The 72089-nt window shown below is 37.4% G+C and overlaps 4 protein-coding genes across 12 annotated transcripts; 3 read left to right on the top strand and 1 right to left on the bottom strand.

The window, feature by feature from the left end:
• Positions 1–26365: 26365 nt before the first annotated feature.
• On the top strand, positions 26366–41717 carry LOC122038046. The gene is made up of 4 exons (XM_042597607.1): positions 26366–26756; positions 26848–26986; positions 41247–41332; positions 41411–41717. Exons 1-4 carry the CDS (start codon positions 26484–26486, stop codon positions 41537–41539), a joined length of 627 nt encoding a protein of 208 aa, XP_042453541.1. The 5' UTR covers positions 26366–26483; the 3' UTR covers positions 41540–41717.
• Positions 41718–46806: 5089 nt separating this feature from the next.
• Positions 46807–56680, top strand: LOC122038045 (OVARIAN TUMOR DOMAIN-containing deubiquitinating enzyme 9-like). Of its 4 annotated transcripts, none has more exons than XM_042597606.1 (12): positions 46807–46917; positions 48810–48975; positions 49092–49163; positions 49256–49422; positions 49872–49945; positions 53059–53113; positions 53527–53601; positions 53678–53751; positions 53856–53904; positions 54624–54708; positions 54962–55018; positions 56497–56680. In XM_042597606.1, exons 2-12 carry the CDS (start codon positions 48834–48836, stop codon positions 56556–56558), a joined length of 912 nt encoding a protein of 303 aa, XP_042453540.1. In that variant the 5' UTR covers positions 46807–46917; positions 48810–48833; the 3' UTR covers positions 56559–56680. The 4 variants fall into 4 exon arrangements, 3 of the variants coding, with proteins under 3 accessions (XP_042453540.1, XP_042453538.1, XP_042453539.1); XR_006127790.1 differs by having other exon boundaries at positions 46836–47003; positions 54624–54821; positions 56497–56579; XM_042597604.1 differs by having other exon boundaries at positions 46845–47003.
• Positions 56681–58986: 2306 nt separating this feature from the next.
• LOC122038043 (SKP1-like protein 20) lies at positions 58987–66260 on the top strand. 6 transcript variants are annotated; one of them, XM_042597601.1, is made up of 10 exons: positions 58987–59151; positions 59335–59384; positions 59639–59863; positions 61355–61546; positions 61614–61724; positions 61876–61954; positions 63545–63633; positions 63772–63851; positions 64218–64303; positions 64792–64849. In XM_042597601.1, the coding sequence occupies exons 2-9, from the start codon at positions 59349–59351 to the stop codon at positions 64264–64266; spliced, it is 861 nt and encodes a 286-aa protein (XP_042453535.1). In that variant the 5' UTR covers positions 58987–59151; positions 59335–59348; the 3' UTR covers positions 64267–64303; positions 64792–64849. The 6 variants fall into 6 exon arrangements, with proteins under 6 accessions (XP_042453535.1, XP_042453533.1, XP_042453532.1 ...); XM_042597599.1 differs by having other exon boundaries at positions 58987–59231; XM_042597598.1 differs by lacking the exon at positions 64792–64849 and adding an exon at positions 66125–66260 and having other exon boundaries at positions 58987–59384.
• On the bottom strand, positions 65943–67598 carry LOC122038042 (molybdate transporter 1-like). Its single transcript, XM_042597596.1, has one exon. It carries the CDS (start codon positions 67514–67516, stop codon positions 66077–66079), a length of 1440 nt encoding a protein of 479 aa, XP_042453530.1. The 5' UTR covers positions 67517–67598; the 3' UTR covers positions 65943–66076.
• Between the last annotated feature and the right edge of the window lie 4491 nt (positions 67599–72089).

Raw genomic sequence — 72089 nt, 5'->3', positions numbered from 1 at the left:
AGACTGTATGCATGATTAATGTTGTCTGTTATTTATTTTATTTTGCATATCAGTTGTACCTGCTGAGTGTTGGACTCACCCCGCCTCCATTGTTGTTATATTTTCAGGTTGAGGCTGTCAGGAGCAGTTCCAGTCGCTGGTTCCCATAGCACGTAGTGCTAGTCCTCTGCTAGTTTTTGAGTTGTTATTTTATTTTAGCTTTTCTCTATCAGACTTTGTTTTAGTCTTTTTTTTTTTGGATTTTACATATGGATATTGTATGGAATCCTTCCGTTTGATGGACTTTTGGTATGATTTGGGTTTTATTCTACTACATGCCTGCCTGGACGGCAGAAGAGGTAAGTTCGTCGGATTTGAGCTTTACGAGTGTAGTTGAGTAGGGTGGATTTCGAGTCAGAGTACTATTGTTTGTGATTACTATTATTAACTGCGTGGTTGTGACAGCTAGAGGCTGAATATCTATATAAACTGCGTGGTGATTGTTTTTATTTATTGTTATAATTCCAGCCGCCTGTGGCTGAGGTATATGTGTTATGTAGAAGTTTCAGATTTGTCCGCTGTACAGGGGAGATGCTGCCGAAATTTCTTCGGACAGGGACTCCTCTGGGGCGTGACAGAAGCCATATCTTTCTAGACATGTATAGACTAAGCTTCCCTAACGTACTATCATCCAATATTTCACCAGTACCATTTTTCAAGTTAAACTTGAACCCTTTTTAACTAATCCTAATTACCCTGTCGGGTAAGTTGGTTAGGGTTACCCTGCCGGGTAGGTCAGTCTTGGAGGTGCCAGCTATTCTGGAGCCTTCCCCTGAATTAATGACCATTAATTTAATTTTAAGTTCTCAGTTTATGTCTACTTCTTTTATAATTATATTTTACTTGGTGATAGTTTAAATTTTGTTGAGTTCTAATATGTTTAGATTTTAAATTTTTTTGTTTAGGTTTGTGTTCTAGTTTTTGATTTGGTTTATTTGACTTTACGTAATATATTTTATCTTTAGGAATATAATATTGGTTAGGTCCTATTTGCGTGGTTAAACACACTTTCGGAACCCAAGCTTTATTTGTTGGTTTGTATTGAGTTATTAATGATTTAAAAGTTTTATTTGAGTTCGACTTATATCCGAGTCCGGTTTTATTATAACATGCTTTTTGATTATTTAGAATTAAGTCTAAATTTTTTGATCTGGTAGTAAATTTTTCTAACATATTTTTTAAATTATTATTTTCTAATTTTAATGATGAATTCTCCTCCTCAAGTGTTAGATCTTGAGTTGGTTTATTATTTACAACTTATTCCTTGAGGATTTGATTTTCCTTGAGGAGCAATTTGCTTTCATTTTCTAATTTAACTAATTTATTATTTAAGCACGAAATAATTTTAAAAAATTTCTGGTTTAAGGTTAGGAATACCTCTTCGGAACCTTCGGAAACGAGTACGGACTCGTGGCTCGATTCGGGTTCGGACCCGTCTTCCGATTCGTCTTCCGATTCAGCTTCGTGGGCCATCAGCGCGAGGTGACTCTGGTGCTTCTGATCTTCTGCTTCCGATTCTTCCGAGGAGGAGTCATCCTACGTTGCTTTGAGGCCTTCTTTTTGGTCGACTTCGGTTTGTCGATCTTCAATCTCGGGCACTCGTTCTTGTAGTGGCCCTTCTTGTTGCATCCGAAGCACGTCACACTCCTCGATTCGGTTGGAGAATTGATCTTTTGAAGGTCCTTCTTGCTGAAGCTTCTTTTCCTCCTGGTGAACATCTTCCTTACCAGGTTCACCAGGTGTTCTTCATCTTCAGAGTTCTGGTCAGAATCTTCTTCCGGTTCAGACTTGTTCTTCTTTTCTTTTGAGGAACCTGCAAATAAAGCTACACCTTTCTCGACCCCGGCGTTAGTTTTCTCATGTAGTTCTAATTCACAGAAAATCTCATCTAGTTTTAATTTTGATAAATTTTTAGATATCTTGTAGGCATCTACGATAGATGCCCACAAGCTGTTGCATGGAAAAGCGTTTAAGGCATACCTTATTAAGTCCCGGTTCTCCATTTGGTGCCCTATTGCGTGGAGTCCGTTGAGAATGTCTTTGATTCTTGCGTGGAGTTGGCTGGCCGTTTCTCCTTCCTGCATTTTTATGTTAAAAATTCTATTTAAAAGCAAGTCTCGTTTTGTTACCTTAGCGTCGCTCGTTCCTTTGTGCAACTCGATCAATTTGTCTCATAGTTCTTTTGCATTTTGATGTGGGTCGACCCGGTTCAGCTCTTCTCTTGTTAGTCCGTAGTGTAGTGTGTTAATCGCCTTGTTCTCCGTTGATACCTTCTTCCTCATGTCCGGAGTCCATTGTTCCGAGTCTAGTGGATTTCAGGAGTTGTCAACTGGCGCTCGGTAGGCTTTTGTGACGCTGAACCATTGATCGTAGTCTGTCTTCAAGTACACTTCCATTTTTTTTCTTCCAGTACGAAAAATCATCCCCGTTGAATAGGGGAGGACGTACTGTGCTGAAGCCTTCCAATTGAGACATAATTAATCTGAGAAAAAAAATAAATGGAAATATTCCAAGACTTGGTCTTGGATTTAGTAGTGCGGGAAGAATAAAAATAACTAAATTGGTATTGCACCAATTTAGATTTAATTACGATGAAAAAAATTCCAAAAAGATAATAATACTAGTTTGGAGATATGCGAAAAGCTGAAAGCCGAAAATAAAAAATAAAAAAAGTTTTAAAGCAAATCACCCCCTTGCCTGATTGGCGGTTGCACTAAATCAGAGCGGTACCTGCTCTGATACCACTTGTTGGATTGTGATGTTTCGATAGAGGGCGGAGGTGAATATCGATTACGAAAAAAATCGTCGAAGAGAGTTAGACGTAGCGGAAAAATTAAGCAATGCTAACACAGACCAATTTTACTTGGTTCGGAGCCTGTGTCGACTCCTACTCCAAGGTCCGCACTCGTTGAGTGCTTTCGGTGGACAATCACTAGCAATTCAAAATTTATTACAAACTAAGTACAGAAATTGCTAATAAAAATAAGAGCAATACCAACAAAGGAATAACTTGAAAAGAAAATGTGCATTGTCGGAGCTTCGTTAGCGTCGCAGGAGCGCAAAGCAGCAGAGCAAGCAATAGAAGATCTTCTTGTCAGTTGTTGTTTTGAGCTCCACCCCCGACCTTCCTTTTATATGAGGCTCAGGGGACCCCGGATCCCTTCCGGGTGCCCTAGTGAGACGTGGCAAGTCCAACCAGCGAGCTCCACGTGGCGACAACGCGATAGGATAAAAGTTGCCTCCCGGGCGCCCGGACCACCTTTTTCCAGGGAACATCTTTCCTGCAAAACAAGGTTAGTCCGAGGCAAATAGATAATGTATATCCTGCAAAACAAAGTGTTAGCATAGTTTATAAGTTCAATATAAAAAGTATGACTTAGATTCCGTCTTTCCGAGACCGGAATCTAGTCACGATCTCGACTTAGATATCCGAAATGAATCTAAGCCGGATCGACGCCTAATGTTCCCTTCCTGGGAACGCGTCCTCACAGTCACTCCCTTCCAATGACTTACCTTTACTCACCTGCCAGACGTCCGATCAGCCCTTCGACCCGTCTAGACTTCTCGCCAGCTATCCGGTCAGCCTGTCGACCTAGCTAGACTTCTCGCCAAGCATCTGGTCAGCCCGTCGACCCGCTTGGACTTCTCACCAGCTATCCGGTCAGCCCGTCGACCTAGCTGGACTTCTCGCCAAGCGTCCGGTCAGCCCGTCGACCTGTCTGGACTTCGCCTGCACACTCGGTCAGAGTGTTAGATCACGACAAACCTAACTTAACCTGATTTGTCATTCATCAAAACCTGAGCTAAACCGTTAGTGTTAACCGCACCAACAATTCCTACATTTATTGTACCTTTTAAATATCTAAATATTCTTTTTACATTAGTTAAGTTGGATTCCTTAGCACAGGTTTGGTATCTAACATATATACTAAGTGCAAATAAAATATCAGGCCGGCTTACAATTAGGTATAAAAGACTGCTTATGATGCTCTTATAGTATTTTAGGTTTACGGATTTTCCATTGGGTCACTATCTAAGGTTGTGTTAATTGTCATTGGTGTTTTTAATTCTTTGGTATTTTCCATTCTAAACTTTTAAAGCAATTCTTTAATATATTTTTGTTGGTAAACATAATTTTCTTCATTAGTTTGTTTAATCTGTAATCCTAAAAAAATAAGTTAGTTTACTTACAAGGCTCATTTCAAATTCTTGTTCCATTAAAGTTATAAATTCTTGTAAAAATTCTAAGTTTGTTGAGCCAAAGATTATGTTGTCCACATATACTTGGGCTATAAAGATATATTGTTTAACTAATTTTCCAAATAAAGTTGGATCAATTTGACATTGGTTGAACCCTTTAGAGATTAGGTAGGAAGTCAGCCTTTCATACCAGAACCTGAGTGCTTGTTTAAGACCATACAATGCTTTCTTGAGTTTAAAGGCATGGCCAAGATGATCTATATTTTCAAACCCAAGTGGTTGACCTACATAAACTTCTTCTTTTATTAGCCTATTTAGGAAGGCAAATTTAGCATCCATTTAATAAAGTTTAAAACCTTTATAGGCTGCATAGCTCAGTAGCATTCTGATAGACTCAAGTCTAGCCACTGGAGCATATGTTTCATCATAGTTAAGTCTCTCTACTTGACTAAACCCTTTGGCTACTAGTCTAGCATTGTTTCTAATAATTTCCCCATTTTCATTTAGTTTATTTCTAAATACCCATTTTATTTTTATTGCCTTTTTATTATCAGGTAGTGGTACTAAGTTCCAGACTTTATTTTTCTCAAATTGGGTCAATTCTTCTTGCATGGCTAAATCTAGTCTGAGTCGAGTAGGGATTCTTCTATTGTTTTAGGTTCGATTTTAGACATTAATGATATTTTACTTAGATTTCTAAAAGATAATATAGTTTGAACTTTTAAGTTCGGGTCACCTATAATTTGTTAAACTGGGTGATCTAAGCTAGTTCTTATTATTCTAGTCTTAGGTTGTGTTTGTTCATTTTCTTGTAGTATATTTTGTTCAACTTCATATTCGTCAATCAGATTTTCACTTGCTCCCCTAGATCAGTGCTAGCTTTAGTGAAATCAATTGGTTGGTATTGCGGTTGAGTTGAGTTAGTTTCTTTAATAATTTCGTCGAATTTTACATTAGTTGTTTCCTCAATTCTTAGAGTAGTTTTATTGTAAAGTTTGTATCCTCTACAGTTTAGGGAGTACCTTACAAAGATTCCATTTTCTACTTTTGGTATGAATTTTCCTAAATATTCTCTTGTGTTTAGTATGTATACATGACATCCAAATACCTTAAAGTATTTAATACTAGGTAATTTATTATAGTAGATTTCGAATGGAATTTATTATATTTTTTTATTTATTGTTGTTCTATTTTGGACATAGCAAGCTGCATTAACAGCTTCTGCCCAAAAGTATTTTGGTAATTGATATTCATTAAGCATTGTTCTAGTGACTTCTTGAAGAGTTCTATTTTTTCTTTCTACTATTCCATTTTGTTGAGGTGTATATGTACATGAGAATTCTTGATGGTACCCATTTTCTAGGCAGAATTTTGTAAACCTATGATTCCTAAATTCCCCACCGTTGTCACTCCTAATTCTTTTAATTTTTGAGTCTTTTTCATTTTCAACTTGTTTACAGAAATTACTAAATATTTTAAATGTTTCATCTTTATTTTTTAAAAATTTTACCCAAGTAAATCTTGAGTAATCATCAATTATTACTAGACAATATAGATTTCTATTAATAGATGTAAATCCATGTGAGTCAAATAAATCTAGATGTAGTAACTTAAGTGGTGAGTTGGTTTGAATTTGATTTGTTTGTTTATAAGTTGTTTTGGTCTGTTTTCCTTGTTGACAAGTATTACAAATTGTTGAGTCTAAGTTAGGTAATTTTGATAGTCCTTTAACTAACCTATTTAGTTTAGTGAGATTTCTAAAGTTAGTGTGAGACATTCTCCTATGCCATAGCCAGATTTCCTCTTTTTGTGTCAGGTGACACTTATGTGAGGGACTGGCTAGGTCAATTGTATAAATATTATTATTCCTAAGTCCTTTTAGTTTTATTATAGAGTCTTTCATATGTTTAATTAAGCATTTAGTGGATGTAAATCTAACCTTATATTATGAGTCACACAATTGACTGACACTGAGTAAGTTAAATTTAAAATTCTCAATAAGGAGTACTTTCTATTGGGACCGATATGCCCGCTAGAGGGGGGGTGAATACCGTCTCATCGCGCGCTTGTGTTTGCTTCGTCTTGATAAGCAGCGGAAAATACAATACAAACACAAACACTGCTAACTCTAGGGATTTACTTGGTATCCACCTCAAAAAGAGGTGACTAGTCCAAGGATCCACACACTCACGCACCCTCTACTATGAAATCACTCCTTTATGGTAACTACCGAAGGCGGAGAAGCCTTACAAGCTCACAATACAACACAAATACAAAGAGAAGCAGATACAAGGGAAATTTTACAAGATTTGTACACCAAACTATAACCCTAGCTTCTTCTTCTTGTTGTAACTCGCCTCTTGACTTGGACATGCCTCCAAGAACCTTCAAGAACTGGCGTTGCAAGCTCGGAGAAGATCGCTGTGAATGTCACAGAAGAGTCGCAGGAAAGAACGCAAAGTTCTAGCGAAGAAAACGCTCCGCCCGGGCTTTATACAGTGCTCCCAATCGATCCAAATTAGTCTTAATCGATTGCCACGTCACATCTGCATAATCTCAGCCATCCATTGCTCATTTCCTGCTCAACGGTCACTTCCCAATCGATCGACCGATCGATTGAGACTGCCTGAATTGATCGACCGATCGATTCAGAGCCTTTCTGTGCTCTCGCGTCCGCGCGAGAGCTTCTGCTGCCCAATTGATCGACCGATCTATTGGCAGCTCCCAATCGATCGCCCAATCGATTGGGAGAGCTTCTGTGCTCACGATTTTCTGAACTCAATCGATCGGCCGATCGATTGGGCCATTCCAACAATTGCAGCACACTCCAATCGATCAGCTAATCGATTGGAGCCTGTTCAATCGATCGCCCGATCAATTGAACACCCTGGACTTGACTCAAACTCAAGTCCAGCTTCCCAAACCCAACTCTCGGTCAACCGTGACCTATTAGGTCTGCACGCCTAGCATTTGGCTACTCCCGACCAACCTCGAACTAGCCTTCTAGCCTCCTCCATCAGCCTTGCGTCCCTCGGATATCTCCCCATCCTTCACACCTTGCCTTCTGGAGCTTCCATCGGCCTCATCCTAGTTGTTGGGGTCTTCTCGCCAAGTCACACTAGGACTTACCTTGCCAATACCACATGCTTGGACTTACAACCTTTGCCAAGATCACACTTGGACTTTCCAACTGCCTGGTTCCTCACCAGGACTTTCCTTTTGCCAAGATCACACTTGGACTATCCAATTGTCTGGCTCCTCACCAGGACTTTCCCTTTGCCTAGCTATACTAGGACTTTCCAATTGTCTGATCTCACTTATCAAGACTTTCACCACCAAGTCTGGTCAACACTAATCTACTTGGATTTTCACTCTCGTCAACCTTCCTGTTGGACTTACCTTTTCCTAATCTCCAATTAGGACTTTCCCAGTCAAGTCTCCTGTCAACCTTGACCTACTTGACTTCTCTCTTGCCTAACCTCAAGTTAGTGTTGGTGCGGGAAGCATCCGACGATCGAACCTGAGTTTTGATAATGACAAAGAATTCAAAGTTAAGGGTTGTTGTTTTCTAATATGTTGAACAAGTTTGCAGGAAAGTCCTAAGTGGTACTTAGGCATAAGTCCTAGCTGCGGTTAGGCAAATGGAAAACCCTAGGGGGTGGTAACCCTAGGTAGAGGAAAACCCTAGGGGGTGGTAACCCTAGGTCATAGGGGGTGGTAACCCTATGCGGAAAGTCTTGGCAGGTCGATGGCTTCAGGCAAAAGTCCTAGGGGGTGGTAACCCTAGGTGAAAAGTCCTGGTGTCGCGAACCAGGTGAAAGACTGGACTAGCCGGGGAAGCGGATGTCCAGCAGAAAGTCCGAAAGCATTGAGTGCTGAGCAAAAGTCCAGTCGATCTGGAGGATCGACTGGCAACAGGTAAATCTCCTGAGTGGAGTAGGTGAGGACGTGTTCCCCGAAGAGGGAATAGTAGGCGTCGGGTCGACCTAGGACTTCCGGCTGGAAATCCAAAGTCAGACTCGGACAGTCTGAAGACTGTCAATTATTACTTACTATGTTTTATCAGATTCTAACATTGTCTTGCAGGGTATTTTGCTCGGACTAACCTTTGTTTGCAGGTGAGGAACCTGCTGGAAAAAGGCTGTCCGGGCGCCCGGGATAGATCCGGGCGCCCGGAACCAAATTCTATCCCCTGCGCGACTTCGCCACGTGGAGCATCCTGGTTGGTTGGCCACGTCACACTCCAGGCGCCCGGAAGGGATCCAGGCGCCCGAAACCGCATATAAAAGGAGGGTTGAGGTGCAGCTTAAAAAAAAAACGAATACCAAGTGATCTTTCATCAACGTGCTGCTCCAAAAGACGCTCCGAAGTGCTGCTACAAGTGCCCGACGACCCGAAGCTTCAGATCTAACATTTCTTGTTGTCGGTATAATATTTATAGCTTTTATTTGTACTCATAATTGTAATCTTTTAACGAGCTTATAGTTGTTGCCCACCGGAAGCGATCAAGGATCGCGGGCCTTCGAGTAGGAGTCGATCAAGGCTCCGAAAGAAGTAAAAATCCTCCTATCTCTGTGTGCTTACTTTGTTTTATTCCGCTGCTTAATTACTCCGATAATTCGATAGATTTCCGATAATCGTACAAAATAACCACGAGCGCTATTCACCCCCCCTCTAGCGCGTCTCGATCCAACAATAAAGGCCTTTTGGGTAGAGCCCAAGAGCAAAACCATGAGGGCTTAGGCCCAAAGTGGACAATAGCATGCTATTGTGGAGATATCTTTCTCTTATAAACCCATGATCTTTTCCATGTGTTTTCAATATGGGACTATGTTTGCAACCTTGCAACCCCAACAATTCCCCCCTCAAACAAAGGACCATGGGCTTCCCACGTCCGATCCTTGACCCACCAGGTCTTCCTGCCCCTCGGTCTACCCGACCTACTAGGACTTCCTGCCCCTCGGTCCACCCGACCTACTAGGACTTCCTGCCCCTCGGTCCACCCGACCTACTAGGACTTCCTGCCCCTCGGTCCACCCGACCTACTAGGACTTCCTGCCTGGTGTCTGGTCCTCTTGATCCGAACATAGGAGCCCCCACTTTCTTTGTTCGAGGTCAATATTGTACTCACATGGTTCAATCAGACCATAGCTCTTATGCACAGTCGGCGGTTAAACCTTCTGGCAGTCCGGGCTCTGATACCAATTGTAGGATCGAAAAGAATTTAGATATCTCCATAATAGCATGATATTGTCCACTTTGGGCCTAAGCCCTCATGGTTTTGCTCTTGGGCTCTACCCAAAAGGCCTCATGCCAATGGAGATATCTTTCTCTTATAAACCCATGATCTTTTTCATGTGTTTTCAATATGGGACTATGTTTGCAACCTTGCAACCCCAACAGTTAGGACTTTCCCAGATGCCTAAACTCTAGTTAGGACTTTCCCATTGCCTAAACTCCAGTTAGGACTTACCCGGTCAAGTCTCCGGTCAACACTGACCCACTTGACTTGTCTTTTCATCAACCTGGTCAATCCCTTGACCATCTCCACAATCGGGCGATTGCTCTAGCAATCTCCATACATTGTCAAACATCAAAACTCAATTCCCGACTCAAGCTTGACCCAACTCAAGCTTAGTCAAACTGGTCAAACATAACCTAGGGAAATTGCCCTAACACTTTCTTAATAACAAAATTGGATTCTAACTCAATGTTAACTATTCCAATTACCTTCAGTTTATCATTGTTTCCAAAGGTTACTGTTCCTAGTCTTTTGAAGGTTAGCTTTGTGAACATTATTTGATCCCCGGTCATGTGTTGGGAGCAACCGCTGTCCAATATCCATTTAAATTTCTAACAAATTTAAGAGAAGCAAAAAGTTCAGCTTAAGTGTGAACTTATTTTAACTTTATTGATTTTATTTTAATTTTAACTTAATTTAATTTAGTTTAAATTGTATCCTTATTCATCTCACCCAGTCTAAGTTTTCAGACAAAGAAATTCTATGATTTTGTGAGATGAGTTAAATTTGAATTTTAGGGTTTGGTTTAATTTTGTGTTAGATTCAAGTTTAGCTTTGGAATCAACAAATAAACATTCTTTGGATAAACTTCTGGGTTATGGTGAATCACTTGGACATCATTAAAGTAACCATGCATTCGAAATTTTTCAAATAGTCTTATCCACTGAACTTAATAGTAAAACTTTGGTCTAACTAGCTAAGATTGGTAGAGGATAGTTTCACTAAGCCAAATGCACCAGGTCGAAGCCATATATTCCTAGAAATACATAGACAGGGCTTCCCTAACTTACTATCATCCAAAACTTCTCCAGTGCTATTTTTTAAGTTAAACTTTCATCCCTATTTGATCTAATTCTACTTACCCAGCCTGGTAAAATAATATTTTAGAGGTGCCAACTAATTTGGAGTCTCTCCCTAAATTATTGAGTTTTTATGTTTTAGATTTATGTCGTTTATTTTTATAGTTATAATAAACTTGATGGTAATTATTTGATTTATTTGAGTTTGACTTGTTTGACTTTATTTTATTATTTGATTTTATTTGATTCTTAGGTTTTCTTTGTGTCCAAGAGGTCTTAGTTGGTGTTGTGGTGATGTTTCTCCACCCACAAGGAGACGTGAACTAGCCGGAGTTTGCCGAGAACTAATCCACTGATGGATTGAGGGATCATCCACTTTACGGATAGTCATGAAGTAGAAGCAAGTTATCTCCGAACCACGTAAACAAACATGTTAGCGGTTTGCCTTTCCTTATTGTCTTTAGATTAACTTTCTTGTTTATATTAGTTTGTATTTCCGCTGCCCAAACTAACATTGTAGGAGAAGCAATCTAATTCGGGGTGCACGACTATTCAACCCCCTTTCTAGCCAGCCACAAGATCCTCAACAATTGGTATCAGAGCGAGAGCACTCTCCATTAGACTAACCGCCAAGGAAGTAAAGGATAGCCGACTTGATAATACCTCCAAAGTTTGAAGGAGGAAGCCTAGGGGACATCACATTTTGGATGATGAAGATGGAGGTCTTTTTTGACATGGATTGGGACACCATGATGGTGATCAAAGAGCCGTTCGAAGTCTCAAAAGACAAGAAAGGGAAGAGATTTCGACCACGGTATTGGACGGAGGAGCAAACCTCACGATCAAAGGTAAATAATAAGATAATATCAATCTTAATAGATATGTTATCTTATAATGTGATGAGTTGTGTAGGTGAATACAAGAACGCTCGCGAATTGTGGAACAAAGTGAAAAAGGTTCTAGAAAAACAACTCATGCCTACACAAGAAGAAGGAAAATCTGAAGAAATAGATAAAGAAGCCTAAGTAAAGGAGGAGCAACTGGAAGTTGAGCAATGTTCAACATCTGAGAAGAAGGATGAAAAAATGTCATCTGTAAGTATGGATGAGGAAACATCATCAATATCCTCAAATGTAACGCCCGCCCTTACTCATACCCTTAAGCTACAGGACAAATGTTACTCTTTCCTTATACATCTAAATTTTCAACATTCTTACCTGTTACATGCTGCTTAGTCCATAGATCTATTCTAACCTATTACGACTGGTAGGACTTGACTTGCAGCCACGTAGGGCCGAAGGGAGTCGGAAGCTTCTAGTGGGTCTGGGTCATGTGACCCTGACAAGTGTTGTACTCTCAACCGACACAGGGCACGACCGTGTGAGGGTCGCATGACCGTGACCCTTGGTGGAGGATGGAAGGGGCACGATCGTATGAACTCACACGACCGTGTCACTTTAGCTGAGAGAAGGAGAGGCACGTCCATGTGGAATCACACGACCATGTAGCATTGGTCGAGAGGAGAAGGTGCCCGACCATGTGATCCCACATGGCCGTGTCACCTCAGCCAAGAGGAAGAAGGGCACGACCATGTGGAATCACACGGGCGTGTCACCTTTGGCCAAGAAGAGGAAGGGCACGGTCGTGTGCTTCCACACGGCCGTGTCACCTTTGGCCGAGAGGAGACAACGCAAGGCCGTGCGAACCCGCACGGCCGTGCCACGGGCCGTGCGGAGGACCACCTTTCTCCCCCGAAGAAGCTTGTTCTCCTCTTCTTTCACTTTCACTTGCCATTCAAAATTCTGCCAAGCCGTCAAATTCATCCTAAACCAATTAGTGCCAATATCTTAGGTAATGCGGAGAGAAGAAACAAAACAAAGGTTCTTCATATTCCCCATAATGACAAATTCTCTGATCTCTTTCCATTGTTTCGCCACACACACACACCCCTAAGCACCGCTCCTGCTGCCTCCTCCTACTCGAGCTTTCCTTTACCTTTATCTGCAGTATAAGGAAATACAAATCTATAAGCGGATGCTTAGTAAATACCATCTACTCACAAAACGATACATTAAAAGAGGACATAGTTTTTTAAACTGCTTGAAGAAAAATGCAACATTGTAAACGTGCTTTTACCAGTAGATCACACTAAAATCGTACTTCGAAAATATGTACATGACATATATTTTCAAACCAGTTTATCATACAAACCGACAACTGAAAACCATGCTAGTAACGAAATAAAAATAGGCATCTTGGCATACTATTGAGTTTATCACTACTGCACTACATAACTCAATTCTCAATTTAGGAAACTTCCACTAGACAAACCATGAAGTTTAAAAACTTTATATTACATATTAGTGAAAATAATAATCACTTACTTGGGCCCGACATTGTACCATTTTGCGCGCATCCTTAATAAGATCCGAGATAGCTAATCCCGAACTCATTAAGATACTACTAGGCGGTCTAGGAGCCTAGGGGCGGTCTAGGAGCCTAGGGGCGATCTAGGAGCCCACTCATGGACCTTGTGTCCAGTACATGCCTTTCTAAAGTAAAATACTTTCTTTTAGCTATTAATTTCTTGTACTTGCACTTATTTGGCATTTCACCAAACACCTTATGTGCGCTTAATTCCCCCATACTTATAGGGAAACACTTTAGGCACTTGATTATACTTCTTAGTCTCAAAACTTAATGGGAAGCAAACCAAGATGATCTAAACATGCTCTTAATCCCAAAACTTTAGAGGGCATCCTACACATCATAGCATCTATCACCTTTAACATGCAATAAGCATATCATAACATGCAACATGCTTAAAACATATCGTAACATGAATCATTGAAGCTACTCATATTGTAGGTGAGAGATACTTACATCTTTTCGCTAGATCTTACTACTATAAGGTGTAGGGAAGACAATTCTCTCTCTTGCCCGCCTTAATCTCCAAGCCACCCTTCACCCGCGTACCAATCCTTGCAAAAACTCTCCTCTTAGATCCTCCACTTGAAGAATTTAGAAGCTTGGACCTCGATCTCTTGATCTTGGCCGAAACTTGAAAGGAGGAAGGAGAAGTTTCGGCTAGAGGAGAAGAGGAGATGAAAATTAGGTTTTTAATCTCATCCATTCCCTTTTATACTAAGTGAAAGTTGGAACATCTCTTCACATAGAATCTACATATAATGAATTGTTTCATATTGCTCATGTGATGTTTTACCACCACCTAATGGCTACTTAAACCAATCTTAACTAAGAGGTCTTGGGTTCAAATCCTAGCCCAGGTCATTTATGCATATATTTTTATTTCTTTTCTCTTCTTCTATTTCTTTTTGCTCTTTGTAAAAATAAAGAAATTTACGGATGTTACATCAAAGGTTGAAGAAGAAGCCAAGATGGATGAAGAAAAGATCTTGGAAGTGGTCAACCTAGTGAGCATTTCCACCGAAGTGAAATTAAAGGACCACATCACTTGCTTCGGGTGTAATGAGAAGGGACACTACAAGACTAGGTGATCATTGGGTAAGAAAGAGGTAACTCCTAAACTCAATCTAATTCCTTTAGAATCTAATTTGAGTTGTAAGAACAAGAAGGAGAAGAAGCATACTAGATGCTTCACGTGTGATGAAAGAGGACACTACCACACCAAATGCCCAAGGATGGGAGAGCTCAAAAAGTTAGAGCATTTGAAGAAATGGGAGAAGAAGAGAAGCAAAAGTCAAGGGGGAGCTTCAAGGATAAGGGAGATATACTCTAACTTGATTTATAATTCAAATATTTATTCTCCCATGTATGCTAGAAATAATTTTCATTATTTACCCATGCAAAATTTTAGCTTTAGGCATCATGATAGAAATAGGGTAAATGTTAGAAACAACCCTAAGATACATATTCATGTTAGACCTAAACAAGTTAGATTCACATTACCTAAGGAGAAGAAGGTACTGGAGAACTTAGACATTAATCCCAAGAAAGGAAGACACATGCCTAGGAAGGATAGGTCTAGGAATGTCCAATGTGGACAAGTCAACTCTAGGGTTAGGGACTTAGAAAAGGAAAATCAAGCTTTGAAGGCAAAGCTTGATCGTTTGGAAAAACCCCTAGATAGATTCAATGTTGGATCTAGAGGGTTAAGTATGGTGTTGGGTAGTCAAAGACCCAACAATGATGAATCGAGTTTAGGATACCGATCGAATGTCTCTAATTCTAAGAGAAAGTTTTATGTTAGGGTTGCATATGACTATAGCAATGAGAAGTCAAGAAATGACAAAGAAAAGTCATTTAATGGTAACAAGAAATTAATCAAGGACAAGATGTCTAAGGTTAAGAAGGTAAAGTTTGTAGTCCAAGTGTCACCGGAGGTGCACCGATGTGCCTAGTATTTATGGATAAGTCACCTAGGGAGGCGGCTAAAACTAAGAGCTCTAGGGGAGTTCAAAGAGTCAAGTTGGGACCCATGGCAAATGGATCTCAGGTGAGTTTTACTTAGGAGTCTAGATTGGGTCATGGAATGTGCCAAGTAGTTTGGAGATGAACTTGAGTCTCAAACCTAGGGATTTGGTACAATTGGGATGTGTTTCATGTAAGAAATATGACATTGGGGGTCATATTACATGATAATTGGTTTTGGATTTATAGATGTCATATAAACCAATGCCAGGGATGTATTGTGGTTTAGTATGGGCAAATACATCAAAAGGAAGCTAAAACTAGGACTTCTAGGTCAAGGTTCAATTGAACCATTTAGCCAGTTTTAGATTTTGTGTCAATTTTGGGATCCGAGATATATACATTTTTAAATGTATTTTACCCAATTAAACACGGGTAAAACATACCTCTCCACAAAATTTAGGAATTTTTGGATGTCTGTGAAATTATTGGTGCATTTCTGAAATCGGGTTCAAAATGTTGAATTGGGTTAGAAAAGAGTACCAGTCAACTGGTGCAGTTACCAGTCGACTGGTAACAATGTATTTCAAACACAGAATGCCTCTGTATGTTGAATTCAATAGGGGCAGTCGACTGATACCAAGTTGATATTGCTTTTCAGCATTTGCTTTGACCAGGTCAACTTATGTAGGTGTACGAGATCCATGGGGGATAAATACATGAGTTTTGGGTCAGTTTGATGATATTGTTGGAAGCTTTTTAATATTAGGCAAAGGGGGAGAAGTAATATTTAGTTGGCAAAATCTTATGTACCTTTGCACAGGGGGAGCCTTGTGATAGATTCTTAAGTATTCTTGTGGTAAAATTCCTAGCTCAATGGGGAGCTTAAGTGTAGGGGGAGCCTTGTGATAGGTTCCAATGCATGGTATATATTGTTTTGGCAGTGTAAGTTCAAGTTGTGTAATCTTGAAAACGTAAGTCCATTCGGCGGTGTAAGTCCAAAGTGTGTAGCTTTGGCAACATAAGTCTATTCGGCGGTGTAAGTCCAAGTTGCGTAGCCTTGGCAACGTAAGTCTATTCGACGGTGTAAGTCCAAGTGTGTAGCCTTGGCAACGTAAGTTTATTTTTTTTTAACATGTTTATTTATTATTATGTTTTCCCTAATTTAAACATATTTTCAAACATCAAAAAGGGGGAGATTGCTGGAGCAATCCCAATGGTTCGTGCGTCCATGTGTTTTGATGTTTGGGCAAAGGGTTTAAGTTAGGTTCACCCTTGTATTTGATATGTGTATTTAAGTTGTGCAGGATTGTAGAATACACATATGACTCGGCTTGATGGCTTTCGGTCCGATGAAGGATGGAGTATCCGAGGGACCGTGGACAAGGCAGTAAGGACAAGGGCCGAGGGAAGCGACTTCGAGGCATATGTGAAGGATGACATTGGGACGAGCCACAGGCTTGGATGCATTTGAGGGATGAGAGTCAAAGGAAGTAGGCTTGAAGGCAAGAGATCAAAGCTGTGAAGAAGAATCAAGTGAGTCGTGAGGGTTCGAGTGCGAGAGAAATGTACTCGGGAAGGGAAACCCTAGGTTTAGGGTTGTGCCAGTTGACTGGTACTGGGATCAGTCGACTGGGGGTGAGCATAGAGAGGTTCTATGCCTAAAGGGCTAGGATTAATCGACTGGTATGGACACCAATTGATTGGTAAAGAGCCGTTGGAGAGTCGTTAGCCAGGCACCAGTCGACTAGTAACGGTAAAACAGTAAGGTTGTTTCTTCCCAATCTCTATAAAATGGAGCTTGGGATGGCTAGCCAAGGTGACAAAATTAATGGCGGTTAACCCTAATTAGTAGTCACTAAGTGCTCAAGATTTTCTTTGTGTCCAAGAGGTCTTAGTTGGTGTTATGGTGAGGTTTCTCCACCCACAAGGAGACGTGAGCTAGCTGGAGTTTGCCGGTGACTAATCTACCGACGGATTGAGGGATCGTTCACCTTACGAATAGTTGTAGAGTAGGTGCAAGTTATCTCTGAACCACGTAAATAAACGTGTTAGCGGTTTGCCTTTCCTTATTGTCTTTAGATTAGCTTTCTTGGTTATATTAATTTGTATTTCTGCTGCGTAAACTAACATTGTAGGAGAAGCAATCTAATTGGAGGTGCACGACTATTCAACAGGCAACAACCACAAGATCCTCAATAGTTTGGTCCATCAATCAATTTTGCCCAAAACTGACTTTGATATAGAAGAAAATCCGTTTGACTGATTTTCATTATCAGACGATTGATTTACTCAAAACTTCAGCACAAGAGTAATCAATTCAACTGGTGTTAAAAATCAGTGGACTAATTTCCAAACAGAAATTGATTTTACTAATTTTTTTATTGGCTGACTAATTAGAGATAAATGATCAATCGGTTGATCGATTGGGTGAGGTGTCGTGACAAAACCTCCTCCCAATCGATCAGTGGATCGATTGGGGAGAATCGACGATAGCACAGAAGACCTCCCAATCGATCATTGGGATCCGACCGTTGGCATTGGATAAAGCCGTTGCGAACGTCTTGTTCAGCAGTTCTTTTATACCTCTTCGCCCGATTCTTCTCCAATCTTCACAGCAACTTCTCCGAGCTCTCACTGCCAGTTCTTGAAGGTTCTTGGAGGCAAGTGCTTGTGCACATCCAAGTCAAGAGGCAATCTACGACTAGAAGAAGAAGCTAGGGTTAGGGTTTCAAATGTAAATCTTGTAATATTTTAATTGTATTTGCTTCCCTTTCTTTCTTATTGTACTGAGAGTGTTGTAGGGCTTCTCCGCCTTTGGTAGTTACCGTAAAAGAGTGTTTACATAGTGGAGAGTACGTGTCGTGTGTGGATCCTTGGATTAGTCACCTATTCTTGAGGTGGATGTCAAGTCAATCCTTCGTGTTAGCGTTGTATTTTTGTTTCTTGTATTTTCCGTTGTCTATCATCACCAAGAAGCAAGACAACGAACAAACGACGAGCTATTCACCTTCTCTCTAGCATATTTTGACCCTAACAAGTGGTATTAAAGCAAGGTCGCTCTTCACCGGAATCATCGTCGGAAGGGGCAACAAAGCTAGAGGGTAAAGAAGTTGAAGCAAATTTCGTCAAGCAAAAGATTCTATCAAGAGCTCAACTTCAAATGGAATTCGGAGATGGACTCGGATTCGACACGAGGGTGCCTCCACCATTCACTATGACGAGCTTCGATTCTTGGAAATCAAGAATCAAAAATTTCTTGATGATGGAGATAGAGCAGTGGTTTGCTCTAATGGAAGACTTCGAAGCTCCAAGAAATTAAAAAGGCAAGATCCTCAAGAAGAGCAAATGGAGCCAAGAGCAAATTCAAAGGAGCAAGACAAATGACAAAGTTACCAAGCTATTGGTCAATTTATTGCCAAGCAATATTTTGACTCAAATTGGAGAATTCAAGGATGCTAAGGAGTTTTAGAGCAAATTGACAAAGATTCATGAGATCCCCTCCACTGTACCAAATCAAGAAGAATCCAAAGAGAGCGATTCAGTGGATCAAGGTCAAGAGCAAGAGGACTTCGAAGTTGAGAGATGCTCAACTTCCGAAGAGGAAGTCCAAGAAGCCTCATCTTCAAAGGAATGCAATGAAAAGAGTAAGGAAGGAGCATATTCCTTGTTCCATGTACAAGATGAAGATGAAGAAGCCTCCACCTCTAGGATTGAGGGGGAGACACCTTCATTGATACCGGATCAAGAAGAAGGAGAAGCTTCTACATCCGGGTCAAGTGGAGAAGAAGATGATGCATCATCCAAAAATCAAGAGACATCAAATGGAGGATCAAGTGTCATCTCTACACATGAAGGTATAATTATTTCAATTAAAAATAAAAATCATATTATTTGCTTTGAGTATAGGGAACATGGACATTATAAGAGCAAGTGCCCTAAATTAGCCAAGAAGAAGGGTCAAGTGGCACCAAAGGGCAAGGAGAAGCCCAAGGAGACCACCCCCACAACAAAGAAGAGCAAGGAGCACATTGTGTGTTTCTTATGTCATCAAAAAGAACATTATCGGAGCTAATGCCCAAAGAGGAAGAAGGCGGTCAAAGTCAAGGGAGGAAGCACAAGTCAAGGGGGAACTTCCAAAGTAAAACCCAAGGTATCATTTATTGAGTCTACCCCTTTAAATAATGGCAAAAAAGTATGCTAGCCCTAATTTATTTCATTTTAATGCTATTTACCATAAAAATAGAAAGCATGATAACATTAAGGAAAAACTTGTAGCTCTTCATGATAAAACTACTACACCTGGGATTAGGAAGATAGATAAAAATCTAGGCAAGAAAACTAAGGATCGTAGTTATAAGCCTAAAAATAAAAATGCTCAAGGATTTAATGAAAAATCAAAATCTAGGGATTTATGGCAAGAAAATCAAGTCTTGAGGTCAAGACTTGATAAAATGGAAAAGACCATAAAAATGATGGAAAATTATCCTAAAAGGGAAAAAAGAGCATAAAATAGGTCTAGGAGCACATAAGCCATCCAATGGTCATAGGATTTTGGGATACAAATCTAAAACCAGGAAGGATGTGCCTTCTTATCATAGGGTTCCATATAGCTATGGAATCAACCCTAGGCCTAGCGATCAAGTTAAGGATACGAGGGAAATTATCCCTAGGAGTATCTTTACAACAACAAATGTGACTAAAACTTCTAAGAGGTCTAAGAAAGTCACTAACAAGGTCACAAGGGAAGCAATCCCTAGAGTTGACCTAGAAAAAGTGACCAAGGCTTCTAAGAAGCCTAACAAGGTCATTAGGAAGGTATCTAGGGAAGTTATCGCTAGTGAATACGTAGAGCATCCAAGGAGCACCAATAGATTTTGGGTTCCTAGAAGCATTTTCTCTACCCCTTAGATGGGTTAGAGAGTGTCAACTCAAATTGGGAAGGTAGTTAACCCAACCTTGATGAAGTTGACACTTGAAGAACATTTTTAATGTTATTATTAACCTTTGAAAATGAAGTGGATTTTCATTTACTCTTTAAAAAGAGTAAAATGTGCCATAATTTGAAAATTTTGATTTTATCTTAAATTGGCACAAATTGGAAAAACATAAGAAATACCAAGTTGGGGTTTTGATATTTTCTTAAAGATTTAAAGGCAAATCTAAGCCTTAATTCAAAGTGACTACTCTTTGAAAAAGTAAAGTGTGCCAAACATTAAGGAATATACTTAATTTTAATTGGCACAATTTAATCATGGGTTAAAGAAATACCAATTTGGATTTTGGCATTTTCATGAGTAGATAAGGGGCAATCTAGGTTAATTTTAGGTTTAGCTAAGGATTTAAGGACACTTAGATAGATAATCTAGGTATTTTATTTAAGCTAAACTACCAGGCTTTGTTTGCCCATCACAAGCTATGACATTATTTTTTCATTCATGCTTTATTATGAAAAATACAAAAATACCATGTCATGTCATCCATACATCATGTAGTTATAGCAAATTTTCTTTTGAAAAATCATTTATTTTTTATCTATGTTATAACACATCATGCATTATTTTTAATTCCTTGAAATTAAGGACAATGATATTCACTAACAAGTAATATCCTAGGTGGATGTTCATAATCTCAAAATGCCTAAGTAGATATGCATGATCCCTAGTTTAGGGCAAAATCAAATTTTACATCTCACAAAGACTTATAAGGTGACTTGTATGTGTTTTAGTGCACATTAGATACAACTGAGATGTTAGGATGATGAACAAAACTCAAGATGTTGATTTAGTGCATTCTTTTGAGTTTTAAGTTCATTAAAACACATAGTTGTGTGTTTTCCAATCATTGGGAGAGCTAATGTACAAGTCATGTGCATTGAGCCCAAAGAATATAGTTGGATATTGGTTTTGAAAATAATTTAAAAATGCTTTTGGAAAATCTTGGTGAAGGCTATCTTTTGATGGTAATCATCATTGAAAAGTTAGACATAAACTTGAAGAAAAACATTAAAGTTTTTGTAAGTTTTCAAGTTTGTGTTAATCTTTGAAAATAGAAAGTATTTTTATAGAAAACTATTTTTCCTTGATAGTATATACCCTAAGTAATGTCTACATGAATTTTCATGATTTTTAGAATTTTGTAGAATTTTTGGGGAGTTTCTGAAAATCACTGAAATTGAATTTCAAATTTTCAGCCTTCAATCGATCACCCGATCAATTGAAGTGCCTCAATCGATCGGGCGATCGATTGAGAAAGCGTATATCGTGAACAGAAGCTTAATGGATCGATCCACCGATCGATCCACAACTATTGAATCGATCAGTGGATCGATTGGGTCAGGTTCAATCGATTCAAAACCTAATTTCAATCGATTGAAGTGCTAATTTCGGCTAGAAAAGCCTAATTTCAGCTGTTTAAACCCTTTTTTCGTCCATGTAACCATCCCTAACCCCTTGAAATCTATTTGTATACATTTAGGGGGAGTTTTTATGATGAAAACAAGGATGGATTGGTTAAGGAAGGCTAAGTAGGAGTTTAGGTTGAGGTTTGATTTCATTATTGAATTTTTAAATTTCAAAACTTCTAAATGTGGGTTCCCTAAAGATTTAGGAATTCCAAGTCATTATTGGTGCAATGACAAAGTTTGAAGCATGTCTTTAGGGAGAGTCACTCATTAAGGACATGGAAATTATTTTCCAAGACCTTTGAAGGTGGTTAAACCTTCGTTTAGAAAGATAATTGCTCAAGGTTGAGCGTTGAAAAGCAATAGAGAGTGGATATCTTCATTGAGGGGTTATGGATGCTCAAGGATGAGCATCATAATGTGGAATAATGTTTAAGGGTGAGCATTGAAACACAATGAAGGGTATGGGACCTTCATTGTTGGATTGATTAACGCTCAAGGGTGAGCGTTGAAGATAATCAAGGGTATGAGATCTTTATTGTAGTGTTGTGTCCAACAAGTGAAGTTGTGAACAACTGTGACTAACTCTTCAGGGGGAGAGTTATTTTTTATGTGTGCCAATAGGGGGAGAATGTAGGGTTAAGTTAGACCTTCATTACCTAAAGAGAGAGTTTGCCCTCTAGGAAAGGGAGAGAATGAAGGAAACCCTCATTCATGCCTTGACATGAAACGAAGTTTGAGGCTATGTGATTAACCTAACTTAAAAGTATTGTTAAACATCAAAAAGGGGAAGATTGTCGGTGTAATATTCCCTAGGTCAAGGTTGACCTGGTTGATTAAGCTTGAGATGACTCAAGCTTGAGTTTGGATGTTTGACAATACATGGAGATTGCAGGTGCAATTATTCATTTGGAGACATTGTTGGTACAATTCTCCTCTGATCAAGGTTGACCAGTCAGATGGAAAGTCCTGGTGAGTGAAGCTAGACAGTTGGAAAATCCTGGCGAGTGAAGTCAGGTGAAAGACCTAGTGAGTGAAGCTAGGTAGCATGAAAATCCTAGTGAGTAAAGCTAGGTGAAAGTCTTGGTGAGTGAAGCCAGGCAGATGAGAAATCCTAGTGAGTGAAGCTAGGCAGAAGGGAAATCCTGGTGAGTGAAGCCAGCTGAAAGACCTAGTGAGTGAAGCTAGGCAGTATGAAAATCTTAGTAAGTGGAGCTAGGTGAAAGTCCTGGTGAGTGAAGTCAGGCAGATGGAAAGTCCTGGTGAGTGAAGTCAGGCAGATGGAAAGTCCTGGTGAGTGAAGTCAGGTAGAATGGAAGTCCTGGTGAGTGAAGCCAGACACGTGGAAATCCAGGTGGGTCAAGGTTGACCAGACACCTGGTATTGAGAAGTCCAAGTAGGTCAAAGGATTGACAGGATACTTGGCACGAGGAGAAAAGTCCAAGTGAGTCAAAGGGATTGATCGGACACTTGGTGAGGAAGTCCTAGTAGGTCGAGGGTGATCGGATGCTAGACATGATGTTCCAACATGTCATGGTTGACCGAATGTTGGTTCTAGGGATTTTGGACTTGATTTGACAAGTCTCTAATGGGAAAATCGATCAACCGATCAATTGACTCATGCCCAATCTATCGGTTGATCGATTGGGTGAGGTGCCGCGACAAAACCTCCTCGACAAAACCTCCTCCCAATCGATCAGTGGATCGATTGGGGAGAATCGATGATAGCACAGAAGACCTCCCAATCGATCAGCCGATCGATTGGGAGCCTCCAATCGATCGGGTCGATTGGGAGGCTGGAAAATCGCAATAAACATTGAATCGATCGGACAATCAATTCAAGCGATTTCCAGAGAGCACAGAGGTGCTCTGGATCGATCAACTGATCGATCCAAAGGCTCCCCAATTGATTGAGAGCAATTCAATCAATTGGGATCCGACCATTAGCGCTGGATAAAGCCGTTGCGAGCGTCTTGTTCAGCAGTTCTTTTATACCTCTTCGTCCGATTCTTCTCCGATCTTCACAGCAACTTCTCCGAGCTCTCATCGCCAGTTCTTGAAGGTTCTTGGAGGCAAGTGCTTATGCACGTCCAAGTCAAGAGGCGATCTACGACAAGAAGAAGAAGCTAGGGTTAGAGTTTTAAGTGTAAATCTTGTAAGATTTCAATTGTATTTGCTTCCCTTTCTTTCTTCTTGTACTGAGAGTGTTGTAGGGCTTATCCGCCTTCGGTAGTTACCGTAAAGGAGTGTTTTCATAGTGAAGAGTGCGTGTCGTGTGTGGATCCTTGGATTAGTCACCTATTCTTGACTCTTGAGGTGGATACCAAGTAAATCCTTCGTGTTAGCGTTGTATTTTTGTTTCTTGTATTTCCCGCTGCCTATCATCACCAAGAAGCAAGACGACGAGCAAACGACGAGCTATTCACCCCCCCTCCTCCCAGCATATTTCGACCCTAACAACCGAGGCAACTAATAATCCAATTTATGAGAAGATGAGACCAAGTTAACTAGTGAGTCAGTATATGATGAGGTAGACTTTAATCGCATGCAAGAGTCTACTAACTGCCAAGGGAAAAATTTAAGCCATAAAAATATCTGAATAATAAAAATCATTTAAAAAATAATTAATTATCAAAACCCCTAAGTATAAGACCAATACATAGAAATTAATTTTATGTTAATTCGAGGTCATTTGATTTATCAATCGATTTTACCTAAAACTGACTTTGATACAAAAGCAAATCGATTCGATTGTTTTTTATTATCAGTCGACCCTGATTTACTCGAAACTCCGGCATATAGAGAAATTGATTCGACTGGTATTAAAAATTAGTTGATTGATTTCCAAATAGAAATCGATTCGATTGGTTTTATCGGTCAATTGATTAGGAATAAAATGGAAAGTAGATACGTGACTTGGTAATTTTGAAACTACCCTATGTGATTTAGTAATTTCGAAAAATTTCCTATGTTGTTTGATAAAAAATTATTTTTTTTTCTTCTAGCCCAGGTGTTCTCTATTTAATTAAGTTTTTTTTTTAAGTAATTAAGTTTTTTTAAGTTGGCACTAGCTATCCATCACTTAATTAAGTTTGTCTTACCGTTGGAGATTTTGATAATTAATTATTTTTTAAATGGTTTTTATTATTAAGGATATTTTTATGACTTAAATTTTTATTTTGAATATATATAACCTATATTCTTATATTTTAATTCATTTCAAATAAATAGTAGGCTGATTTAATAGTTAGGATTTTTTTAATTAACGTATGTTTGGACTCATATAAAGTCTTTTATAAATTTTTTTTAATGATTATTAGATATTAAAAAGCATTTAAATTCTTTCCTCAAAAGAGAATTTAAGAAAGGTTCTAATTTTGATTTTTATTCAGTCCCTTTTTATAAATTATACTTTAATTTTCTAAAACACTCACAACACCTAATCCTTTTACATAAAATGATAATTTTAATATATATCTTACTATTTTATTAAAAATCTTCCCATTTACTAACTAACTTTGATGAAATCTAAAATGAGTTTACGTTAATATCTTTTTTTCTATTCACACTAAAAATAATTCCAAGGTTTATTAATAATTCCACAAGCGAAACAATTAGTGATTTAGAGTTCGAGACTCAGCTGCAACATATTATTATGAATTTTTCTCATCATTAATTTTCTTTGGTTGTTTTATATAAAAAAATATAGTTCTCTTTAGTCCCATGTCTTAGAATTTACAACACTATGATCAAAGAAATATCTATAAATATTTTAGGTCAACAATGTTAAAAAATATATTTTTCTTAGTTTTTTTACTAAGATAAGTGTAATATTAAATTAAATTATTTTTTTATAAGGAAGCCGTAAGGATGACACTCGAAAATCTAAACAATTCGAATTTTGTACTTTATCCTAATGACTCTATTAATAACTTTACTTTAATATTTTAATGTTAAAATATTTTAATTAATATAATTTCATTATAAAAAATCAATATGATTTCGATTTCAATGTATTATATTATCACGAGGGAGGTCGGTCTTTAATTATGTACTTAGGAGGATGGATTTAAGAATTGAGAAAAATTTGTTAGAAATTTTTTTAATGATTATTTTATGATAAAAAAAAATGGAATTATCCACTGTTTATTTATTATAGAATGATAGACGGATAGATTTAAAATTTTATTTATGGATCAATTTGTATTTTTTTCGTCGAACCTTCCTTTCTTTTCGCACGAGCCATGTGTTGCCTTACACGGTCGCCTCTATTAGCCTTGCACAGACGGTCTAGCACGACACTACATGAGTGACACCATGCCACCGCCTCACCCTGTCTTACGAGTTCACCTCGCACGACCACGAGCCACAAGTATGCCTACACGAACGCCTCATGCGACTGCAAGTCACGAGCGATCCTACACGACCGCCTCATGCTATCGTGAGCCTAAGGTAACCTCATTAGGAGGCGCAACCAACCGAGGCTGATCTACTTTTTGTGGTCCAAAAAAATGTGTCACTCATTTTGCGATCGAATACTCATATTTACGATCAGATCGCGATTTGATCGTAAATTATTGTGATCCTTTCTTGAGTTTATTGTCCTCATCAGGTTATAATTTTTATTCAGAGCGGACGATCGGAGGCTTCTGATGGTGAATAAGTGGCCAGGTTATTGGACGTCGAGCGATGATATCCTCCGAACAACCTTCGACCGTCCGCTCCGAATAAAATTTAGAATTTGATGGGGACGATGAACCCAAGAAGAGATTATAATAATTTATAATTAGATCATGATCATAATTCAATCACAAATATGAATGACACATCCCTTGAATCATTAAAAAAAATAATCCAAAACATCTGTGCTCCAACCAACCTTGTACATGCGCACCCATGACTTATCAAAAATTAATCTATTATTTTATTATTATATAAATCTACCTTCCTTAAATTGACAGGTCTTCTATTACTCCCACGTAGCTCTATGGTCAATCTGTAAATTACAAAATTGGTGGGGAGCCGGATGTATTGTGGAGTCCAATCGGTTCCGTTCTTCGAGACATTCATGATATTAGTTCCGCCCCAAATTTTGGTATAGTAGCGGCACCTCCGCCGCACGGGGGCCATGTTCGACGATCCACAACCACCCAACGCCGTAGGGCTTAATGTCGACAATACTGAAGCCATTCGATCATTCCTCATCTCCGCCTCAACGGGCGTTCACAGCCTTCCTGACAACCTCCGAGATGTATCTTCCGCTCTCTTGCGGGAGAGCTACGTGTCGTATCGATCTCTCAGGAGCATCTGGCACGCCCTTCCTCCTTCCGATCGTCCTGCCCTCCGTCACCTCCTTAAGGGGGCTGATTTCGTCTTCTCCAGTCCCAAACCGAGGGAGAAGGTGAGGACCGGTCAAAGGTTGGACTTTTGTTTCTTTCTCTGATTGCTCTGTGCTTAAGTCTTTTTGAAGATGGGATGCTGAAATTTGGTAGAGTGAAGAATTGAAGGCGAGGTTGAGGAAGCTCGCTGAATTGTCCGAGAGAAGGGAATACCAGGAACTGGTGAAGGACATTGTTCCCAAGAAGCAAGCAGTGGAACCTTTCTCTTCTTACAAAGATCAGATCGGATTTGGTATGGATATCAAGGAGTTTTATTATGTGCTTTTTTTTTAGTCTTTTAGTTCCCGCACTTCAAATTTAATATGCGTCAATTATTTCGATTAGCATAACTCATTATATAATAATAAAATTGCTGATATAATCATAGATTAATACGTGTCAATGATTGTGTATCAAGGGTCATGACCATACACCATAAGACACTACAGCAGTTAGGCGCTTGAAGTGGTTAATTAGACATCTAAGGTTTGAATCCCGGCTGCGGCACACCGTAGTCACTTAGATGGGTCTCCGTGAGCACTTTCCGATTTACCTTGGCGGTTAGTGTGAATCTTCTGTGGAGTCGGACCAGTCACTTCCAGGATTAGTCGGATTCCTTGATTAAAAAAAATGAGGTGAATAGATCAAAGCCCCTATGGGTGTAGCCGAGTTGGTACTTGGGTGACAGAGTTGCTTCATTAGCTAAGGATCGATTCCCGCAGGGTTCATTCCCCTGAGGATAAAATGCCCTCCCACCTAGGAGGTCACTCGGTACTGTGATTTACCTCCCTTTATCTCGCTGTGGGGCCAGCGATGAGGGATGCCTGGGGTGAGAGATCACCTTTTGCTTCATTCACGAGTGAACTGATTGAAGATTGCATGCTATGGCAGCTAGACGCTAGAGACTAGACACTAGACACAAGACACTGTTAATGTTGTTAAAAGGAAAGTAAATGTGAATCTTGGTCTTTACCATCCGTTTACTTTTCATAACAAATATTGGCGAGAAAGGCTATAGATCATACATTGTCATTTTAATCGGTAAGAGTCATGCTAGCAACATAATGAAAGTTTTTTAGCATGATTCTAAAAAGTGTCTGCTTAAATGGATTTTGGAAGGGGACACATATTTCGTATGTGGAGTATGCATTTAAGAAGAACTTATTTGGGTTATTTAGACTAAACTAAATTGACTTAAAACTATAAGAGCTACCCTATTGATAGTTCGTAACTCCGAAGCATTAAACATTGGTCTTGCAAGTGCTAAATACTTTCGATATACATGTACATATATGTTCTACACACACACACGCACACACATGAGACATCTATACGAGTGTGTGTATATACATGTTAGTATATATTTGTGTATACATGTATGTGTGCTCATATACATGAATAAAAAAAGTACTTCATATCATTTGAACATTTTTAGGGGTATAGAAATCTTCCTTTGAAAATATTTACCAATAACCAAGTCATGTATGTAAACTCAACATTATCAATATCATCCTTGTGGTTAAGGAGTGACTGCCCCCCCTTGAATATAATTTATAGCATTAATTCAACATCAAAAGATGGATATTGGAGACAATGACATGGTAATCCAACAGGAAGTACAAATACCTATCCACTACATATTTAGGAGTATATATAAGTTGGACCATTGACGTGATAGCTATTGTCTATTAACAACCTTATTCAGGAAGTCATGTGTGTTATTGGAGTCAACTAGCACTATGATGTTGTGGCATGCTATAAACACTTATAGTTGCATCATGCACGGTTGTCTATGCTATGTGATGATAATTTTAGTCTCTCTTGTCATCCTATTTGTCCATCTTGATGTAATCAAGCACTAATAGACATTTATAGTGGAAGTTGGTCTTCAATTTCACGTCCTAATTCTAGCATAGAATCAGGGTCCTCTATTTGAGCCTATGTGTGGCAGGCTGGCAGCTGATCAATAATTGTCAAGGAGTTATTCTTGGAGCCTTGGTTTTGGAGATGAGACTTCAAGTGGTGGGGATGGTTGATACTAGGAATGGTCGGATGTAGGAGACATATAATTTGCCAAGTTCATAATGTCTTAAAAGTTTTTGCGTTGGTGTGCCTCTACCTCAATCTCAAGGAGCTTGGAAATTTGTTCCCTTTGTATTCATACACACTTCAAGTTAAAGCTTTGGTAACTGGCTCCTATTGCACCTCAACTCTCAACAATAAAGTCAAACTTCTTTGATATCTTCCCATTTAGATAATTGTTGGTTAACCTTCGATTGTATGAACCATAGATGTTGCAATTCAAGTGGTGGGAAGCCATCTCCATTTTCTCTTTTTTTGGTGTACGTTAGTGGTGGAAGTAATGTTCGTTATAAATGAGAATACTTGTTGGTGTCTTCATCTAATCCTACTTGAGGTCCATATATGCTAATTACATTAATAGTTTCTTTTTCTACCACTATTTTGAGAGCTATTATTTATCTCCCTTCCTAACTACTACTCATACTCTCGTTTTACTCATTTATGTGTATCATAACTTAAAATCTAAAATCCCTATCATCTTTTGTCTTCTCCACTACCTATTTTGTCACAAAATATTAATTTTTTTTCCTATCCATTTTAGATTTTTTAAAAAAGAAAAAAATAATTTAATTTGATAAAAGGAATCTAGTGTATTAAGAAATTAAATTAAACCCAGTATATTATAAATTAAATTGAATTTCTATAATGTAGAGAGAATTATTGAATTTTATTTTATACGTTAGAAGCATAAAAGTTGAACAAAGTGAAATTGAAAGTTAACAATGATGTAAAGGAAAAAAATAGTCAAGTGGAGACACATTGCTGATGATAGTCAACATGAACTTGATGCTGGAAAAATAGTCCCTCATGATTGGGTTAGACGACATTGTTTTGAAAGTTTGACAGTACAAGTTAAGCTAAAGTGTGCATTTGATGATGGTGTATCAAGTGTGTAGGTTTAATTGTGCTGATTGGGTTTAAGCCTAAGGGAAGGTAATCTAAATCAAGAAACTCAAGAGCATGTAGCTTAGATTGAGGAGACACTTGAATGACTTGAGAGCAGTTACTTCAGATTAAAGAGGACTCGAGAACTAACAAGAAGATTTGGGGCAAGTAGCCAAGATTGAGGAGATGTTTAAACGACTCGAGGGTAGTTAGTTAGGATCGAGGAGTTGAAGATTGAAGACATATGAACCTTGTGTATCTGATTAAGTGTTACAATCTTGGGTTTATTTTCTGGGTATAAGATGTATTGGTGTTGTAATTGCTTAGGTAGTGAGTGAGTTACTCGGGTTTGATTGTTGAAACTTTACAACTGTATGAGGTACCCAACTTATATGTTTCACTTAGTTTAATTTTGAACCTTATGGAAGTTTATGACGGACTGCTAGTGAAGAGGAACTACCCAAGTGTGCCAATTGACTAGATAAAGGTTTTTAGTTGATTGTAGTATGCCAATCAATTCATTAAGGGTTGATAGTCAACCTAATGCAATGATGCAGTGTTTATGCAAATAAAATATTTCTTCTAGTTTACTTGCAATATGAGCATTTGACTGGAAGATTTTTCTAGTCGATTAGAGATATATCTATTGGAGTACAATGTTTATATTTGAGTTGTCCAATCAACTGGGCCATAATTCTTGTTGACCGGAGGCGCTCAATAAGTGAATGTTGAACCTAAAGTTATATAATCTTTTGGAAATTTTTAGCGACTAAGAACTCATTATTAATCATCTAATCTCTTAAGATCTAGTTGATCTAGTGCCCAATGGAACTCCTAGAGCTTGGATGAAGGATTGGAAGACTTTGACTCTTAAGCCCTTGTTAATTTATTCTTATTAGCATTCCATTTTTATCTCTTAGGGATAGGTGAGAGATATATATATTAAGAGAAGTCTTAGTTTGGGTTAGGTTTGTCAAGAGCTTATGGAATTTTTTTGGTTGAGTCAATGTTGATGCCATGGAAATTTTAACTTTGATTTGCAAGGCTTACTCTATTGTCTCTTGTAAAGGGGTGGTTATAGTAGATATTTATGAGTGACAATCCCTAAGTGTCTTTGAACGAGGTATCAAAGCGAGACTATAGAACTTTTAAATTAATATTCAAGGAGATGACTTTACAAGGGGGGCACAAGCTCATGCTTTTCGATGAAGTTAATTTTGCTTATTGAAAATTAAGAATGAAGTACTATCTCATGGAGGACTTTGGCACATAGTTGGTGGACTTCAATATATGGATGGTGATCGATATAGGATTTTAAGTTTCGATGGACAGAAAGGATGAGCTAATTGATTTAGAGAAGTCGAGTGGAGAGATTAAAAAGAATTTCTAACTAATGCAAAGGCTATCATCACTCTACAAAGTGGGCTCCTAATGAATGAATTAAATAAGGGGGACTTTGAAAATGCAAAGTAGTTATAGAATAAGTTGATTGAGTTGCATAAACGCACCCTCAATTTTGAAATTGTGAAAACGGAACTTTGATGAATCAATTACAAAATTTCAAAATGTAAGACAAAAATAATCAATTACATGCATGGAATAGTTTATGGGAATCTATAATGGATTGATTATAGTTTTAGGGAAAGTGACAATCATGATTTGGTTCGTTTTCACAAGGATGGACTCTTACTAAATGGAGATTTATGAAGAGTTAAATCAATGTTTAAAGTAAACCAAGAAACACATTGCATTTGTGACACACGACAAAGATAAGGGCAACTCTTCATCACCACCATCATCACTCGTTATCATCGGATAGTGATGATGATACTTATATAGTTCACATGGTGAAGAGAACTAAAGAAGAATAAGAAGTTTAGCACAACTGAGATTAAGAGGAAAATTAGGGGCAAGAGAAGAAGAAAAAAGAAAGATTGTTCTTTAATTGTTGGACATTTTACGAGTATATTGCCTTTTTTTTAAAGAGAGAGTAATGAGGACTACATTAAATGGCACATCATCCCTGGATGAAGAAGAAAAGGCCAAGAGATGCCACCATTTAACTTTGATGGCCATTGATGACTTAATGGTGAGCTTAAGTGAAAGTGAGGAGATTAACTCAAGTTAAGGGGAAGCCTCAAGTAAAAGTGAGAGTAACCTAGATAGTGAATGAGGCAACACTCCCTTTGTAGATGAAATGTTTGGTGTTATAGCAAACTTGATGAATTCCTTGTTGCAAGCAAAGGACAAGACCAAGACGATGAAAACACATAAGAACAAAGTATATTTTCTTTTTTCTATTTGTGAGCATGATAATTTTAGAGTTGAAGAATTAGAATTTGTGAATAAATTATAACAATATCAACTTGATAAGAGGACAAAGACCTAAAAAAAAGTTCTCTTAATGCCCAAAGTGCTTAGATATGACTATTAGGAGCTAAAGAGTGAATTATAGAAAGCTCTGATAACTGATAGTATATAAGTTAAGATCTAAGGAAAATGCTTACTCTAATAATTAGAGGTCAACCAAAGTCAAAATGAAAAACAAATATATGTTTTTTGCATAGGAATGTTATTAAAGAAATTAATAAGGAAAGAAATTATTAAGGAAAGAAATTAAAAAGGTACTTAAGACATGAATCTCAAAATAATAGTTAGTAAACCCAATTGAGCTAGCATACAAGCGCCTCATTTAGTTACCTAATCATGAGACCAAACCCTCTTCATGCCTCAATTGCCTTGCAAATACCTCAATGCTAGCGAAGAAGAGTTGTTAGTGATGGTAATGGTGTTATAGAGGGAGATGAAGGACATGGACATGGACATGGAGATGGGAGAATTCTTGAGCCATTACTATAAGTGGTGATGAGCACTAAATGGTGATGAACACTCATGATATAGGAGGGTCCGAATATCTTTCATACTATTTTTAGTAATTTTTGAGTTTTTTTGGTATTTAAGGTATTTTTGGCATTTAGGATATTTTTGGTAATTTTCGTCTTTTGTATTTTTGGATTTCGAGTTTGTTTAAGGATTTTTGGATTGTGATTCTGTTAATAAAATTTCCTTTTTGATAGGATTTTTTTCCTCTCTTTACAAGTTAGACATTGGAGTTTATATGTTAATATTTATTTCCTTTCTTTGTGTCTTAGAGTTGGAGTTTATATAAGCGTCTATTAGTTGTTTAAGGGATTATCCTCGATTATTAAATAATATTTCCTTTGTCGGAAAAATTTGGAGGACGACGGGTTCTCTTCTTGTTTTCTCTTCAAATCCATCTTCTCATCAATGTGCTGAATAATCGCTATCCTGCTCGACGTCATTTGGTATCAGAGTGGGCAGGTTTTGTGAGGAAGTTGAGCACCGTAATCGTTGTGTTCAAGACATGATGATGATTGAGGATTAACAGAGTCAAGTCGTAGATTTAACCCCGCGTCTAGTGGCGGTGGCACAAAATCTTAAAGATTGTGGATCTGAGTCTACCTTCGAGAACCCTTATCACCCGGGCTATATACTAGGAACGCCATGGTCAAGAGGAGCCTTATGGAGATATCGGTTTTTGGGTTGATTTGCCCAAATTTTCTCGTATGTTACAAGCAGAGGGCTTCGTTGATTAGATCAACAAAGTGGAGCGGATATTTTATTATAAGGAAGTACCCGATCAAGTGAAAGTAAAATTAGTTGTCGTTATACTCAGAGGCCTAGCATTAGCATGGTGGGAGTACTTGCGGCGACAAATTGGCAAAGCCAAGATCACTGATTGGGAGAAGATAAAGAAGAAGATGAAGTGTCACTTTCTTCCCTTTGGTTACACCCAAACTCTGTTCCAGGGATGATTAGGTTTCACCATGCAGGACGATAGTTTCGACTTTTGACGCTCTAGATGACCTGGACAAATTCAAAGATGATTTAGAGGAGAAATTTGACCTAGAAGAAATTGAAGAAGAATCTTGATCTCAAATTAGAGAAGAGATCGAGGCGACTAATGATCCAATTTATGACGAAGATGAGACCAAGTCAACTAGCGAACCAGTATATGATGAGATAATTTATGGCGATGAGCCTGAGACTTTAATCGTTTGTAAGTCTACTAGCTGCCAAGGGCTAATTCCCAAAGGCTATTTATTTGAAATGAATTAAAATATAAAAATATAGGTTATATATTCAAAATAAAAATTTAAGCCATAAAAATATCCTAATAATAAAAATCATTTAAAAAATAATTAATTATCAAAACCCCTAACTGTAAGGCCAACGCATAGAAGCTAGTTTCTGTTAGAACCCCGTGGTAGTTTTGATGTGATCAACCAGGTTAGGTTAGATCCTGTTATGTTTGATCCTTGTGTCTAAGTGTGCAGGAGCTTAGGAACACAAGAAGGCGAGCAGAAGACGCAGCTAGCGAGAAGGATTGCACAGGAAGGGAGCCGACGTGCTTGGTGCATCCGAGGGACGAGGTGTTGCAGAAGAGTACACTGGTGGATGAGAAGGACGTGCGTGATGTTCTGAGGGACGAGAAGCCTGAGCGGAAGCTTGCTCGAGGAGAAGACCGGGAAATGAGTTCGGCCCTATCCTGGATGGTCATGGCCATGATCACCCAGGCGATCGGAGCAGCAGAAGAGCAAATGGTGGTTGTAAGTGCTGCTGGAGGCGCCTTCAAAGGGAGTTGAAGGCGCCTCCGTGCGTCTCCGCACTTCACTGTGGAAGGCGCCTTCGACTAGGCTGATATTGCCATTTATAAAGGATAAAGCTGGCGCCAGCGAGGCGCCTTCCAGCCACGGATAACTTTTTCCATAGCTATAAAAAGACCTCTGGATTTAGGAAATAGAAATCAACTCTTGTATTCTTTTCCTAGCAATAGTTTAAGCAATTAACGAGTGTAAGAGGCTTCTCCACCTTCATCGAAGGAGATTTTTTGAGCTTCCATTGTCCTTGGATTAACAATCACCTAGGTTGTAACCAAGTAAACCCTACGCCTCTTCCTTCATTTTCTTGTTATTTATTTTATTATACTATTACTGCTAATTTGAGTTGCACGGTCGAGAAAGGTGTTGTTTTACTTTTTGACAAATAAACTTAACCTCCTTTTGCCGGCTCTGTTGCACCAACAGTTTCATGTCAATCCGAGGTTGTTTGATCCATCAACCGATTTTGCTCAAAACAGACTTTGATATAGAAGCAAATTGATTCGGTTGATTTTCATTATCAGTCGAGCCTGATTTGCTCGAAACTTGGACACATAGAGAAATCAATTCGACTGGTATTAAAAATTAGTCGTCTGATTTCCAAATAGAAATCAATTCGATCGATTTTATCGGTCGACTGATTAGGGGTAAAACGAAAAGTGGATACGTGATTTGGTAATTTTGAAACCACCCTACGCGATTTGGTAATTTCGAAAACTTACCTATGTGGTTCAGTAAAAAACTATTTTTTTTCTTCTAGCCCAGGTGTTCTCCACTTAATTAAGTGTTTTTTTTTTTAAGTTAGCACCAGATATCCACCACTTAATGAAGTTGGTCTTACGGTTAGAGATTTTGATAATTGATTGTTTTTTAAATATTTTTTATTATTAGGATATTTTTATGGCTTAAATTTTTATTTTGAATATATATAACCTATATTCTTATATTTTAATTCATTTCAAATAAATAGTAGGCTGATTTAATAGTTAGGATTTTTTTAATTAACGTATGTTGGGACTCCTATAAAATCTTTATAATTTTTTTTTTGTGATTATTAGATATTAAAAAACATTTAAATTCTTTCCTCAAAAGAGTATTCAAGAAAGGCTCTAATTTTGATTTTTATTCAGAAAGAGTCCCTTTCTATAAATTATCTCCTCAGACTTTAATTTTCTAAAACACTCACAACACCTAATCCTTTTATATAAATGACAAAATTTTAATTAAAAGTTTTAAAATTGAAAAAAAAATTCTGATGCACGTTATTTTCTATTTGATCTCATGTTCATATATATATATATATATATATATATATATATATATATACATATATATATGGGTGCATTGTAGTAGTAAAATACTTAAGAGGAATAAATAAGAGGATTATATGTCATGTATTATATAATATATATAACTTTTTATTTTTTATGCCCCAATGGATGTGTTGTAGTAAAATATTTAGAGGAATAAATAAGAGGATTATATTAAGAATACAATAGGGACAAATAATTGTAGGTTGACCTTTAATTCTTTGCTTACTTGGGAGGATGGATTTAAGAATTGAGAAAAGTTTTTTGCGAGGAAATTTTTTTAATGGTTATTTTATTAAAAAGGATGAAATTATTTATCCTTTCCACTGTTTACTTATTGTAAAATAATAGACGGATAGTTCAAGAATCCATTTGTGGATCAATTTTTATTTTTTTATCTGTCAAACCTTTCTTTCTTTCCTCTTTCTTGCTTCCCAATTACACCTTTGCCTTAATCGCATGAGCCATGCGTTGTCCTACACGGTCGCCTCATGCAGCTTTGTACAACCGGCCTAGCATGACACTATGCGTGTGACACCATGCCATTGCCTCACGCGGCCTTGTGAGGTCACCTCGTATGACCACGAGCCACGGGTAGCCCTACACGACCACCTCATGCTATTGCGAGGCACAAGCGGCCCTACACGACCGCCTCATGCTACCATGAGCCGCAGACAACCTCATTTGGAGCTACAACCAACCTTGCGCATGCTTGCCAATGACTTCGCTTGTGGCGTGAGCTTATTTTTGCTTTCTATCCTTGAGCTTCTCTTCCTTTCTCTCCTTTCTTTAAGGATTCTTTTCTCTTCCTTTTTTAAGGATTTTTGCAACTTTAATTCATTTTCTTATGTAAACATAGCTTAAGTGTATTGTGCTCTAAATTTATTCGATATACGATGACAGAGAAGACCGTCTATCTCTGGATTAGTCGAGCGAAACTTGGTCACCTAAATTATCAAAAAAAAAAAAAAAAATTTAAACTTAAGTGTTAAAATATAGTTAATATATTAAAAAAATAATCAATGCTCTAAAAATATGATTACTAAGAAATATTAAATTTCCATGGGTGGTTATAAGTGTCTAACTATATTTTTAACATTGAATTTTATTATTATTATTATTATTATTTTATAATTTGTATTTAGTTAAAATTTTGCACAAGAGGAGAGAGACAGGAGAAGTATATCTTCACAAGAAACGAATTTCATAGTTAATTTATGAAAACGGGCCCCTTTGAGATGAAAATCTAAAATAGGGGTTTTAGGTGTTTTCCCATTTAAAATTGAATATATATATATATATATATATATATTAGATTTGACAAAAAGGTTGGATGCTCCCATTCTATTGTAGTAGTAAAAGGTGATTAGGTGCACCTCAGGTGCCTCTCACCAGTGGCGTAGCCAGCAGCAGGGGTGATTTTCAAAAATTAATGTAGATCAATTTTCATTATTCAAAAGTCTAAATTTCGAATTAAGTAGTTGAAAACAAACTTAAATTTGGAAATTTCGATTTTAGCCTTGATTCTATTTGAAATAGCGGTCCGTCATTTTTTTTATACTCGAGGATGTTCTTTCTTAACCAAGGATCGATACTCATTTGAGTTGACATCAAGAAGTGATGAAGGCAGAGGAGAAGGAGGTGGAGGGGGAGATGTCCTGTTTAAAGTAGATTCATCTTGCATTTTTTTAAAAATATTTCAATATTTTAATTAATTTATCATTAGTATAATATTTTAAAAACATAATCATTTAATTTAATGATAATCTTTTTCTAATAATTCAAAAATAAATAACAAACAAAATGCATAGAAAGCAAATAACTAGCAAATAAAAGCATGAATATATAAAAAATTAAAACTTTATATTTTTTCAATACTATGTAATCTAAATAGATCAAGCAAGAAAACTTCTTCTCGATCAAAAGGTATTGGTTGTGGAGCGTAGATGAAGTGACGACGGCAGCACTGGCAGCAATAGCGTGCTGGCCCATTCCCAAGTTATGTGAAGGGAGGTAAATCACGGAATCAACTTATAGCTAACCGCCAAGTTGGCTAGAAGGTGGGAGGGTTTTTTTTCCTAAAGGTATGCATCCGTCGAGAATTGATTCCTTGCCCCATTATAACAAGTCTACTACCCTCTAACTAACTGGGTATTCCGTGGGGATTCAGATGCTTCCACATAGCTCTACGGTAGAAAGGTAAATTTAAAAATTGATTGGGAGCTAGATGTATCGTGAAGTCCAATCGGGTCTGTTCTTCAAGGACATTCATTATATTAGTTCTGCCCACAAATTTTGGTATAGTAGCAAAATAGGGCATCTCTGACTCACGGGGGCGATGTTTGACGATCCACAACCACCCAACGCCGTAGGGCTTAATGTCGACAATATTGAAGCCATTCGATCATTCCTCATCTCTGCCTCAACGGGTATTCACAGCCTTCCTAACAACCTTTGAGATGTATCTTACGCTCTCTTGCTCTGTGTCGTATCGATCTCTCAGGAGCATTTGGCATGCCCTTCCTCCTTCCGATCGTCCTGACCTCCATCACCTCTTTAAGGGGGCTGATTTCGTCTTCTCCAGTCCTAAACCGAGGGAGAAGGTGAGGATTGGTCAAAGGTTGGACTTTTGTTTCTTCTTTGATGGCTCTGTGCTTAAGTCTTTTTGAAGATGGGATGCTGAAATTTGGTAGAGTGAAGAATTGAAGGCGAGGTTGAGGAAGCTTGCTGAATTGTCTGAGAAGGGAATACCAGGAACTGGTGAAGGACATTGTTCCCAAGAGGCAAGCAGTGGAGCCTTTCTCTTAGAAAGATCAAATCGGATTTGGTATAGATATCATAGATTTTTATTATGCGCTTTTTTTTAGTCTTTTAGTTCCCACACTTCAAATTTAGTATGTGTCAATTATTTCGATTAGCATAACTCATTATATCATAAGAAAAATGCTGATATAATCATAGATTAGTATGTGTCAATGATTGTGTATCAAGGGTCATGACCATATACCATAGTTTCAGGGGTTATGGTGCCGCGATAGGACATCCAGGTTGTCACCAGGCACCCGCGGTTTGGTCCCCAGTTATGGCGTATTTGCAGGAAATTTTTCTCCAAATGGGACGCGTAACCAAAGGATGCTCGGCTTTTGGACTGCCCACCGTGCGTGCTTCCTATTTACCCTGGTAGCCGATGGGAAAATTCTGTAGGCCTGGACCGATCACTCTAGGGCTAGTCAATGAGGCTAACTGGGTTTATCATATGAGTGAATAGATTGAAGCCCTCGAGGCTACACTGCAGCGGTTAGGCACTCGAAGTGGTTAACTAGACATCTAAGTTTTGAATCCCAATTGCGACGTAGAGATTTTCCTTCACTGGGACGACAAACCTAAAAATGTTGGTCGTTTGGATGGACCTCCGTAAGCACTTTTCGATTTACCCTGGCGGTCAGCGTGAAACTTCTGTGGGGCTAGGCCAGTCACTTCTAGAATTAGTCTGTTCGAAGAACTGAATTCCTTGATTAAAAAAAAACAAAATAAGGTGGACAGATCAAAGCCCCTATGGGTATATTCAAGTTGGTACTCGGGTGACAGTTGCTTCATTAGCTAATGATCGATTCCCGCAAAGTTTAATCCCCTAGGATAAAATGCCCTCCCACCTAGGAGGTCACTCTGTACTGTGATTTACCTCCCTTCATCCAGTGATGAGGGGAGCTCGGGATGAGCGAAATCACCTTTTGCTTCATTCATGAGTGAACAGATTGAAGATTGCATGCTATGGCCGCTAGACACTAGATACTGTTAATGTTGTTAAAAGGAAAGTAAATGTGAATCTTTTTCTTTACCATCTGTTTCCTTTTCATAACAAATATCGGTGAGAAAGGCTATAGAAGAGGATCCATTGTCATTTTAATCGATAAGAGTCATGCTAGTAACAGAGTTTTTTAGCATGATTCTAAAAAGTGTATGCTTAAATGGATTTTGAAAGGGGATACATATTTCATATGTGGAGTCTGCATTTAAGAACTTATTTGGGTTATTTAGACTAAACTAAATTGACTTAAAACTATAAGAGCTACCCTATTGGTAGTTCGTAACTCTGAAGCATTAAGCATTGGTCTTGCAAGTTCTCAATATTTTAGATGTGTACTTTCTTTATGTCTTTGGATTTGGAGTTTATATAAACGTTTGTTTAGCTGTTTGTGGTATTATCCTTGGTTATTACATTTTTTTTTTTTTTGAAAAATCTAGAGGATGACAATTTCTCTTCTTGTTTTTTCTTAAATTCCTCTTCTCGTCAGCCTGTAGGATAATTGCTATCCCGCTCGGGGTCGACTCATTGCATCGTTAGGCTCGATTGTAGGATCTCCCTCTTCACCCCTTTCTTTCGGTGCTTGTTTGACACTTCCACCACATCGTTGGCGCACACATCCTTATTCCCAAATTTTATCTTGATCTCTCCCAACCGTTGGTCAACCTCTTCATCGTTGTTGACATGGAGGATGATGAGAAGGAAGGAGAACAAGCTTTTGAGTATTCAAGTTTTAGGTTTAGGTATTAGTTTAGTAAGGGTTTAAGAGTTTTTATCTATGTCCGCATCCATATGGCTTTATAGAGATGCCAAAATGCTACTTGTATACCATGATAAAATGTCATGTGGGTACCTATTGTACTTTAGTTAGGGTTGAAATGAATTTATAATAGATGTTAGATTTTAAAACACTTAAAAATTATTATGCTAGATTTGTAAATTTCAAAACATTTTGCTAGATTTAAAAAAATCAAGAAAATGCTGACTATATTTATATATTAATCCTATAATTTTTTATTTGAGCCTTATAAATTCATGATTTGATAATTCACCAAAATGATTCACTTGACTTATAAATTTTTTTAAAGTTATTGTTTGCTATATAAAGGGTAGTCTAGTGCACGAAGTTCCTACCAATACAAGGTCCGAGAAAAAAGTCTATTGTACATAGTCTTACCCTATATTACAGCGGTTATTTATGTGACTTGAATTCGTGACTATCAAGTCATACGACAACAACTTCATTATTGCACTAAGGCTCCCCTTATTGTTTGCTATATATATAGAAAGAATATATTTTTCATATCTTTATAATATATTAATAATTTTCATTTACTCTTTGTGACCTATGAATGATAATGATCAAACTTGCATTACTTGTCAAGCAAGTATATAATCTTGCAAAGCATATGTGTGAAGTTTAATGCTCCTACGAAGGTGTTGAGATTTGGATGTACAACTGTCGATAGATTAGGAATGCTAATGTGGACTCACGCTTCCAGGTTATGGAGTTAGTAAGTGAACCACATATCATGTTAAATAAAGTGTAATATAGGTGCATATGACTGACTGAAATATGGAACAGAAATTTTTTTAAAAACAATTCAGAGTTTGACAAAGAAACTAAATGCAGAGTTTGGTCATTTGTTTTCAGAATAAATTGATTTGTAATTGTGGTTGTTCAGAAAATTAGTCACTAAACAAACTATATCTCAAGGAAAAGATTTATTTATTTATTTTTGTTTGCAGGTTTGCATGTGGTGCTTATAATGTTTACAGGGTATTTAGTTGGGTTTTCTGCTTTCAGAGCTCTATTTAATCATAGTGCCGTAATGGTATGGAAACATATCTCGTTTTTCGTATATTTGACTATGATTAGTTTCAGTTCTAGTTTACTTTTTTTGCATACGCAGAATACTGCTGGAGGCATCTTAGGGATGGTTTGTGGTATGCTACTTGAAACAGTTCTCTTTATTATTAGGACGTCCAGTAAAGAAGTGGAATCCTCAAATTCACTTCCAGCAGAAAAGAAGTTCCTCTAGCGAATTCCATTACTAATTGGGTCGATCTAGAGATGTATCCGTAGATACTTGTTTCTTGTCATGACCTTTTCAATGCTATTATATTGGGATCTTGCCACGCCTTGTTGAAAGATTTTATTGCAAACTGCAGTGTAAGTTTTTTCATCCATTTATGAGTGTAGGCTGGTGCCATTCTCTATTGACACTAGTTATTTTTAAGATGTCACCAAGTCATCTTTGGATGGAGGTCTATTCTAAAGCACTGTACCCTCCCGATGCACAGTTATAATCAATCTCAATATTTTCCTTTTGCTGTTTGTCTTTTGCTCGCATGCTGTTTACACTCGGAAGTTAAATGACAAGCTACTACTAGCGGTTATCATACAAATGGATGCTAAGAATCTAACAAAAGTTTGGCCTGGCCATTGAAATTAAAGAATGATTTACAATGGGCGGTGTAGGTAGCACTGTGTGGTTGTGGTTGGTTATCGTTTGTGTGCACATGAACTAACCCTTTAAGGAAAGATGCGAGAATGATTCAAATAGCATGAATTATGATTAATTCACTCATCTTGTCTACTTCTCTTGCTCAAATCAATTTACTCGACTCAATCGGTTCAACTTGTTTATACGACATGCATGATCAATTCACTCTGCTTCAATTGGTATGCCTTGTCTATCTGACTCGGTCTATCATATGGGCAATTGACTTGATAAATCCATTTGTTCTACCCTTGCCGAAGTTGTAGAAATGCGTTATTGAATAAATCCATTTTTCCATCGCAGCTGGTGAATTTTGAAGATAAATGCGTTATTGAATAAATTTTTGCCGCCTAAGTTGTCGCAAGTTCATGACCACATTTTTTTCATCACAGAGCCAGTGGAAATTATTTAACTTGTGACTTACAATTTCTAGTAGTCAACTGTCGCAACTACCTGCCTACAATAGGTCAACTATTGTAAAACGTTTGTTAAAGTTGTCACAAAGTTAAATATGATGATTCTCGTAAAAATTTAAGCCGTATGAATTCTAGATAATTAAAATAAGAATTCGTATAGAAAAAACAAGAACATATGATCATGTATCTTTGTTTGACATAACAAAATAAATAATACATAAACATAATGACAAAAAACTTGATTAACGTCGAATTTTATTCGTCAATGGGGAACGAAGAGACGTCTCAAGATTACCTTAATCTTCTGGGGACCAGCCCATTATATAATGCACATCTATTATCAATCCATCGATAATAATAGATGCGGGACTATAGGTTTTATACATATAAGATCCACATCCAATTATCCGAAACTCACAAGACATAAGTTAGATTACTTTAAAGAGTTCAGATCGTATTTACGTGTGCAACATATAAATAAGCTCACTTAATAGGGATAGTTATATCCAACAAAATATGACAGTGATTTATAAAAAAATCAGATGTATAATGTGATGGTAGCACAGTTGCTGAGTGTTTGTGACCCCGAGTTGGTGAGTGTTTGTATAATGCCAATGTCACTGTTTCACTAAAAAAAAATAATAATCCCAGTTAATTTTATTGGCTATATTTGAGAATGATCGATCTGATCCCAAGAAAATTTTCTACCGTTTCACTAATAAAGACTTAGTTTATTGCACAAACAACTAATGCAGGACTAAAGTTAAGTCATCTAATTTAATCGACAATATAAATAATATATCATCTCTCATACTCAATTTTAAAAACATAGTAGCACCTAACTTTTATATTCATCAACAAGCATACGTCAGCTTTTCTAAAAAAGAATGTTATCAGTATAAAAATGGAAATTATTTATCAACATCATCTTCTCTCTTTACGAACGAATAGTTCCGATCCGCACTCAGTTAAGTTTGACTGAGTTGGTTATCACATAATAGAATTATCAAATCAGGCCAGATCAATTTTTGACGAAATTGAAAGAAATGCTCTCACATGATGGTCTGATTTACTTCGTTTTTACAAATAACGGTAAGGCTGCGCATAATCTTTTACCAAATACGAATAGTTATAATCAGTCAAATCCAATAAAATATTCTGATATTTACTTTACATGCTAAAATAAAAAAGAGGATTCCAGAAAGATATCTTAAATAATCTTAAAGATACGTTTGATTCAAATTATTATATATAACCTTGGTTATGGTTATGTGATTATCTGATAATCATATAACTAAATTTATGGGGAATAAAACATAACCAAATGTTATTTGGTTCAACCTAGGTAATGTAACAAAAATTTATTTGTTTGAAGGTTTTAATAAATACCTTAATTTAATATTTTACCGTATTACCCTCAGTTACAAAATCAACTATACATAATATTATTATTATTATTATTATTTATTTATGTTTTTTTTACTTTTCTTTTTTCTTGTATATTTTTTTTACTTTTTTATGTGTTTTTTTTATTTTTTTTAATGTTTTTATATTTTTTATATTATTAATATTTATATTTTTTATTTTTTTTTACATTTTTTAAATTTTAATTTTTATTTATTTATTTTATTTTTTAATTTTTAAAATGTTTAAATTTTTTATTTTTTTATTTTTAAAATTTTTAAATTTTTTTTAATTATTTATTTTTAAAAATTTTAAAATTTTTTAAACATTTTTTTTATTTTTTTTTACAATTTTTTCTCTTTTTTCCATGTTTTTTCTTATCGGAGGGTATTTTTGGTAAAAAAAAAATTCGTTAACCCCGGAATCAAGAAAAACCTTAGTTTTCTGAGGTTTTCTGATTCCGGGCTATATGACCCTTTTGCTGACGTGTCAGGCATGGAACATTATTCGGGAATCATCGAATACCTAAACCAAACAAAGTTTTTGTTGATAACTTTGGATGGATAACCAAAATTATCAAGAATAATCCCAAACCAAACGCATCCTAAGAAAAAAAAGCTAAAACGTAAAGTAAAAGAATGAGATAAAAAGTGGGTAATCTCTTTTAGGTTTTAAATAAACCATAATTGGCCAAGGCCATGGGTATATATATTTAAAATTAAGAAATTCTTATTGATCTGTCTTAAAACTGGAGATGGTACATTGTATTGGATAGGTGACTTTGATATTGACTGAGTGAAGATTTTAGATTGGAGAAAAGACTATAAATTAGAGCGAAAACCTTTCCTGCACACACTCAAGAGAGCAGACAAACGTCATGCCAAAATCAGGGAAGAGGTTCCTATCGAAAGTCCTCCGACGCTCAAGTTAATACGGTATCCTAGCAAAAAATCGAGAGAAGAACAGTAGAAGAGTAGCCAAGCCTAAATATAAGCATTGCGTGAGCGTATTAAAGCGTACCTTGCTAGAGAACCCCCTTTATATATTACCTCTATAACCTCCGTAGTCATGAGGAGATAGAGAATGTCGAATGTCAGAAGTTGTTGAGTAAGAGAATATGCATAGTCTGGGAGGTAGACAATCACCGTCTGAGTAATCTTTTGTTACCCGTATACCTTTTTTGTAACTGACGTCATTAATGAGGCGGTTGAAAGAATATGCGGACATAATGTTGGCTGATGGAAAGTGTAGAGTCATCTTCGAGGAAGGTTCCATTGAATGCTCATGTAATAACAGAAGAATATTTTCTGACAAACGGTTGCTATTCTCTGACATGTTGTTATGATTCTCTGATAATATTGTCTCTTGAATATATCCTAGCTAGACATTTAGCTGACCGACTGCATATTGTAGTGGCATATCGATATATGAATGAGACACTGAGTCCAATAAGCATGTTTGACCCTTGAGGCTTCCTTGAATCTTGATATATGTTGTGTGATGTTGGAAGCCTGATTATGAAGTGAATTAGAACCAAGTCCCATAGGTCCGGACGGTTCTATGATTGACCGACCATACACAGTGTTATTTACTTCTAAAGAATGGGAAACTGATCCCTAAGAGACTTGATTGGTGCTTTCAGTTGATCGCCCTTGTACTGGGAAGCTCATCCCTAAAGTAATATTTTGAGCTCAAGGAATCCAATCGGATTTCTTTTAAGATTTGGTTGGTATAGTTACTCTGTGGAGATAAAGATATTGAGTCCTATAATTCTAGTCAATTTTATACTCGACCGTCTATATATGAGAGGATGGGAGAATGTACAATGAAGGCCCATATGTTTGATCGGTCGTCAGATCAACCAGCTATGTATTAAGTCGTGCTATGATAATGGAAGGCTGAATCTCCAAGACCCGGTCGAATATATTCTCGGTTGATCTTGTGGTAGGTCGATCTTCTCTTAAGCCCGAGCAATTTAGGGACGATCAGTTATATGCTAAGTGTTCTGGCACAAGAGCAACACGCTAGGTCCCTCGGGTCTGATCGGCTCGTGAGTCGATCGTCCATGGATCGAAGGCATTAGCACTAAGTGAGGATGAAACACTGTTGGTTAGTAATACACTAGCCACCACCTCCCTTTGATTTTAACCGTCATCTTGTCTTAACTTTCACTATTATGTCATACTTGAATCCGTTCATAATATTCCGTATCACTTATAAAAATATATTTAATTTTTACATTTTATAAAAGACATATTTATTTCTGATTTGACCCTTACCCTCTACCATTATAATGTTATATTAAAAAAAATTAAAAAATAATATTATATATTTTAAAAATCAATAGTATTATGATATTAGTTTTTAAAAAATTAATACCATAATAATATTATATTTTAAAAATTAATACTACTTTGATATCACGTAAATTTAAAAATAAAAAGATTGTTTTTTAAAACCCAACACTATGATAGTATAATTTTTTAAATATAGCATCATCATAATTGATCGAAAAAGATATAATGAGAAATACGTGTTGGTTAATCGCGCTACTTTGTATTCTCCATTCTTGATAACTAAAGCCACTGCATGTGCGTGTGTACGTGCGTGCATGAGATTCTTCTAGGAAACGGGAACCGAAAGTATTGCCGATCATGCAGCATAAAGAGAAAAAGCATGCACACCATCTTCCTAAACTTTCTCCCGGTATGATGTGACCCATGCAATTGGATGGCTGTTTGATACAAACACCTGTCCTGTGTGACAATTTTTAGGATGAAGTGGTGATGTTATATAAAAGTGATTATAGCACCTCAGCTCACTGTTACTCACTTTAATTAAGCTATGACAGAATTAAAAATAAATATATTATAGAATTTTTAAAATACAAGAACTCGCATTATGGGCCCCCGTCCCATGTTTAGGAGCCCAATCAGAAAAGAGCGGTTAAAAAATAGGAGAGACAGATGACGTCATCCAATCCTCTGGTGTCCACTCTCGAGCTGCTTGCTTTATTCTCCCGAAGTATAAAGTCGTCTTTCTGCTTCGAGAAGCATCGGTTCCTCGTTCTCCTCCGTCCATGCGTCGACCGCTAGGGTAAGAAGCCTCCGTCTCTCTGCTCGTGGTGGTGGATTTCCATTTTGAGCTTTCATCCGTGACTTTCAGGAAAGGTATTTAGAACGGTAAGTTTTTTTTTTTTGGTTGTGGGTAAGTCTGTAAGAAACTCGGGAATTGGGATTGATTATGCTTCGGGGTTCGTTGAGATGAGGATTGAGTTCTGTGTTCCGATTGTTTTAAGTCTTCATCTGTCTCGGCGCAATTTATCTGTCGTAATTTCCAGTTTTGGTGAGGCGACAGTGTTTTGTTGGCAAGCGATTTCTTGTTTCCGGCGCGATTTAGAAAGTTACCTGAGGATAAATCGGCTGCACAAAATGTTTTTGGTTTTCGAGCTCATAAATGCATTCCAAATTTTGACGATTCAGTTTCTGTCTCTCATTTGAGGATGCAAAGATTGCTATGGATCTCGAGCGCTTCAAATTAATCGTACTAGAGCAACAGTCCATTAACCAGTTCCCCTTTTTTGTGGCCTGTGTAGTGCTAATTTGATAATCTCTCGCGGTCCTCGAATTGCTTGTGCTCGATCGTTCCCTTCTTTTTTTCCTCCTTTCCCACTTCGGATTTTTGTTCTACTGCTTTTCGTTTTTGGTTAAAAGGAGAAAAGGAGAGAAAGGGAATAAAAAGAAAAGGTGAAGCAAAACGTGGATCCTTTCCCACTGTCAATTGTATTCTGTTGTCAATAACATATGGTTAACTTTGGTTATATTGGTTATGATAGGATAAGAAATAACTTAAAAATCAAATCAGTAAAAAATACTACTCAAGCCTCTCTTAAGTTCATATTACAAAATAACTTTTTTCTTGGCAATTTGACATGCTATTAGTTTTCCCTTGGTACATGTGATCTCACCTTGGAGCTCTCTCTCTCTCTCTAAAAAAATCTTATTGCAAGCTGCACATATGGTAGGAGTTACTACTTATAAGCTAATAAATTTTCTTGAGTGTTGTGAGTTAATGGTTATGATTGTATATGAAATAACTATCAGCCTTTTGTTATTTTTTCAATTTCGTTGCATATCTTGTTTGGACAGTGCTAAATGGCCAGAATCTGGCCAGTCAGAATACACTTTGTAAGTCATTATTAAGGATATTTTAGTAATACCATCTCTATATATAAATTACATGCATGCATTATAATTCAATTCTGGCCAGCCAGATTCTGGCCAAATAGATTTACCGATCTTGTTTTTCCTAAGATGACACTCTTAAAAAAATAGGTTAGAACAAGTCAACCAAGTTGGCGTACCTTATTATGAAGTGAAACGTTCTCTAGAATTTAGCATCATTTTCAGATTACTTTTTTTTCTTCTTCTTAATTTCTGGCTGTACAAAGAAGACAGTGAAGTTTGTCATTGTGAAGATAGAAAAGATCAATGCTTTTCTAACCCCAACCAATCAATTAACCAACTGTTGCACTAGTAATGGTTCCACTGGTTCAATCAGATTAGATTAAGCATATTAAAGATAATTAGAAAACGAAACTTTCTTAGGCGTATGCTTAAGTCAAACTGCTAGTTTTGGTTTCTTTTGAAAAGAGTTGAAATATTTTTAACTATCAAAAGTAGCTATTTTTCATCAATTCATCATGTACTACAAACATGTTGATAAGATTTAGCCTTTCAGATATAAGTGAATAATATTAATATTTCTATGCTCTTTTCGTCTCCAAATATATACCATACATTCTTTTGCTACATAGTTAACTATTTAGGTATGGGATTTATCATATGGTTATGAATGCGTGAACGCACATTTCGTCTGTTTATTATTTCATAAAATCTGAAAAATACTCCTATGTGCATTTGTATAAGTACTTATTTGAGTTAAAAAAATAAATTTCACAAGGCTAACTTGAGAATTCTGTCTGCTAGATCACTTTGTGCTGAATATAACTAATGGAGACTTATAAGCAAGATTCTGAGGTTCATCAGTGGGAACTTGATCTTTTCGACACCCACATAGTTCCAAATTCTCTGCGTCCTGGAGTCTCCAGTGAGCAAAACTTCAGCTATTATGAGGACATTTTTATTAGAGAAGGTACACTAATGGGAGCATGGTTCAAAGAAGAATGATAAGGACAATTACACATGCTTTCTCCCATAAGAATTTCCCTAATTTTATCATCTAAATTCTTCTAATTCTAAAATGTATAGATGAAGAACCTACGCAAGTGTCTATTTTCACAGAAAATTTATTTCGCCCATACACCAGAGACTATACTCTAGGTACTAAGATAACTATAGATTTCTTTTACTAGTTTTGAGTTTGATATACTATTTTGCATATGGAAGTTAATGTTTCATGTTTATTTACAAAGGGATTGAGGATGAAGAAGAAGTTGCACAACATAATGCATCCTCTAGTTCATGTTCTAGTCCTGGAACCAACTATCATGGTTTGGAGTGTTCAGTAGAAGTGTCAAATGAATTTTCCACGATAGATGGTGAAATTGACAGGAGGTTTGATCAAATGGTTCCTATCCCTGTAAGCACCCACTATCCAAATTTTTGGCATGTTGTAGAAAGCTTCATATTTTTAGATCTTTTAGTTTTAAAGGAACCTGCAATATATATGTGTGTGTGCGCGCGTGCACGTGCATGTGCGTGTGTGTTGTGTGTGTGTGTGTGTGTGTGTGTGTGTGTGTGTGATTGGGTTGTCATGTGTTGTATGCTAATGCTAATATGCTGCAAAGATTCTTAATGTCTAAACAACAAGATGCAATACTCTTGAGAGTATGTGTTGGCGCCTCCCCATAGTTCACTTAGTTGGCTAGGCTATCTGTAAAACCAAGCAAATGTGTTTAACGTACCTCCTAATCAGCAATTGTTATTTTCCAGTTTACACTTTTACGGATAAACATTATAAAGTTTTGAATTATTGTTATTGTTATTATTACAATTATTTCTACGATTTTCATTGATTTGCTTATACAGCATGTTCCTAGGATCAATGGAGAAATTCCTTCTGTTGATGAAGCCAGTTTTGATCATCAGCGGCTTATAGATCGGTATAGCCAATTAACTCTGGAAATATGTATGGCAGCTTGTATAATTAGTAGATTTATAGAACAACTCACACTTTTCCTCGTGTAGATGTCAAAAGAAATAATGTTGGATACCTCAAGTTATTTATCCATCCTGAAATATGTTAGAATAACGAAGATTTAAATGGTATGGAGATTGTTCAAAGTTGGTCTAGATATATGGTTAGACAAATTGGATCACAACTAGAGACAATGGTGTGATGGTAATTGGGAAGCACAGTCCAATTTCCTCCAATTACAGTTGATTATTGAGCTCCATAAAATTGTGTTTTTTTGAAAGTATGACTATATTTATATATCACTTTGATTGATGATATGCTAATCTGCGTTGTTCCTTTGCAAGGGATAAAAATGAAGAATTTAGTAGAGACGATAGAGGGGGTGGGGTGTGAATATCGTTCGTTTTAAAACCTTTTTTTTCATGTCGATTCTTAAAACAAATATCAAAGTAGCAGTGGAAGTTAAACTAGGAGAGATAGACAAGTTCAGTTACTTGGTTCGGAGCCTGTGACAACTCCTACTCCAAGACCCGTGATCCTTGATCGTATCGTTGGACAATTCACTAATAGTCTTCTTTTGAAAATTTCGGAGAAGAAGTAACTCATATAAATGATGTACAGGATAGTAACAAGTTACTATCTTAACAAAGTAATGCAAGCTTTAAAGTATACCGACAAGGATGAAAAATTGAAATTGAAGCGCAGATCGTTGAAGAAGAGTCGTAGTAGCTTGCACGAAGTTTAAGCGCAGAGTAGTAGCACGAACTGTAGAAAGATGCTTAGGAGATTGCACAAAAGAAGTGTTGTTGTCGGCTCAGATCTCGAGGTCCTTTTAGAAGTCATATTCGGTCAATCGAAAAGTCGTTCGGTTGACTGATCCACCAACTTTCCTTCTTTGTCGAGATCTAATCTTTGTGTCATTAACGTTATTTAATGTTCGGTTGATTGATCACCTTGATTGGTCGACTGATCCCTGAATCTTCCTTCGCTGTGATCTGAATCTGCCACTGTGTATACCAAAATAGGTTCGGTCGACCTATCCTTGGGTTTGGTTAACCGATCTACCTAAATTCCATCTTTGCTTTGTGCAATTTGAACCCTGCCACATCAACTAGGTTCGGTTGACTGAACCTCCCGTTCGGTCGACCGATCCCTTAGATTTCTATGAGTAGTTCCACAGTATAAAAATATCCCTGCAACACAAAGTTAGCACAATAGTATAATGCTGCATGAGTAAGAAAAGACAGTAAGACCTATTTTGATCTCAATTTGGAAACCTTCCGATTTCTTCAGTTGGATCAACGACCTAGGGTTTGTCCCTTCTCGGGACACGACCTCTCCGTCGCTCTGCTTGAGGTACCTACCTCAACCTACTTGCTAAACATTTAGTCCTCCAGACCTGTTTGGACTTTCTCTGCTCGATGTCTGATCGCCTGATCCACTAAGACTTTTCTTGCAATGCTAAATTAGCCAACAACAATAATAGTAATGCAAAATACGATGGTAAAACTAAATTTAGATTTACTAAGATCCATTGGTCCGGTCAACCACTCGCGGTCAACCGGAAATCTTTTTATCAACTTTGCTTGGAGTTTACTCCTCCAAGACTTCTCGCTACCTAAGGTTACCTCCCCCTAGGGTTTTCTCCACCTGAGTTCACTCACCAAGACATATGATTATAGCCCCCTAGTGTTTTCACCACTTGACTTCACTCACTAGGACTTAGGGTTATCTCCCCCTAGGGTTTTCACCACCTGGTGGCTTCACTCACTAGGACTTAGGGTTACCTCCCCCTAGGGTTCTCATTACATGGCTTCACTTACCAAGATTCAACATCGGATTGACTTGCAAGAAATTCGATATCGGGTCCTCCAGACCTACCAAATCTTCCTACTTGTTTCCCACGATCTGTCGAGATTTTCCTTTCCTAGCCGCGACTAGGACTTCCCTTGCCTAACCACAGTTAAGACTTCTCTTGCTAGTTATCCGATCAACCTTGATCTAACTAGATTCCATTAAACATATCGTCAAACAAATATCAAAACCTTGGAGGTCGATTGCACCAACAAAAAAGACTGACTAAAGCAAATGCTATTATGATAATTGAAAGAAATCAAGTTGACTTGTATGTTAGTGCTACACTTTACATGGTCAGATAAGATCCATGAAACAATCCAAATAGTTGGGATGTACTGCTTATAATTGAGGTCATTGCTATCTTTTTAGGAAGGTTTTGGTATTTGTTGAATTCAAGATGGGGATCCTACGAGTCTCATGTCAAGGTCAAAAAGTGAGAATAACATCTGTCTGAAGTCTCTACTGAGTTTTTTCGTACTAGTATATTGATGATTTCATGTTGCTTCTATTAGTCTTTTTGTTTAAAAAAAAAAAAAAAAAAAAAATATAGTGCACTGTCTAAAATTTTGCAGTTCTGGTGTCACTCAAATTTACAATTCTAATGAACCTCAAACTATGGCCAATGTATATAGCTCAGTTAGTCAGGCCATACAACTATCGTAATTGATTTGTTCTAATGTTTGACATGTCAAAAAATTGCTCACGAAGTATCTACCTGATTAAGATATGGTTGTCAAAGTCCATATTGATATAGGAATCAATTGCTAAACAAAATCCAAGTGTCTACTTTAACAGTTCTATAAAAATGATAGAAAATATGGAAGGGAAAAAAATGGAATTGCCTTATGTATAAAATAAAAAAGATGTTCAACAATCTTAAGAATAATTCATATTATCTTCATATATGAAAAAAAAAACATTAATAATAACATACTTCTGTTTGCTAAATAGATTGCTATTTTTTTTTTTAAAGAATCCCTCATGTTACTATCATTCTATTTCAACTACCATTGCTTAGTTTGTTAAATCTGCTTTGAGTTATTAACTTTAGAACAAAACCACAACATCAAAAGGAATGCTTACTTTTTCTAACAAACTTGTATGTCAGGCATCATGGATAAGTTCAACCACATGTACTTAAATCTTTATATACGTTACACATTGTGATTGTATGATGTGGTTAAGCATAAGGTTTGCTTCTAAGCTTTCTAGATATTGCAGGTTGCAACTGTATGGCTTAGTTGAACGTAAGGTTGAAGGAGATGGTAACTGTCAGGTCAGTCATGGCATAACTGTGGCATGAAGGCACACTTTGTTTTCCAGAGTAGACTATGAATTCATCTTATTATTCACAAAAATGTTGTTTATTACTGAAACTAAAAAAAATAGTTGTGCTGTGGAATTGATTGACAAATAAACTCATTGCTTAGTTACAGTAGATGCAAGTTTGGGATTGTGAGATTCTTTTGTACAATTAGGAGGAAAATGCTTCTTTACTACTTTAATTTGATATCCAGATTTTTCTTCTATCCCTCCTATGTTGGACACCCTTCACTCAAAAACACCCATTGATCATAGCCTAAAGATTTTTAGAAACAGTTACATGTGTTGGTCACTAGACCAAACAATTTCTTAGTTGTTTCTCTTTTGCCTCATGGCATGACGCCGGTGATATGTATCTTGATCTAGTTCCGAGCACTTTCTGACCAGTTATATGGAACACCTGAACGTCATAAGCTTGTGAGGCATAGAATTGTTGATCAGGTTGATTCTTCTTCACTCTGTTATCTGCTTTGGATATGGGTTTTGTATGTTCTAATTGGCATGTATTTTTCTTCAGCTCAGGTCTCACCCTGAGTTCTACAAGGAATATGTCCCAATGGCATACAGTGACTACCTGAAAAAGATTTCCAAGTATACTGTCGTTCTTATTAGATTTTAGGCCTTATATTTTGGATATTCTTCTAAAATATATTTCTTACTTCTTTGTTTTCCCCCCCTTAATTTTACTGATTCAGGAGTGGCGAGTGGGGCGATCACGTGACATTACAGGCTGCAACAGATAAGGTGCTCTGGTTTATTGAAATATAAATTTAAAACTAAACAGTTCTGTTTACACACTTTTGGGGGAACTGTTACCATACTTTTACCTGCTTTCCTATCTCTATGTAGGTTCTGAAATTTCAATAAACTCTTTTAATTTTGTTGATATGGAATGGTGTTGCTCTTCTGGTGGATCATGATATTGTCTGTGGGCTAGTTGTGTGTTTGCTTATTGGTCTCAATTGAGAACTGCCCTTAAACTTGGGCTGCATTTTCGACAACCGGTTAAGGTTTATCACCATGTCAGATAGTAAGTTGTAGCAAATGGTATCTGAGCATTCACGCAAGTATTGTATGTCGATTACTGTGATAGAATCTTAGAGCAAAGCATGTATCTGAGCATTCACACAAGCACAAGAATGTCTTGATTGCTGTATTATAATCTTAGATCAAAGCACGTATCCGAGCATTCACACAAGTACAAGCATGCCTTGATTGATAGCAGTCATTTTTGATCCACTGTCTTCATTAACATAAAATAGGTTTTAGGAACTTCCAGTGACATCTGCCTTTTATTCATGTCAACTTAATCGTTCGAGTCAGCCAGTGCCTTTATGGACGTTGTGCTTAAATGTTGATATATACAGGTTGCTTCTTAAATCTTCTACCGGCTTCTGCAGATTAATTTGATACTTGTACTCTTTGTTTCCTTGTTGATTCCTTTTTATGGTTCTCTTTTGCAGTTTGGTTGCAAAATTTTTGTCATTACATCATTCAAGGATACTTGCTATATTGAGATTTTGCCAAGAGATCAGAAGCCTAATCGAGGTATATTTTTTTGGTAATGTTTGATTTTGTCCACCTTATTATAGTTAGACCTTCCAACATCACAACCAAATTATAGCAGACTGAGGTTTGAATTCGGCAGTATGATTCTGTAGGTACGCTTGCACATGCTTGTATGCTTAGAAACTTTCGCGCGCATGTGTGTTTGTGTATATGTATATATAATTTTTTTTTTCGTAATTTCCTCTATCTGGGCTTAGAGCAATAATAATAGATCATCTATCTTTTAATGCAGTCCTTTTCTTAAGCTTTTGGGCTGAGGTGCATTACAACTCAATTCATCCAGAGGGTGGTAAGTGCATCATATATCTCTCTGTATCAATTAACAACAGTTCTATAAATGGGCCCTCAACCGGAGGTTAATTGTTTATATTTTTATTAAAAGGTATTTTATTGTTATTGTGTTGGAACATTCTTAAATACATCTAAACGTTAAAATTATAGTCTTGGGCAATGAGTTTGTACGGAAGTTACTTATACAGTCTTCTAGGCAAGCTTACTCAATGCTCAACTCATTTTATGTTCATATAGGGGTGTCAATTTGGGTGAGTCGGGTCAGATTCGGGTTGGGTTGGATTTTTTTTTTAAAAAAAAAATCCCAAGCCGAACCCTACCCGAATCTGAATACAATCCAAAATCCCTAAATCCGAACCCGGCCAACCCGAACCTGATTCGAATAACCCGATTCAAAATGACTTTTTTTTTTGGCTATTTTTCCTATAATTCTTCACTTTTATCTTAATACTCTATCATTATCATACAACATTGATATTAATATACATAAAAATATCTCAATTTTTAAAATAAAATTTGATTTAATCTTAAAAAATCTACTAAATACTAAATTCGGATCAACCCGATCCGAACCAAGCTTGAAAATTTTCAACTCGAACCCCCCAACCCAAATCCGACTCGAACCCGAAAATCCCAACCCGAACCTGATTTTCTTTAGGTCGGTCGACTCAGTTCATCGAGTCTAAGGGTGTAAATCAACCAAGCCGCTCATGAGCTATTCGAAACTTGTTTTGATAAAAGTTCATTTGAGCTCATTTAATGAGGTTCGTTAAGATAAACAAACCAAGCTCAAACTTCATAATATTCGACTCTTTAGTTTGTGAACATGTTCGTTAAGCTCATGAATCAACTTTTAAATAAAAAAAATAATAATTTTGATATTGAATTTATAGATTTTATATTCTACTTATAAAACATATAGACAAATATATTAAATTTATTTATTAGAATAAAATTATAAATTATAATAAGAATATTATAATTTTCTCTAAATATATAATTTAGTTTTTAATGAATATTTAAATTTATAATTTATATTTATTAAACTCGTTTAGGCTCGATAAAAGCTCGAATAAGCTCGTGAGCCATGAATATATTCGTTAAATAAAACTCGAGCTCGGCTCGATTATAAACAAGTCAAACTCAAACATTCAAGAGTTTGACTCTGCTCGGTTCGGCTTAATTACACCCCTAATCGGGATCGGTTTATTTTTGACACCCCTATGTTCATGTAATATATTTCATCGTGAACATGCTTGTTTGTAAGTTTGTAGGTAGATTCATGTATAACTTAGTGAGTATAATTATATTTTAAATTCAGGGCCTTACTAGATATGCACTGAATTGCTAGCAGAAACACAATGAATTGCTAGATATGCACTTTCCAGTTTTATTACAAAACATTTATTGGTGTAATCTTCCAGATCCTTGTCCATAAGTTTAAATTTTTTCCCACCTTCTTTTTGGGTCGTTCAGATCTCTGTACCGGCGACGGGAAGAAGAAGAAGAAATGGTGGAAGTTTGGAAACAAACATTGAATCAAAGTGGCAATATTTTTGCTTCATACTCAAAAAAACATTTTTTATCCTCACAGCCCTTCTAGGAGAAGGATTTTTTTGTATTGACATGGTACAAGATTAATGCTATCTTTTACATGACATCCCGATTCTGTTCAATGTTGTTTGGGCGCTTCATGAATATTGGTTATATGATATGCTCCTGGTTTATTAAAACTAGTGATTTGTAATAAAATTCTATATATGCTTGGCGCTTCAAGATTATTGGTTATATGAATATTAGTAAGTGTAGCGTATTAGTTTGATGTGAATCAATGTGTTTGATAATAGTGTACTATATGCAATCAGTCTGATGTTAATCGATGTGTTATATATATTATTGTGATGTGAATTGGTAATTTGTTTCAGTGTTCAGTTTATTTTGTTCATAAAAAATGCCTTAATGGCTCATGTTCCTAGTTTTAATGTGTATCTGAGAGCTGTTTTCTATTCATGGGAATGTGAAGCCTCCCTTTTACTGCCTTTCCGGTGGTCCCACTCTCTCGAGAAAGAGAGAAATCATGAGGGGGCATTTGCTCTAGTGCTTGCATAGAATTGATCTTAAAATTTATTAGAGTAACGATGGATGTCATCCATGTATGAATGTAATATGAGGCCTCCTGGAGTAGGGTATTATGGTTAGATTCTTTAGTGACATATTAGCTATCTAGGATTCTGATAGCATACGTGGGGCATCTCTTTTCTGTTTATGAAATTTACTGCTGATGAGATTATTATTATTAATAACTGCTGCTTATATGAAACCAAATTTATATATTTAAATTTTAAATTACATATATATCCCTGAGCGATTTATATCTTATTGATTTTTTAAATATTTATTCGGTGTTTGAAAGAAAAATTCTGACCAAATCCTTATAAATATTTAGGAGACGTTTGGTTCTCTTCAAGGAATCGGAATGAGAATTGGTATCATAATATTATGGAATGAGAATGAGTATGAGCTTGAGTATCATTCTTAAACATCATTTGGTTAGTTAAATATTTTCAATCGGAAAGAACTTAAATTTTCATTTTTACCTTTACAGGAAATAAGAGAAAAAATTAGATGAGAGAGAAAGTGTATTGGTAAAAAATAAAGAAAGAGAAAGTATGTTGAGAGAATGAGGAGAGAGTGCATGATAGGAAAGATCGAGAAGAAAAAAAGTATGATGAGAGAAAAAGTGATGGGAAAAAATGAAGAGAGAGAAAGTATTATGAGAGAAAATGAAAGAGCAAGGAGAGAGAAAGTATGATGAGAGAAAGAGTGATGGGAAAAAATAAAGAGAGAAAGTATGATGAGAGAAAATGGGAGACTGGGGAGAGAGAAAGTATGATGAGAGAAAGAGTGATGGGAAAAAATAAAGAGAGAGAAAGTATGATGAGAGAAAATGAGAGACTGGGGAGAGAGAAAATGAGAGACTAACAGTGATGGAAAAATGAAGAGAGAGAAAGTATTATGAGAGAAAATGAAAAAACGAGAGAAAAAGTATGATGAGAGATAAAGTGGGTTGAGAGAGAAAAAGTGATGGGAAAATGAAGAGAGAGAAAGTGTGATGAGAGAAAAATGAGAGACTGGGAGAGAGAAAGTATGATGAGAGAGAAAGTGTGATTAGAGAAAATAAAGAGAGAGTGTGATGAGAGAGAATGAAGAGAGAGAAACTATGATGAGAGAAAATGAGGGGAGAGTGTGATGAGAGAGAATGAAGAGAGAAAAACTGTGATGAGAGAGAGTGAGGAGAGAGAGTATGATAAGAGAGAGTGAGGAGAGAGAAAGTACGATGAGAGAGAAAATATGATGAAAAAACAAGGAGGAAGTGTATAATCGGAGAGAAAGTGTGATGGAAGAGAATGAAGAGAGAGAAAATGAGGAGAGAGTGTATGATGGAAGAGAATATAAAGAGAAAATGGTAGAGAATGTGTGATGAGAAAGAATGAGGAGAGAGAAAGTGTGATGATAAAATAAGGAGAGAGAAAATATTATGAGAGATAACAAGGAGATAGAGTGTGAAATAAAAAAATGAACAAATATACTAAGGGTATTTTTGTCTAAAACTTAATTCACATTTTTATTCTATCAAAATCCAAGAGAGGGGATGAGTTTCATCCATACCCAAGTTGTTGGGTTTCATTTCAAAATTTTGATTCCATTCCCATCAACCAAACACAAGGTTTGGGAATGAATCAATTCCATCATTTCCAAACCCATAAACCAAACGTCACCCTATAAATCATTTCATTTGACATCAATGGTGTAGAAATATAATAGTTTTTTAAAAAGAATTCTCATAATTTAAAAAAAAAAAACATTTTCGCGTACTCTCTAATTGACCGCGCCTCACCGTTAGTGGGACCAAGCTCAAGCGAGGAGAGCGATATGGTCCACGCGCCGCGTGCAAACCCCATCGCTGGAGCTGACGCATCGCGCCACAAACCTACTGCGAATCTTAAACCTATCCCGCCCTCCTCTTCCTTCGTCCTCACTCGCTTCCTTCCTTCCTCCCTCCCTCGCTCGATCGACGCCGAGAACCCTACTCCAGCGCTTCTAACCCCAATTCCGCTGCCAGATACTTCGGTCTCTCTCTCTCTCTCTCTCTCTCTCTCTCTCTCTCTCTCTGTTGAGCAGTGGGAGGTGATTTGGACGAGGCAACCTAAGTTGAGTAATTGTTTGCGTTGGGGCGGGAGGGGAATATTTTGGTCTTTGAGACTTGACCAAGATCTTCCATAGTTTGATTTCTCTTTTTCCTCTCTTTTTTAGGGTTCAGAAATAACATGTCATCCAACAGAAGCGCACTGCTCGCAAAGGAGGTATTTGTTTGACAATTTTTTTTTTCAAATTTATTGAGGAATATCTGAAGATTATCTTTCATCTGTGCAATTCTTTGTTTACTTTCCGTGTTTTTATTTTAATTTTCCTAGTTTTTTCTTGCCCTGGACCTTTCGGTGTTTGTGCATATTATGTATTCTTTAATTCATATGTATATGCAAAAATAGAAGCATCAAGGTATGTCTGTTAGTTGTAAATACCACGGAAGTACATTGGTTTCACTATACTCCATCAGGCCAAAACTTCTTATATATGGATCCAAATAAAGAATGGGCTGATTCAACAAGTTGAAGAAGAATTTTCGGCAGCGTGCCCAATGATTCATCGAGAGATGTCTGGGACAGGCAAGGGTTCCTCTAAGAATACTCCCATCCATTTGCCAGAAGAAGTCAGTCCAGCTATGCTGAGTTTGATACTCCAATATTGGAAATTTCACCTAATTCCAGGACATTCAGATAAGGTTAGTACTTTCTTGTCATTCTTATATATTACTTTAGCATTGAATATAATTTGATAGGTGCTATTTGTTGAGAGCAGTAAAATCTAATTTTAAAAGCTCAATTACTGACATGAAGAAGCTGGTTCTAGTTGATATAAGAACAATCTCTTTATTTCTTTGTGCTTTATGAATCCTTCAGAAACTACTTATCCCAAACTCTTGATGGAATAGCATGTTATGAGAAATTAACTGATTTCAACCTTGATGGAATAGCATGTTATTGGTTTGATTTACATTAGGTCCTAATATAAACATTCCTTTTCACTTGTCTAAATTAATTTGAACATTTTATTCTTGGATTTATTTTAGTTGTAAGTTAAATGCATAACTAGCTACTGCAACATCCCATTTTGGCATACAATAATTCTCTAGATTACATAATTTTGAGATGCCATTTTCATCCACAATTTTAAGAAAGTTCAACAATCTCTTAGAAACACAAGGATTTTTTTTTTTACTCACAGCACCCTTACCTTTCCCATTAATAAGTCCTAGAAGTTCCTCAATTGGATATTTATGCTCTTGTTTATTTTGAAGATCCATATTCTGCAATCATAAATAACATCTAGATAAATTATAAAGCAACAAAAGTCTTGGCAAAAAAGACAGTGAATATTTTTGTTGCTTGGATAAAAATTTAAGACACTAACAAAGTGAATCAGGTGGGAGTAGTTAGATCATTAAGAATAACACAACTGGCTTAAATTCTTTTCACTCTTTCAAACTTCTTTTTCTAGCAAAATTGTGATTCTATTACTGGATATAAGGATTATTGGTTTGATCTTTCAGAGATTCAACTTTTTCTTCTTATAATAAAGTCACACTTAAGTGAGATATTTATATCAAACACACTCCATTAGACCAAAACCATAATTACCTCAGTGAAATCATCAGTAACATGGAAAATCTCAGGAATCTCTTAATATTACTGTATCCTTCTGTTAGCTATGCTCAGGAAGTAATGTCCAGTAAAGTGAGGGTCCGTCTGCTAAGACCAACTCCAACAAGCCATCAGTATTGGTCTTTGCATATTTCTCATCAAAGGATCTCCATTCCTAAAAAAAACTAAAATTGCCAAAATTTAACAAAATTCAAGATCTAATAACATAAGCGATTAGTACAACACAATTAACAAATATGTTTACATGAGAGACATGTATGTGCATAACTACTTTCTGCAACATTGCATTTTTGGCATCCAATGATTTTCTAGACATCTCACAATATAGTTTTGAGATACAATTTTAAACTCAAAATTTTGAGAAAGCTTAACATTTTTATGGTTGGATATCTAGCATTGCATGCCTTTTATTCTCTGTTCCTTGGAGCATGCAACATAAATGGTGTTTCATCACAATCATTTAAACATATTTGTTAATTATGTTTTTCTCTCGCTTTCTCCTGTGATTAGATCTAGAAATTTATTGAATTTTGGCAATTTTATTATTTTAGGAGCGGAGATCCTTTGATGAGAAATTTGTAAAGACTAATACTGATGACTTGTTGGAGTTGGCCTTAGCAGCCCATGCCCTTCAGCTGAGGCCTTTAGTGGATCTTACTAGCGGAGCATTAGCTCGTAGGATTGGAGGATGCAGTAATGATGAGATTCGTAAGATTTTCCATGTTCCTGATGATCTGACTGAGGTAATTATGGTTTTGGTCTTGTGAAGTATGTTTGATATAAATATCACCTAAGTGTGGATTATTATAGGAGGAGAAACTAAAGCATTTGAAAAATCCAACCAATGATCCTTTCATCCGGTTGTTGAATCAAAGTCTTGCTAGAAAAAGGAAAAAATGGAAAGAGCAAAATGAATTAAAGGTAGATGCATTGTTCTTGATGCCTTCACTTCTCCCGGCTGATTTAATGTATCTGTAAATTTCAATTTAAGGGATGAACCTCTTCCCTTTCTTTTTTGAAAAAACTTTTTATATTGCTTTATAAATTATTTACATGTTATTTGTGATTGCAGAATATTGATCTCTTAAATAAACAAGAGGATACACGTCCAATTGAGGATCTTTTGGAATTTATTAATGGGAAAGACAAAGGTTTGTGAGTATATTTTTGTTGTATTTCTAAGAGTTTTTAATGATTCTGTTTTAAAGTCCTTATAATTTCTCTGCAAACTTTTCTCCTTTTGCTTCCTACAAATCCTTGAATGATAAGGGAACTAATTTTTCTTCACTTCTTTCTATTTCTATTTCTATTTCTATTTCTATTTCCTATTCTCTTCTCTTTTCTTCCTTCCTTAATATCCCTTTTTCCCCTTTATATTTTTATGCCCTTCCTTTTCCTTTTCTCTTGTTTTCTTTTGGTCAAGTTATGGTTGATCAAGGTTATCAGGATTGACATCCTACTTGGGAACAGGGAAAGATTCATTGGTTAGATTGTAGGATTGGAAGTTTCTACAATTTCATGGAATTATTATGTAGAAGTATATTTCATATTTATAATTTATCACATGCATTAACCTTGAATATTCAGTATTTATAATTTAGCACATTACTTTTTCCATATGGTAAAGATATGAACAACATAATGTTATTCTTAAAGTGTTTAATCTTTATATACCTAATAGCGACTCCTATAAGATAAATTATAATTATAAAATGACTAACAATGAAAAAAAATCCTTATGATCAAGATTTAAAATTTCATTCCAAGCCATTCTGAGTCGGAGTTTTCCTCCTCGATCTGATTGAAATAATCAACCGGTGCTGATTTGTGATGCTGCTTGCACTGTGTAGAAAGGATTGTTAACCCCTCGAAGAAGGGATTGCTCACATCACCAATGCAGGAGAACCATGAGGAGGAATAGCTTGCTGTCTCCACAGAGAAATCACTTGACAACCTCACTAATTGTTGGCGAATCGTGAGGATTGCTCAGCAACTGCACTTGCTGTCATTGATATGTTGGCTGTTGTCGAATCTCAAAGAGCAATCATGAGGAAGAAGGTCTTCTATTCTCACTTTCAATTCTTCACTATGCCGGTGTTGTTCTGCATTTTGACACTATACCAGGAACGATAAATCTCCACTATGCAAGGTGACATGATTCATGATTCTAATCCATGCTTCAAAGTGAAAAGGATTCTCATATTTTATATAAAAAAATTCCTAAATGAATATGATACTAAGATGAGGGTCAAACTTCTACTAAATATCAATCTTTAAATTTTCTAGATCAATGTAAATATGTTCCATCTAATCAAGATTGTTGGGTCAAGATCTTATATAGGAATGATAAGGGAGCAAAGGATCGCAATGTAGATTCCTAAGATTCCTGTTTGATTTAGATCTTGCCTGTGAATTGGATTTGCAAGTCAGATTCTCATAGATGGTAAGATCCTAGATCACTGTCCTGACTACCATGGTTATGATTTTTTGATGTTGAGGTTGGTTTTATTGATGTTTTTGCAAAGTAATAATGCTAATTGTTGGCTCATATCTTTCAGGGCAAATTTCTTAAATAATGGAAACAATTGTTGTTAGCTTTATATGCTTATATATCTTTAACAACATTTGGAACTTTGAATGTATATATGACTGTCACTTCTATCTCAAGCAAATAACAGTTAAAGATTGTTATAGTTATTTTTGTGTTGTGCCATGGACTTCAACAGTTCTGATGTGTCCAGGAACATGTAAATCTAAAAAGGAGAATAGGAGAAGAAAGAATCAAGCACATAACTCTTCGGTAAATGATTTAGATATGACAGACAGACAGGTCAGTATAATTATCAGTAGTCTCCTATGAATTTGTGATGATGCAACTACTAGTTGTGTATAGTTGATGTGCTATGTATATAAAGGAAGATGCTAACCCTTTTAGCTTGTATCTGAAAGTTGAGATATTCTTCCTCAGGATTCAACTACGATCCCAAGTAATGATGACTCATACTCAGAAGGTTATTCGGATCAAGAAAAGATGAGAGAAAATGATAGGTGAGACATTTGCTTACATTTTGCACAGTAATAGTATCCATAACTTATCTTGATCTTGCATTTTGTTGAGACAGCCTTGAATCATAAATTACTCTGTATTATTTATTTTTGTAATAGTTTAAAATTTGACAATAGCTTAAAATTTTTGCTTACATTTACTATATGTTCTTGTGTTTGTATGTTATTTTATATTGCTATTTGCAAAAAGCCACAAATCTGATACTTAATGATTTTGGGTCGGGAGTAATATTCCCAACTTTGTCTTAGTTGCAAATGAATTTGTGGCTCGTAGACCTGCAGGCCATTTGTAGGCACCCCGATAGTGCTATCTATAATTTGGAACGTTTCATCTATTTATGTTTGCAGGATAGTTGCAGATTTTGCTAGGAAGCTAAATGTAGTCGACTACTACTAGAAACTCAGAGTAGTTTCTGCCATGTGGATATACAGAGGTTTGTCTTGCACTTCACTGTATCTTTATTAGATTATCATCTTCTAACATCTGCTGCAATAACATCTAGTGTGCACTGAAAGCATGTTCAAATACTATACAGAGCATTGTTTACATTTCTCTTTGTTTTGTTTGAAATCCTTTATTTAGAATTATTAAAATACACTACATCCTTAGGAGCTCTTGCCCCCAAAACACACTAGAATTAGAATTCTCAATAGTGTTTGGAATTTCTATGATCCATCAACTCTATTTGCTAGGGTACCATTCACATATTATTGTCATGAGAAGTAGACAATGACAGCATGACACGAGTCTCAATTATTTGTGTTTGCTACATTATGTTATCCCATAAATCGAATACTAATGACTAGTAGTTCAATGATCATTTAGCAAAAACCTCCTGATCAATTAAAATCTATTTTGAATCTATCCAAACACAAGATTTGAGATATTTATCCTTGGGAATTTGCTTAAATTTTCTTTTAGGAATTGTGTCCAAACATGCTACAAAGAGATTCAGATTTCAGGCAACAAATTTTGGAAATAAAAAAAATCAAAGAGTTTAGTCCACTCGTCTTTTCCTACATTATTTGCATTGTATTTAATCTGGAGAGGTGAGTGCAGGTTATTGCACAAGCACTACCAACAATGTATCTCACATGAGAATCAGATTAGTTACATCAGTACTGATATAATTTACTGAGTAGATTAAGTTATAGTTTGTAAATTTTTTCTGGACACGCTTTGATATCTGTGCTTTACCCTAAGCAATGCATTAAAATTCCATTCCTTAATTAAAATCCATTTAACTTATAGATCAAGTAAAGTTGATCGAGCCCTGCGCTAGGACAAATGTCTCCTGATTTATTTTTTTTTTAGAGAACGTGGGGTGTTTTGAAGGAGCTAATGATTTCATCTTTTTGCTCCAATACCTAAAGTTGATCTAGGTTTTTACTGAACTTGTAATAAGTAGATTCATAGTTGAATCATTAAATCTGGGCCTTCACTGTCAAGGGGTCAATGAATAAGATAAAATGATTATATATTCTCAGTATGATCGGGATACTATTTATTAAAAAAAGGGATAATTTTAAAGTACCTCCTTAAATTTATTTATTATTTATATGGGTCAATGCCTTACCGGTCCTAGAGTCTATAAGAATATAAAACGGTAAATTTTAGTAGGATTAGTCCGAAAATGATTTTATCTAATTAAAATGTTAATTAAGCTGGTTTAAAAAATAATTAAATATTATTAATAAAAATTAATTAGATATTATTCTTAAAATTAAATATAAAAATAGATGATAAAGGATAAATTTATAAAATATAATATTATTTGGATATTCTTAATAATGATTCTAATTTTTTAAAAAAAATTATTTTAATTTAATCATTTGATATTATCTAATATAAAAATAATTTTTACGGGTCTTCGAACAAGTATTCGAGTAGCATTTAATGTCATCTCGATTGATTGTCACAATCCATGAATGGCACTCCATCTAAGGAGTATCGCACTTCAAACTAGCACTCAGTGAAACAACGATAATATAGTATCCTGGACCAGGAAGAAAGATAGTTCCTCTAGTAGGATATGTCTAAAATAAAAATTTACAATTTATTGTCATTTATTTTACATAGAAAAATGCGACAAACACATGTTTTTGCCACTATTCAACGAAGGGTTGAATCGCTACACCACCACACAATTTTATCGAAATAAGAGGTTTTGAATATATATATTTATTATTTTTTTTTAAAAAAAAATTCAAACATTGTTGCTGCAATTCATGTTCATCGTCACCTTCTTCCTCAGCACGAGCAAGATATGCACCGCCATGCAGCAGACGAAGCCCAGCGCCGCGCTCGACCCCACCAACGACACGGCGGTGCAAATGAGCACCACGAACGACTCTGCCTTCGACGTCATGTCCCTCGCCGCCATGGCCAGTTCCACCCCTGCGAATAGCAGCAGTACCCCCAGCAGCCCCACTGGGAACTCCACCAGTAGCCGCAGCAGCGATCCTCCAAGCAGCAGCCCTACCGTCGTCTTCACCGCCCCCAGAGCTGCCACGCAACCCCCCGTCCGTCCTCCGAACTTGTACTGCCCCGCCAATCCTCCCGCCCCGTGGCAACACGGCATCGCCCCGAACCAGCACCCTACCAGGTTCATGGCCCCTACCGTCACCGCTACAGACGTCGCCGACGCCGCCCGCTCCGCCCCGAACAAGTCCCCTGTCAGCTTGCACACCGCCACCACCGAGTTCAGCAGCGACAGCGGCAGCTGCGGCACCGCGCCCTTCACGAACCCGTCCCTCCACGCACGCCGCGAGATCTTCACCACGTGCATCCTCGACGGGCCGATCTTGAGCCCACCCGCCGCGCTCGGCTTCCTTATCACCGCCAACACCACGCCGAGCACGAACACGAGCACTGCGGACGGGATCGAGAACAAGACCCTCCTCGCCCAAATTTTTCTAGGGGTTTTCCGCTCATTACCGTCACCTGCTCGACCAATTTCCGCAGAGAGATTCTCCTCCTGCTCTTCCCCTTCCCCTGCCCCGTTGACGATGACGATGAAGACTGCGGCGACGATGACGAGCACTAGACCATCGAGACCGAACCACGGCCTCTGTCCGAGCGACTTGCCCTTGCCGAGGTCCTGGCTGTTGCGGACGTACCTGACGGCCGTGATGGCGAAGGCAAGGCCTTGACTTAACTGAATGCCGCGCACGATTGGGAGCGGAATGAGGCGGTACACGACGTCCATGAGACGGGTGGCGCCGAGGAAGAACACGACGGAGGAGGTGCAAATCCCCGCGGCCATGATCTCAGGGATTCCGAAGGAAGGGTTGGAGATGGCGACGGCGGCGATGGATTTCATGGGCTGGACGGGCATGGGCACGCCGTAGATGGCGCCAGTGATGATGTTGTAGGCGCCGGTGAAGATGAGGGTCGTGCCGAGGTCGAGGTCCCTGGCGAGAGCCAGGGCGAGGACGATAGGGATGTAAGTACCGAGGTCGCCCATGGCGCCGTTGAGCTCGGCCCAGATCGACTGGAAATGGAGGTTCGCGCGGGCCTTCGCCAGAAGGCCGGTGAGGCATCGACTGCTGGGGGCTTCCTCCCAGACGGCGGCGGAGGACATGCTCACTATACGAAGGTGTGATCTTTCCTTCACTGCCTCTGTTCCTGTTTCTCGTATGTGCATGGGCTATTTATCATACAAGTTGTAGATTTATTAAAATATCTAAACATTTAATCAAATATAATAAAAAAAGTAAATATTATTATTTTCCCCTTATTTAAAATAAACAAGAAATTGTTTTCTTATTAAAATATTTTATTTTATTCACTGTAAATGCTGATGACATTAATTTTCAACCTCCCGTGTTAATGTCAAAGTGTCCTGCACGATCGATTGTTTAGCAAAATAGTTAATCAACTTGCACCATGCAAATATACAAATTATTTAGACATTTTAAAAAAACTGCACTTCTTTTTTCTTTTTCCTTATATATATATATATATATATTTTTATCAAATTCAGTGACTTCCGATTTGAAGCGCCGAACTTTCCTGCCACTCCTGTAAGCAAGCCAAATGGAACGCTAAACTTTTGACCATAATGATCTGAGGCAAAACAATAATCAATTTTTTTTTTTATTTTTTTAGTTACTAAGTCCGTGGACCAAAAACAAGCAGACAAAAAACAAAAGAATAATTATTTATTATCCAAAAACCATGAGCATATCCAGGCAGCCTTTGCGCTTTCCAAAAGGCATTCGCCCTCGACCATCCTTTAGCCCTTCGTTTTATTTGTCTTTCTTTGCTATCCATAAACCTTTAATTTAATAGTTTTGCTACACCTAATTGCTATTAAATATCATTCTTTCATTCTTTTCTAACGACTAGGAAGTTCATCTTAATATTTTTGTTTATTTAATTTATTATTTGATCATGTGTTACTTCATCATACTTTGATTATTTAATTAATTAGTAGTTGACTTTGTAAAAAAGAGACAATCTCAAATATATTATTAGTTGACTATCTAATCCGACAAGCATCTGTCTTTTAGATTACCTAGCGTCGCCAGTTTTTCAACAAATATAAAAAGAAATAAAGTTATTCTTTATCGTCATATGCCCTTTGAATTTTGTAGCTAATCCTATGGAATTAAACTAATTAAATCCAAATTTATTGCAATTTAAAAAAAAATTATTTAGCTAAATTATATTCGATAAGCCCGCATTCCAATGATACTAGTCCAATATTTTTTTTGATAATTTACATATCCAATTTTTTGAACCTTCTAGTTCCATTAAAATTTGTTCATAACGACTCATCTGCTTTGTAACTAATGTTTCAAAATTATTATCCGTAGTCGCTTGAGAGTTGAGAGCAATGGCGGAGCCAGCTCAGATGATATACCTAGGTTGATCGTGGGAGGTGGGCTACAAGCGTCAATGACAACACCGTCATCTGAGCTATTTCTCATTTCTCTCCCATAATTTTTACTTCTCCCATAGTAAATCTATGGCAAATCCCTTTGTCAAGGTTGAAGGCTACAGCCCGGGTAGCCTTCAACCTGGCTCCGCCCTTGATTGAGAGGCTAGAATTCAGGTGCATATGAGCCATTGACTTGCATATAAAGTGGATGGACTAGCCATCTTAATTATGTGATTAGACACCCAATAAAAATTTCTCTATGTGTATTTATCATGGATAGGTTGGTCCGTTCTGATATTTATTGATCCAGAGTTTTAACTATATATACTAATATTAGTTCAACAAGTTTGTCCAATTTCCAATACAAGATGTGTGCATAGATACTACAGTGATATTATAAAAAGAGGTTCCCATCTACCAACGGAGGTATGCGCAAGTTTATTATTTTACACACTCTAGTTACAATTTTCTATTATTCTTAACATCACCAGAATTAACTTGAGCGTCGGAGGGCCAACGCCTGGAACCTCTTCTTGGCCTGGCACTAACGCCTTTGTGTTGCAAGATCACATGGAGTCTTTGCTTCGTCAACCTTCAAGCCATATCCCCAACTTGTCATCTTCTTCATTGTCGGACAAGATCATATTTGACACTATTTGTGGGAAGTTCACCTGATCTGGAACGTAAAGATGGATGATGCAGAAAACTTTGCCACCATCATTATCTCGGTGGATTTCGACGTACACATTATATTCTCCCCTCACTTTACGGGTATTCGGGAGTTGAGGAACTGAGTTAGATCCTCAGCTGACCAATTTTTCTATTATATTACATTTTCTCTTCCGCTCATAGGATCTGCTACAACTCCTCAATCAGAGAGTAAGGATCTAACTCCATGATCAGATACTAGGGCCCTAGATCCTCAATCATACACTAGGAGGACAACTTCCCGATAAGTGATTAAGGGAACGACTCCCCTATCAGAGACTAGGGGCATAACTCCTGAATCAAATATTAGGGGCATGACTCATTGATCAGAGACTAGGGGCACAACTCTTCGATTAAAGACTAGGGGCTCAACTCCCAGATTAGAGGCTAGGGGCATAGCTCCCCGATCAAAGACCAGGGGCTTAGCTCCCGGATCAGAGACTAGGGGCACAACTCCCCGATTAGACACTAGGGGCACAATTTCCCGATCAGACACTAGCGGCACAACTTCTCGATCAAGATATAGGGGCCTAACTCTCTGATCACAGACTAAGGGCTTTGCTCTCTGATCAAGAACTAGGGGCTCAACTTCCCAGTACAATATGCTACAAGCTCTACTTTCTTTTACGACTATAGGCTATGCACCCTCCACCCATGGAGCTTTGCATGCTCTTACTACTATAAGCTCTGCACCCTTCACCCATAGGGCTTTGCACCCTCTTACAGCTACAAGCTTTGCCTCCTTTTACAGCTACATGTTATGCGCCCTCCACTCATGGGACTTTTCATCCTCTTACTACTATAGGATCTGCACCCTCCACCCATAGGGTTTTGCACCCTCTTACGGCTACATACTCTGCCACTTTTTACGGCTACATGCTCTATCACTTTTTACAGCTACAGGCTCTGCACTCTCCTATTGCTATAGCCTCTGCTCCCTTCTATTCTATGGGCTATGTTCCCTCATATTGTTATGGGTTTCGCTCCCTTTGATGGTCAGGGCTTAGACTATTCTCTCCTTGACTCCGCAGACATTTGAGAGTCAAGGGATCGACACTATTTCTCTCCCCGACTCCATGGGCATTCGGGAGTCAAGGGATCAAGTCAGATCCTCAGCCGGTCGGCACGACTCCACGATTAGGTATGATAAAGACTCTACTCCCTCATATTGCTACCGTCTCCACTTCCATTGACTTTAAGGCTCAATCTCCCCCGTTCGGGGTCGAGCAATTGCCACTGGTCTCAAAACATAATATTGCTGGTCTTGGACCAGGGTATCACCACTGGTTTCGTACCAGAGTGTAATACCCCGGTTCTGAGATTCTGGTTAAGTATGACTTAAAATGTTAGATGGTACTACCCATATCACCAAGGCGCACCTTCCTTTTCGGAAACCCAAACTTAAGAACTCCAAAGTTAAGCGTGTTTGGCTTGGAGAAATCTGAGGATGGGTGACCTCCCAGGAAGTTTTTCAGGGTGCGTGTGAGTGAGGACAAAGCACGCTGAAAGGACCTCCGGTGGTCTGTGGAGCTAGTCGTCAACCCGATGGGTAATTTTGGTGGTGTTCCCGGTTCGGTCTGGGTGGGGCTCGCCTGGGCTGGGGCGTTACAGATGGTATCAGAGCGACCTTGCGACCGTGAGTGCGCCTGTGGTAGGAGCACCCAGGGCACCACCTAACGAGGGAGATTCTAGGATTTGTCTGTGGTGTGATTCGTGGTTACACAACGAGGATGTTGTGTCTTTAAGTGGGGTGATTGTAATACCCCGGTTATGAAATTTTCGTTAAGTATGACTTACAATGTTAGATGGTACTATCCATATCACTAAGGTGCACCTTCATTTTCGGAAGCCCAAACTTAAGAACTCCAAAGTTAAGCGTGCTTGGCTTGGAGAAATCTGAGGATGAGTGACCTCCTAGGAAGTTTTCCAGGGTGCGTGCGAGTGAGGACAAAACACGCTGAAAAGACCTCCGGTGGTCTATGGAGCTAGTCGTCAACCCGATGGGCAATTTTGGTGGCGTTCCCGGTTCAGTCTGAGTGGGGCCTGCCCAAGCCGGGGCGTTACAGATCCTCAGTCAGTTGGCACGACTCCACGATCAGGTATGATAAAGACTCTACTCCCTCATATTGCTACCGGCTCCACTTCCATTGACTTCAAGGCTCAATCTCCCCCGTTCGGGGTCGAGCAATTGCCACTGGTCTCAGAACATAATATTGCTGCTGGTCTTGGACCAGGGTATCACCACTAGTTTCGTACCAGAGTATCCTATGGGCTTCGAGCCCACTCGAATCAAGGGCTCTACTCCTGCTCTTGTTTGACTTATGGGCTCTACTCTCGTTCGCGCTCGATCCACGAGCTCCACTCCCATTCGCGCTTGATCCACGGGCTCCACTCCCATTCGCTTTCAATCTCTCAGACTCCGTTCATCGCTCAGCTTGATACTTCGTCTGCTGCTAAGCCCGACACTCCACTTGCCTCTTGGTCGACATCCATTTTACTCGCCGCTCGCTTTGCCTCGCGATTGCCTGCTCCACATTTGTCCGATTGCCTGCTTGGCATTCACCCGATCACTTCATTCTACATTCTCTTGGCTGGCTGCATGGCATTCGCCCGGTTTTCCGGTCAG

The sequence above is a fragment of the Zingiber officinale genome, chromosome 1A, assembly GCF_018446385.1.
Source record: "Zingiber officinale cultivar Zhangliang chromosome 1A, Zo_v1.1, whole genome shotgun sequence".
Taxonomy (NCBI): domain Eukaryota; kingdom Viridiplantae; phylum Streptophyta; class Magnoliopsida; order Zingiberales; family Zingiberaceae; genus Zingiber; species Zingiber officinale.
Note: the sequence above shows the minus strand (reverse complement) of the source record. Positions and strands in the feature narration are given on the sequence as shown.

Excerpts from the sequence above, each read along its gene's own strand:
- LOC122038045 (XM_042597606.1), top strand. The coding sequence starts at position 48,834 with ATGGAGACTTATAAGCAAGATTCTGAGGTTCATCAGTGGGAACTTGAT. Across the intron at positions 53,752-53,855 it reads TACCTGAAAAAGATTTCCAA|GAGTGGCGAGTGGGGCGATC; the intron begins GTATACTGTCGT and ends TTACTGATTCAG. Across the intron at positions 53,905-54,623 it reads TACAGGCTGCAACAGATAAG|TTTGGTTGCAAAATTTTTGT; the intron begins GTGCTCTGGTTT and ends TCTCTTTTGCAG.
- LOC122038043 (XM_042597598.1), top strand. The coding sequence starts at position 59,349 with ATGTCATCCAACAGAAGCGCACTGCTCGCAAAGGAG. Across the intron at positions 59,385-59,638 it reads GCGCACTGCTCGCAAAGGAG|GCCAAAACTTCTTATATATG; the intron begins GTATTTGTTTGA and ends ATACTCCATCAG. Across the intron at positions 59,864-61,354 it reads TTCCAGGACATTCAGATAAG|GAGCGGAGATCCTTTGATGA; the intron begins GTTAGTACTTTC and ends TTATTATTTTAG.
- LOC122038046 (XM_042597607.1), top strand. The coding sequence starts at position 26,484 with ATGTTCGACGATCCACAACCACCCAACGCCGTAGGGCTTAATGTCGAC. Across the intron at positions 26,757-26,847 it reads GTCCCAAACCGAGGGAGAAG|AGTGAAGAATTGAAGGCGAG; the intron begins GTGAGGACCGGT and ends GAAATTTGGTAG. Across the intron at positions 41,333-41,410 it reads TTAATCATAGTGCCGTAATG|AATACTGCTGGAGGCATCTT; the intron begins GTATGGAAACAT and ends TTGCATACGCAG.
- LOC122038042 (XM_042597596.1), bottom strand. The coding sequence starts at position 67,516 with ATGCACATACGAGAAACAGGAACAGAGGCAGTGAAGGAAAGATCACAC.